The sequence below is a fragment of the Anoplolepis gracilipes genome, chromosome 1, assembly GCF_047496725.1.
Source record: "Anoplolepis gracilipes chromosome 1, ASM4749672v1, whole genome shotgun sequence".
NCBI classification, from domain to species: domain Eukaryota; kingdom Metazoa; phylum Arthropoda; class Insecta; order Hymenoptera; family Formicidae; genus Anoplolepis; species Anoplolepis gracilipes.
This window is the reverse complement of record NC_132970.1, coordinates 11,939,042-12,000,327: the sequence shown is the minus strand read 5'-3', so window position 1 is coordinate 12,000,327 and position 61,286 is coordinate 11,939,042. Positions and strand designations below refer to the sequence as shown.

Sequence of the window (61,286 nt, the reverse complement as noted above, 5' to 3'; positions counted from 1 at the left end):
AAGATAAACATATTTAATATAGTTGAATTTGTTTTTTAATAAGTTACATCACTGCGTTTATATATTTATATATATATATATATTTATATAAATTAGGCATGTACAGAAAAAATGATAAAGGGCTTTTTTGCTCAGTTTGATTTGCTCTATCTGTATAGGATAAATATTTTATGAATTACAAGACACCCAGTACATATATTTACACTACCCAAAAAAAATTAAAAAGTCACTTTCTTCCATATAAAAAAGGTCAATTTTCAAATAGTTGCAACTTCCTTAAAAATAATCGGAATAAGATCAGTAAAAGAGCATTTTAAAGCTTCAAGTTTCTAGTTTTAGAATCTTTAAGTGAATTTCAATTCTTCCTCTTTGTTACAAAATTACATTATGAGAAAGCAACATCCGTCGATTGAACAAATTTTCCAAAAGTTTGTGCAAAAAAATACCGATTTAAAAAAAAATCTTAACACGATTTCATTAATTGGGTGTAAAAGAGCAGAGTTTCACCTTTAATTTCTGTTTTTAACGAATGTTTTATGATTTTTTTTTGCCGAGATATTCATTAAAGCAAAATCGAGCTATTGACTTTGAACGTTTATACTAGTGAAAAAATGATCGCACAATAATCATTAAAAAACCAATTTAAAGAGAAAAGTTAGTGTAAGTGCAGGATGGGACTTTGTTGCTAGTAAGTAATATTAGTACATAGAGTAAAAATGTGTATGTATATAAAATAGAAAAATCATAGCGTTCAGTTATTGATAATGATTAAGTTTGTATTCGAAATAAAATTTTGAAAGGGAAAATTAAACGAAAGTATTTTCTTTTGTATATGTACACACACACACATAAGTTTAATACAAAAATGTCGAGGCTACAATAGTTTTCAAACTGGAAGCGATTATATTTTACAAATGGTAGGGCTGAAATTTCGCGCGCTCAGATACGGCAAAATAACAAGTGATAACATAATACATCATATTTATATGATAATATCGTGAAAAGAGCGCTATTCATAGGAGCACTTTTATCACTTGTGACTTTGCCGAACCTGATCGCGCGAAATCTCAGCCCTATTATTCGTGAAATGTTATCTTCTAACTTTTATCTCGAATAATCACATTATTCTATATTATTATATTAAGCTTTGTGGATTAAATAAAACTTAGAAAATAGTACAATAACACAAATAATTTTATATTTAGCAGAATTACAAATCATTATATAATTGTGTATATATTAATGTATAAAAAAATAGTGACAATTTTAAAAAGAGACACACTTTTAGGAACATTTAACACTTAAGAAGTATCCGCCCGTTGGTGCGATGCAAAGAATCTACGAAAAATTGCATAAAATTCCCGATTCAAATATTGTTTTAGAAAAAGACACAAAAGTTCTCATGCCTATTTATGCAATTCAGCATGATCCGATTTATTATAAAAATCCAAATGCATTTGACCCGGATCGATTTCTTGATGAAAATAAAAAGCATGATAAAGAGACATATCTTTTAGCGATGGACCACGAATCTGTATTGGTAGTATATTATATTTAAACAGATTAATAAAATATTTAATAATTGAGCAACATTTATATAAAATATGTTGTAACATATATTATTTTGCTATATGCATATATTTTTTATATGCATATTAAAAAGTCTTTCATCTTTTTAAAACATTGTAATATATGCTTACTTTATAGTGTATAAAACTTATTAATAGTGTATACTTTTCATATAACTTTTTATTTTTGCATTATTATAAACAGGAATGAAGTTTGCTTACATCTAAACAAAAGTAGGTCTTGTTACTCTCATGACGAATTATAAAGTGGAGTTAAGTGAAAAGACTGATATTCCCTTACAGTTTGACCCGACTACTCTTACATTGACAAGTAAATCTGAAATATGATTAAGGATTCGTCGTCGATTACAAGAATAGAAAGTAACTATATGATGAAAATATTAATTAATAAAGATATAAAAAGAAAAAATGACAATTATATATTGATTATGTATATATATCATTAATTCACGAATAAGATACATATTGTTAAAAATATTTCATCTATATCAGAGTTTGATTAGTTGTCCAGATAAAGATAAATGAATATTTATGGCACGCACATGATTCTGACATAATTCTATAGCCTTAATATATTCTATTATTTATTATACGATCTTAATATACATTTAATTTTACAACCCAAAATATCATCAAAATATATTTAAAAATTTTTTATATTAAAATACATTTATGTACATTTTAATATTTTTATTAAAACTTGTACATTTTATAATAATGTTAACTAATATTAAAAAGTATTTTGGGAACTGCTCCTATATCGTTTGGATACTCTTCTGCCAAACTTTTATTTGGTACATAATGAGTGCCTTCGAATCTAGAAAAATGTCGTCCTATCTCTATATTATCAATCCACTGTGGTACACATATCAACATGTCATCTAAAATAAAAGAGATGTTTTATGTTGTACAGATTAAAGATAATAGAAAATATATACATATAATACATACAAGAATGCTACTAATATTCGTACCTTGTGCTATGTAACATAATTTATCATTCTCAGTGAGAATTATGTAGTGCGCTTGATTAAGTTGTTTACATCGATGGATACAAATATTCTCATTTTCATCGTATTCGTCCAAATATATAAAATTCATATAATTGCTTATATCCATTGACACAGCTTCACATTTAAAATGCCAATCTATTATTACGCCAAAGTGAAGTCTGTCTATCTCAGGTGAAGAATTTATGCGACGATGTTTTACAATCATACCAATCGCAAATTTTATTTCTTTATTCCTTATTTTTGGTTTTGTTCTTACAATATCAGATCTAACCTGCGTGCATGTGCGTGTGCGTGGAAAATATAATAGCTGAATATAATCATAATTTGTTGAATTGTTTCTAAATTAATTAATGTAACAATTCAACACCGAAAAAATCATATTCTCATTTTAAGAATATACCACTTATTTTTAGAATATCTTCCTCTAAAATAGGCGCCAAGAGGATTTTCTTAACTAAAGACAAAAATCCTCTAAAAAGTAGAAAAGTATTAGATATTCTTAATATGTAAGAATTTATACACTTCTAGTTTGAGGCTTTCGTGGCCATTAGAATTAGAATCTAAACTGGAGACTTCTGGAAGGATGCCGCGTGATTAAATAGCGTAATGCACGCAATGACGTTTCGCAAACGTTGCAGTTTGCATTTTCAGGGCTAAGAGCCCCGATACTGAACTCTCTTGGGTTGGGGTTCTTATATCTTGCGAGAGGTTTTGTTATCTACAGGAAAAATATACCGTTATGCCCTCTAGTGGTGTGAGCGCAAATAGGGTTTGTATGATACAATTTAAGAATATTTTCTTTATTTCATGTACTATTCTTAACAAAAGATCATTAGAGGGGAATATTCTGAATTTTTTAGAATATTTTATTAGAGGAAAGCTTTAGAAGGAATTCTTCTAAAATAGAGAATACAATTTTTTCGGTGAAGTTATACATTTCGCTATAAAAAAAACAGTACATTAGAAATAGAAAAAAAATTATGAAATTTCGAATGGTTATAACACAATTAATAATTATTGTATTAAAGCATTGATCTATATATTAACTGGATTGCTGAAGGCGCTTCTGTCGGTGTACCCAATTTGAAGGTCTGCCATCTTAGAGGGAATATTGGAAATGTTAGACTGTGTGTGTGCATAAGTCTTGTACATGTAACATGTGAGTGAAGTTGTCAACTGTATAAAAATGTAAAATCTTACTTCTCGAATAAACAAAAATATTTTTAAGAGGTTACATCTTCTTTTAAAACGGTTTAAAATCCATAAAAAACAAAATTGTTACAATTTTATAATAATACAATTATTTCAAAATGTAAAAAGTTTATTCTTTTAAGCATTTTCCTAAGTTATTTCTAAATATATAATATATAATGATCCAGTTAGTAGTTTAATAAAATCTAATTAGTAATTTAATTTAAAAAAAAAACACTAAACTGAATTTAATAATTTGAAAATGGCACGTCAGATTCCAACATTCTCTCTAACATGGCGCCGCTCAATTGGGTACATGTTCTTGACTCGAAAACAAAAGGCATCAGCAATCCATATAATATATAGATCAGTGTATCGAAGTGATTAAAACACGAAAATGAAACTTTTAATACTAATTGCATGAAATGATTAATTTTTTAATAGCGACTGATAAAATAAAGAATCGATTAATAAAAAGTCCACTTCAATAAATTGTAGTCGTGAATTAATGGTACACAAAGCGGATAAAAAAATATGAATTTTATTATCATCCGCTATTGAAAAACTAATCATTCAATGTAGTCAGTATTAAAAATTTCTCAAAACAGATTTAAAGCTTTATTTTCATTTTTTAATCACCTCGATATGATAATTTTTAACTGCATTATAAGCATTTGAAATCGTTATTTGGTTTAAAATCAAATTCTACGATAATGCATTTTGAAGGGAAAAATTTGAACTTCCAAGTACTTGTTATCCCATTGAACTCAGTTGATTCACGCCATGCAAATCATTAACTAGACTTTCTATTAATTAATTTTGCAGATCTTCATTGTCATCTGCCATTAGAAAAATAATCTCACACAATCAACATTTAAAGTTTCTCAATATACAAATTTCAAACTTCATTTTTGGTTTTTAATCACTTCGATACTGTGAGAGAGAGTGTGTGTGTGTGTGAGAAAAAGAGAAGATGCATTTGTTTTATGTACGCGTGATTGGTGTGTACGTATGATTGATGCATGATTGGCAGCGAAATGTGCGACGCGCGTATGCATACATGAGAGCGCGACATAAGTTCGCGACAATTAAATAGCAAAAAAATATATTATGACACATCAGGAGAAGACATTAAGACATTAGTGTGTGTGCAGTTTTATCGCGAGGTTTCTTTTTGAGGTGATTTAATTTTCCGTTTGATTAGTGTCCCTTTTCTTTCGGGATAGTTTAACTATTTAATAGATAACAAGAAAATATTATCCCACAATACCATAATTATTGATTATGTTATAAGCATTTAAAATTTCACAAATTTGTCCTATTTGTCCATTTTTTTAACGAACGATATAGATAACTATAATTTGTGTAATATTTTTACATATTATTATATGAATATTAGTTTATATTATAAGATGCTCGATAAGTTACCTTTATTGGTCCTGTAATATTAATAGATTCGTTTTCTATTATTGCTCTTATAATATTTAATTCCCACGGGTATTTTTCATCAATCTCTGTTATATAAAAGATATACTCATGTATTAAAAAACCTATTACCTAGAAAAACATATGTTAAAAAAATTTTAATTACAGATATAAAAATGAAAATGTTTATTACTTTAATTCTTTGTTTATAAAATATATTGAGTCTTTTGATGGAAACAATTTTATAACAATTTGCATATTTTTAGGAAAAATTAAAATTTTTATCAACAAATTACAAGTTTGTAAAAATGATAGAAATTAATGATAAGTTGAATAAAGATGTAATAAATTATAAAAACTATTTACAAGTTTCTACAACTTTTTACGAACAAGTAATACAATCAATAGAAATAAATTATCGTAAAAACCACAACTATTAACAACTTTTTAACAATAAGTTAATTTATGAATAATTACATGGTTCAAATTTCGTAGTTTAAACATAAAAATTATATGTTTTGTACATAAAAATTATATGTACACATAATCAAAAAGTTGTAGTTAAAATAAAAAGTAAAAAATAATAAAAAATATTGTTGATGAATAATAGTAAATTATATTTTCTTTTAGAATTTTTGCATGAAAAATTATAAAATGATTTCCACTGTAGTCATGGACTTAACGTATTATTTAGATCAAGATCTAAATTGATTGTTATTTTAATTAATTACTAAAATTAATAAAAAATATGTATAAAAACTATATGTAAAAAATTACCAACCTCTACATAACTAGATAGATCTTTACGAGATAAAGATGTATATCTCCCTGTAACAATATCATAACGATCTATAAAACCTTGGTAACCTTTGACTATAAAAAAATCTGCATTACTCAAATTTTCTGTATTATCACTGAAAATAATAAAACATACGTCTATATATATGACTTATATGTATATGATGATTCAAAAGAGGCCATAAGATGATGCCATTGGTTTGACCTTGGATAGTCATCTGAAGGTCACGTGAAGGTCATTTTTAATTTCTTAAATGGAACCTTCTACTTTTTCATCCTCATTAAACAATTATACATATATATATATATATATGCATGGTGTCCGAGAATGAATAATTGGTTTTAGTCGATTTTTATAAACAACACAAACTAAATATCAATATGAAATTTTTAGTAATAATCACTTAAACAGTTTCTTTACCTATTTAGTACATTACGATATATCCAATTAACGGCATGACACATCTCATAAGTTCAATACTCTTTATATTCTATGCTAAATCCGAATATTAAATCAGAATATCTATTTGTTGCAATTGTTTTTATGATTCTATTCCTAAGATCACATAATCTCTGATTTTTCACACTATGCAAAACATTTTTCAAGTTTCTCCATAAGAAAACTCCCTAAACTGTCGTTGGACAAAGTTAATTCCCACACCGAAAAAATTGTATTCTCTATTTTAGAAGAATTCCTTCTAAAGATTTCCTCCAATAAAATATTCTAAAAAATTCAGAATATTTTCCCCTCTAATGATCTTTTGTTAAGAATAGTATATGAAATAAAGAAAATATTCTTAAATTGTATCATACAAACCCTATTTGCGCTCACACCACTAGAGGGCAGAACGGTATATTTTTCCTGTAGATAGAAAACCTCTTGCAAGATATAAGAACCTCAACCCAAGAGAGCTCAGTATCGGGGCTCTTAGCCCTGAAAATGCAAACTGCAACGTTTGCGAAACGTCATTGCGTGCATTACGCTGTTTAATCACGCGGCATCCATCCGAAAGTCCCCAGTTTAGACAATTCTAATGGCCACAAAAGCCTCAAACTAGAAATGTATATATTCTTATATATTAAGAATATCTAATACTTTTCTACTTTTTAGAGGATTTTTGTCTTTAGTTAAGAAAATCCTCTTGGCGCTTATTTTAGAGGAAGATATTCTAAAAATAAGTGGTATATTCTTAAAATAAGAATATGATTTTTTCGGTGTATGAATTTGCAATAATGCATTGTTACTACAATCGAATAATGTTGCATATAAGAATAATTTTGTTTCTGATAGATAAATATCAAAAACATATGAACACATAAAATACAAAAAAATTGAACTTAAATGTTTGTAATAATTTTTTTATCTAAAAAATATTATATTATAAATTTACATCTAATAAATTATATACACTGGGCAACAAAATTATCGCAGAAGTGTGGTCTTCCACACATCAAGTGTGGTCTCTGGAAACTTTGTGTCTCTGAAACACCAAATGTGTACATGATTCCTTGCTCCTGCGGAAAAGTATGCATAGGAAAAACCGAAAGAAAGATTAGCACACGCATTAGAAAACACCAACGGTGTACTAAGCACGGCCATTTTCATCAATCAGCCTTAGCTGAACACTGGATGGAGACAGAACACTCGGTACAATACGACAAACCAACCAGACTAGCCTCCTCACAAAGCTATTTCGTTAGAAAACATCGGGAAGCATTAGAAATTCTAAAGCATTCTAACAACCTCAATCGCGACAAAGGCTATCATACAAGCCCTATTTGGCACACTGCCCTTAATTTGCGCCCTCTAGAAGACATAACGGAATATTTTCCAGTAAATAAAAAACCTTTCAAAATATAAGGACCCCAACCCAAAAGAGCTCAGTATTGGAGCTCTCAGCCCTGAAGATGCTAACTACAACGTTTGCGAAACGTCGGCATTACGCTGTTCAATCACGCGGTATCCATCCGAAAGTCCTCTGTTCTGTCCTCTGATCTGTGATCCTTGTTTAATGAGGATAAAAATGTGCAAATCGAAGATTTATGTTATCTCAAAAATAAAATCATAAAAACAATTGCAAGAATTACGTCAGATATTCTGGATTCAATATAAAATATGAAGAGTATTGAAATTAGCACATATCTAAATATAAAATTGTAATAGTAATTAAGCCTATACCTAAAATCCCTAATCAATTACCATGATTACATCTATCTTTGTTTATTTATAAAACGAGAAGTCAGTCTTCCTTCGAACCTTTTCGAGTTAAGTTATATTAGCACCGAAAAAAGTTTATATTAGTTAAATCCAATTTTTTAATTACGCATCTTAACATTTATTCCAAACACTTTTACAAAATAGATAATAAAACTGTTTGAGTTGCTAATTATTACTAAAAGAAATTATGCAATATTGAAAACAAGACAAATTAACAAATTTTTAAATTAAATACACACTATTTTGGTGTCCATATGATGGCAATACGATAATATAAGATATCTTCTCCTATTTCTTCTTTCTTCAGAACGCAACGTATGCCAAGTCTTCTGGCTATGATATGATATATAATAGGTAGTATAAACTCATCAAAACATTTTGACAACTATATTAATATAAAATTAGGTTAATAAAATTTTGTTGAACATGTTTTTGTTTTATAAGATAAATACATAGTTATGCTCGCACAGCGCACTATAATTATACAAACTATAATTATAAATTTAACATAATTAATAGTAACTTACGATATATATACTAATTTCTTTTAGACCTAATTTCGTCAATAGTTTCTCTAAGTTATAATCACTCGAATGAGAAAAAAAATATTGGTTAAGTATGCATATAATTTGCCTTGCTTCTGTCTCATCCCAGAAATTATCGTCGATCTCATTGTTTCTCCAATCAGAAAATTGATCAGAAGATATCGAAAGTATTGAATGCGCAGGATATACTGTTTTAAGGTGAGATAATATTTTTTTCATAATAATATCAAAACACATTTTCATACCGGAAGTAGATATATGTGGTTCAAAATATTTTACTACAATAGTAAGTAGCTGTTCTAAAAGCTGCTTTTTTTTTGGCATATTTATAAATTTATTCCGCTTGTACATTAATCGATATTGTTTTAGACATCGAATAATTATGCCAAAGTTATATGTATTTGTTAAATAGCAACCGGGTTTCCTAAAATATATTTACACATTTAGAATGCACAAAAACCGCATTAGGGTAAAGTAGCCTAATATGAGAAGGGTTCTTAATATAAAACCCCAATTATTTTATAAATACGACCATTCTTCTTTAAATGTTACTATCTCATGTTGGTAACAGATAATCGTGAATATGTAAATGACAGCAGCGGAGCGCACGTGTACGAACGTGTGTATGACGATTTTGTTAACGACGCTAAAGAAAGTTCTTGAATGTGCTACTTATAAGGGATGTAAACAACATAATTTAATAGCTTGATGTTCATTTTTAATACGTTATTAATGTCAAATGCAACAATTATATCTTGGTGTTTGATCATTATTTTGGATATCTTACACGCATAATCTTATCATAAATGATTTATATAGTTCCTAATATGAGATGCTAGAATGTTTCTAATATGATATGTATCTCATTTCTCCCTTCTCTCCCATAAGCAATAGAATGAGTTAAAAGTGTAAATTTCAATTTTTTTCTATTTTTTATGTTGGTTATTTTATTTTGAAACATTTAAAACTTTATTTATCTTTTTGTGTGCTCTTTGTTGGGATAAATTTTTATTTGAATCTTTAAGATATGTTATTTTAATTTTATAGATACAAGATATAAAAAAATATTTCAAAGATATAATTTTTTTCTGCCAAAAAGTAAAACTTTCGCTTTTCGTTCTAGTACAGTTCTATAGCATTTAACTAGTAATAGAAAGTGCCTGTAATGTTACATTTATGTAATTATAATTAATAAAACAATTTTTAATTGAGAGTATGTTTTTTTTGTTTTTAATTTTCTAATATAATGCTCGATCCACACTATCAGTCCGCTCTCGCTGCGCTCACAGTTCGCTCCGATTAAATATTCTTCCATTGTTTATAACACACGTATACACACTATGGTTCACGCTCAAGTTTCGGTCCGCTCTTGCTCCGGCAACGATCAATTCGAAAATATATTTTACCACCGTCATCATTTCACCGTATCATTTCAAATACATATACCAGCACTCAATCGAAAATATTTAACAAATTTATCCACATCATCTACCAAATGGAGGTACAATGTAAAATATTCTCTTTCAATTTTTCTCTCAATTAAACTAAGATAAACCCACATTGATCTTTTTCTCATCTTTCTTTTTGTTTTACACTCTTCATTTTCTCTAGTTTCATCGTCCAATGCCACAGATATTATGATTAGTTCTTCATCAAAAAATAGCGCTATTTTTTCGCTAAAAATTTATTGAACTTGACGATAAAAAGATACAACTGATCATCTTGGATCGCATCAAGAGTGAATCGCGTCTGGACCGTGAGCGAAGCGAGAGCTGATCGACAGTGTAGATCGAGTCTAAGACCATCTCATATTAGGACACCTTTTTCAAAATAAACGAATCTTTCAAATCTGAAGAAAAATCATTGTAGCAAATAAAATACACATTGGAAACCTTTAATGCTTTATAATGATAAAACTTGAATGTATCTATAAAATACTAACTATAAAACTATATAAAGTTTTTGAGTTAAAAGTTACAATTTAAAAAAATTTAAGCTTTTATAAAAAGTATCTCATAATTGGCACCTTTACCCTAATATTTATAATAATAATATTTAATTTATTGAATTCTACCGTGACGACTGTGTAGAAATGATACTATTTAGCTCATGTATAACAAAATAGTAAATATGAGATTCCAAATTTTCGGCTATGGAACGCAGAAGACATTCCAATTCTTTTTTCTCATCATGCCATAAGCCATCTTCTGCCATTAAAAACACATAATGTTGTATTTTTCTGACATATTCTAGACCTGTTTTAATTTGTTGTTTAAAATCTAAATTGTCAAAATTTTTCTTCTGTTTCTCTGTATTATACTTTCTTTTCAAAGAAGGACACCTAAAATTAAAACAAAAAATTCTCAAATATTATACAACACCACATTATCGGCAATAAACTGTGAACAATATATTTTCTAAAGTAGAAATATGAATTTTTTAACTACATTAACATTTGAGACAAATTAAAAACATTATAAATATAATATCAATTTTTTATTTAATAAAGATAAAAAAATATATAAAAATAATGTATATAATATTTTTTCTCGTCTACATCTCTTTAGGAGGGTAAAGAGGGGTGTTAGAATTCTCAAAAATGAGAATCTATTTCTTGGTAAATATACCAAGTAAAATATGCGCCCTGTGCACAGTTCAATTTTCGCGAGAATTAATTTCTAAATTTACACCTTAATATCCGCGCATGGCTCTTATTGCCAAGTCAATAGTTACATGTTTGTAAAAATAATGTGATAATATCTTTAACCAAATTGAATTAAATGATCACAATAATAATAGATAGCAACGCACATACATACTCAAAATGTATTATTGAGACGTTTTTGCTGCGATAATCTTGTATCAGGTTTAAGTTAATTAATTTAAATTAAGTTTTAATGAAAAGTTGATTGATAAATAAAATAAATATATTTTAATTCTCTCTCGCATTGTATAAAAATAATAATAAAAATAGACACTTTTATTAAAAAAAAAAAAGGAAAATTTTAAGAAGAAAAACTCAATCTCTCTCTACAATTTCCAAATAAATAAAATTGATTGTACATAGTGATTATAAAATTATAGAAGCCACAAAGAATGAACAGAAAGTTTTTATGAAATTATATGATTTATATGAAATTATATAAATTATATAAAATAAATTAAACTTTTATAATTATCTGTGCTATTTAAGGGGTTACATCACCTTGGAGCCTCAAATTTTAAAGCATTTTTAAGAATTTTATTAAAGAAAACTATATTATACAAGGAAAAATTCTTTTTTGGTGTTTATTATGAGTATATTGAAGAATATAAAAAATATTTTTTAAAGTATTTAATATAAAAATTAAGCGCATGATGGCTATCTTTTTGTTGGTTTTGATCGACATGCAAAACGGCGGGCACGATTACTCAGCAGTGGTTAGTCTTAGAACAAAAAAACAAAAATATTTATTTTCTACATATTCAAAACTAGGGTTATACGTAGCCGTTTTGAGAAATATGCATTTATGTTAAAATAACAACGATTTGAAAAAAAAAGTTATTTTTAGCTTCAAAAATTTGAATGAAATAAAGCGATAGCGACGAGAATTTTTAAGATATCGCAAAAATCCTACGTACAGTTCTAGATAATGTTGAAATAAAGATCTGGGTAAAAATTCAAGTCGATCGGATAAAAATTGGCGAAGTTATGCTGCCCGCCGTTTCAAAAAATGCCGTTTCGAAAAATACTGTTTTGAGAAAAACGCGTTTAAAATTTTTCGTAACAATTTTTGAGGCTGAGCGTCGTTTGGCGTCTGTTCGTTTTACAACTGAACTCGTGTATAAAATAACGGTCAAAATTTTGGCTGAGCCATCTACAGGTACAAAAAAAATTCATAAGAATAAGTGTCCCTTTGCAGGTAACAGGCTCTTTCAATAAGCCGCTTACACGATGTAGCGCAACATGGTGACGCGCTTCACTATACTCACTCAAAACATCATTTTCCTTTGCGATTTCGAAGTCAGGTCTAATATATATCATTTTTAAGACTATAAGGAATATTTTAAGCAAAAAAAAAATTAAATTTTTTTAAAGTGTCAAAGTGGTGTATTACAATTTATATTATAAATTAAATTTATACATGTACTTAAGTCAGTATTTATTTAAAAATTTCCAATCAAGTTAACGTCTTAAAATATTTAATAAATTAAAATTAACTTGTTGATACAAAGTAAACATCATAATCTTATTTGTTTGAAAATTTCAACATTATCTGTTATGTAAAATAAAAAAGGTAATAAAAATTTATTCCGTTTCTTTACATAGGTAATCTTATTGAGACAATTTTTTATTACCAATCTATTTGTAATTTTTAATAAGTTACTATTAGTGTGCATAAATAAACAAAATAGTTAAATAAAAAAATAATTTTAGGAAATATATTTAAAAAATACTGATAAATGCGTGTGACGCTGGCATGTTCTCACTTTGTGGAAACTCATTAATTAATTCTGACTTATTTGTAATAGTTTTGTAATTTTTTATAACTTAAACAAATAGCTCTGGCCATTAAATAAAAAAATGATTTGGAATTAATTAAATTAACGTGCGTTCCACTTTGTTCTCCAACAATTTTTTCAACTTTTTTTACCAAATTTTAAAAGCTTAAAAATTCTACAATAGAAACATTTACAAAGAGTTCTATGCGTAAAAATTAATAAAATATTTATTAACAAATAAAATTAAATGCAAAATTAGAATTAATATATAAAAATTTATAAATAAAGAAATATACCTCCGATAAAATTTCTTTACCCAAAACTTTTTTCTCAATATTATGTTCTGGAGACTTTTACACGTGGAGCTAAAACTCCATGCTGACGTTTTTGTCTTTTAGAATGATTTAAATTACTTCGTCCGGCAAGCGTGTTATCATAGCCATTGAAAAAAATTTAATAATGCACAAAAAAGCAACGTCCCATATAGCACAGATCATTGCAATTACATTGCAGCAAAGTTGCAATATTGCAAACTGCAATAAAACATTACAAAAACATTGCAGATATAAATCCACAAAATATCAGCACAGTTGTTGCAACATAACATAAATATTTCGGAATAATTTCAAAATCAAAATTTTATAATTATATTTTTTTAGGGTAAAACGTATAGGAAACATATAAAATATGAAAAAGTTGAACTTAAAATAAATGTTTGTAATAATATTTATCTAAGAAATATTATATTATAAATTTACATATAATAAATTTTATATATATATATATACATATAAATTATATATATAATTTTATATAAATTTATAATATAATATTTTTTAGATAAAAAAATTATTACAAACATATAAGTTCAACTTTTTTGTATTTTATGTGTCCATATATTTCTGATATTTATCTATCAGAAACAAAAATTCTTATATACAACATTAGTCGACGATTGCAGTAACAATGCATTATTGCAAATTTATAACATTAAAATTTATAAATTATATTATAATATTTCGTTGCGATCTTGCTAAAGGCGGACATTTTAACATTGTTGCAATTCCACAGCAATAATGCAGCAACATATCGCAGTGAATTTGCAATATTGCAATATTGCGGTGAAAGATTGTTGCAATGTGTATACAATCTTTCTGTGCTGTATGGGGTAGTTTACTTATTGGTTTTTATCTAATTTTATATCATTAATTCATTCATTTATATTATAATTTATACATACTTATGTGAGCTCACAAACTTTATTATATCTGCCAGAGTATTTTAGCACTGTAGCGATGCGTCTGCAGTGATTTTTACAGCAGCCAATGCCAAATAGCAGGCAATAAGAACAGGAAATAACACAAACAAGAAAGAGAAAAATGATCTTCTTCTTTCTTTTTTGCTATGTTATTCTTTACTCCTATTATCTGTTGCCTGACATTGCAAGGATTTTTATGTACGTTTTTCACTATTTCTTTACATTTATGACTTTAATGCTTTGTTTCAATATTATTTGAATTGATAGCTATTTCGATCAGATACCTTATTTATTTAAAAATCTGAATGGCACGTTATTACGTCTGGATAGACTCCTCGATTCTTTTCTTTCATGAAATATTTACGAATTATTAATGAATATCTGATTGATGAAAGACAAACCTTTCCGAGACTATAATCAAGATGTGAAAATATCTTACATCTTTTTATTTACTTACATTATTTCTATTCAAAATTAAATCTTTTAAAATGTGTTGCATAATAAATTCAAATTTTATCTTGACAGTCAATATACACGCAACAAAATTATTGCAATAAAAGTTTATACCAAAATTTCACATAACTTCAGATAATCACAACTTCATGAAAAATTGTCGTATTTAAAAACTTTTTTTTATTTTGTAAGTTAAAGTCTCTATTTTAAGAAGCATTTGTCAGATTTCGAATTTTTCCTTCCTCCCTCCCGTCTTCTCAAAAGTAAGGACGTGCTTTCTCTCGGAAAATTTGCACAGTTTGATGCACTCCACGGAGTGGAATGAATTTTTTTCTCAAGTATCATGATAATCATTGTAAAATTTGGATTTTTCCTTGCAAATTAAAAAAAAATTGAGATCGGTACGATTTTTCTTCGCGGACTTATGACGTACAAAAGTGACCTATACATTTTTGTGCCTGTTACCGCCAACATTAGTATTATCCGATGCGCACTACGGGAAGGTTGTTAACAAATTTTGCTCATTATGTGTATGTGTATATGAGTGCGTGCGTGCGTGTGCGTATGCGTATGTGCGTGTACTGAAAAACGAGGCGGAAATACACACTTTTAAAATTTCCAAAACATTCCTTTCCAATACACACACACACGCACGCACGCACTCACGCATACACACATATACACATACACATGATACAAAATCCATCCATCACATCCCCGTGGTGCGTATCGGATAATGCTAATGTTGGCAGTAACAGGTACAAAAATGTAAGTATCTTTATACGTCCTAAGTCCACGAAACAAAATCGTATCAATCTCAATTTTTTTTTAATTTGCAAGGAAAAGTGCAAATTTTACAATGATTATCATGATACTTGTGAAAAAAATTCATTCCACTCCGTGGAGTGCGTCAAACTGTGCAAATTTTCCGAGACAAAACACGTCCTTACTTTTGAAAAGGCGGGAGAGAGGAAGCAAAAATCAAAATTCAACATCTGACAAATGCTTCTTAAAGTAAAAGCTTTAACCTACAAAATAAAAAAAAAAGTTTTTAAATATGACAATTTTTTGTGGAGATGTGATTATCTGAAGTTATGTGAAATTTTGGTATAAATTTTTGTTACGATAATTTTGTTGCCTAGTGTATATTAATACTGATAATATATAATAGTAATTTATTGGAATCTATAAAAAAGAACTTTTATCCTTAAAACAATATTGTTATTTAAAGTAACTTTTGAAACAAGATTGAACTAATTTTATTAAAGTGTATGACAGTAAATTTTAATAAAGATTTCAATTTTAATTCAACTTATCTTATCTATTTGAAAATCCGAATGGCACGTTAACGTCTAGATAGACTCCTCAATTCTTTTCATTTATAAAATATTTATGAATTGTTAACAAATAGTTGACTAGTGAAAAAGACGAACTTTTCCGAGGCTATAATCAAGTCGCAAAAATATTTTACTTACATCTCTTTACTTAATTACATTATTTCTATTCAAAATTAAATCTTTAAAAATATGTTGCACAATAAATTCAAATTTTAACTTCACAGTCAATATTGATAATATATAATAGTAATTTATTGGATTGCTTGAAAATTACTTAAAATTTTTATGCATCTTTTCAAAAAGTATAATAAATTGCAAATAATACAAAATTTTATAAACATGATAATGTATACTCGGCAATGAGAGCCATGCGCGGATGTTGATGCGTAAAAAAAAAATACGTATAGAAATTAATTCTTTTCGCGAAAGAATTTTTTCATTAGTGCACATGGCACATATTTAAAGCAGTCTCCTGGCAAGCGAAAGACTCGGGTTTAATTCCCGATTCAGCGACTTCGATATCTTTTCTCATCTACATCTCTTTAGGGGGGTATAGAGGGGTTTAGAATTCTCAAAAAATGAAAATCTAAATATGTACCCTGTGCACTAATTAAAAAAAAATAAAAAAAAATTTCGCAAAAAGAATTAATTTCTATACGCATTTTCTTTACGCATCAACATCCGCGCATGGCTCTCATTGCCGAATACATTATATATTGTAAATATTGGAGCCGTATGTATTTTCAAATTACAAAATTTTATTTTAAAATCTATAAAATTACAAAATACAGCCAGCTCACTTCTGTACTTATGATGTCTCGAGGGGGGGATCTAATTTGTTTAATAAATATTCTAAAAATTTTTACGCATTAAAACTCTCTTTCTAAATTAAATGCAATCTGCTGAATGAAAAAAAATCAACTGAATGTAAAATTAATATTAATATAAAAAAATTGTAAATAATAGATATACCTCTGATAAAATTTCTTTTCCCAAAACTTTTTCCTCAGTATGTTTTGGAATCTTTTACACGTAGCACTAAAACTCAAAACATCCTCAATCCTGACGTTTTCGTCTTCTAAAATGATTTCAATTACTTCGACGGACAAGTGCATTAGCGTAGCCATATAAAAAAATTTAACAATGCACAAAAAGTTCACAACATGATCTATTTATTGGTTTTTATCTAATTTCGTTTATATAACTCATACACGTGGGCTCACAAAGTTTACTATAGCATCTAACACTGTTGCGTCTGTAAATATAGGAACTTCAATAATCTTTAGTCATTACAGAGCGCAGATGCATTCCTTTTTCAGGTAGAAACGCTTCAAATTTAACTGACAAATGAAAAGAAACTATAAAGATTCCTTTATTCTGATAGGTCAATAGTAACAACGGTTACAGGCACGTTTTATAAATTCTTCGAAAAATTTTCTAGATTACAACTTCTAGAACAACTGCTTTTCATTACTTTTTTAGATTTATTTTTTTTTACATGATATTTTTTGAAATACTTTCTTTATAAGTTTAATAAAGACTGTATATTTAACTTGTCAAAATTTAAATACTATATAAACAACGGGTTAATCAAAAACGACCTGACTAGCCAAAATTATTCAATTTATTTACACGACGTTTCGACCATAAGGTTGTGGTCCTTTTCAAGTGTAAACGTAAATTAAGAAAGAGAAGAAAGAATCCAATGGGACATGTTTAAAGGTAGAACTTAATGATGGAATAATTAAATATGTCACTTAGTTAAAAACAATAGTTATTAATTTTGAGATGAACACAAACAAGGAGACACGTCATGTCAGCATGAGTTTTTAAACAAAACTGTCGTGTAAATAAATTGAATAATTTTGGCTAGTCAGGTCGTTTTTGATTAACCCGTTGTTTATAATTAAATACTAGCGACTTTAATAACTTATAATTTTAAATACTATATGTTTATTTGTAAAATTATTTTTTGTATATTAAAATTATTTTTTGTATATTAAAATTATGTTTTGCGATTAATATAATCCCAAATATTAAATAATAAAAGATATTATTATATTAATTATAAGAAAATATCTCATTCTGTATATATGTTTATGTATTAAGGCTATATGAAACTTCTTTATTCTTTAGGTGAGTTCTTTTTCAAACTAAGGCTGTGCGATCGAGACTGCTCTATGAATACTTTGAAACGAGATCGTCCCGATTGCGCACATGTTCGATCGGACACACCACAAAATCGAACGATGCCTAGGGTAACCAACACAGTTGACCAATCAAAAGATCTCATTTACATCTGACCAATAAGCATTGTGTCCGATCAATACTCACCCATTTGGAACATCATTCTATCTTTATTCTCACAGAATATACAACAAAGATAGAATGACATTTCGAAGCATTCGTAACGCAGTCTTGAGCGCAGCCTATGAAAAATCTTTTTGATTATTTTTTCGAGAAAGAGAGAGAGAATAAAGAGATAAAAGAAACATCTTTTGTTTAAGATAAAAAGAAAAATATAAATATAAATAAATAAATATATTGTACTTGATACTAATAACTATAAATATATTTTACTAAGGATTTTGTAAAATAGATGTTCTCCTCTCTCTCTCTCTCTCTCTCTCACCCTCTCTCTAGTATTGGTGAAAAAAATAGTCGGACTGTTCGTGTATTGCGATAGAAATAAAAGAGAAATTGTATAAAGATGTGATAATAGTATTATATCATTCACTGAGTGCATCGCATAGTGATTTTGTGAGGTTTCTACAAGATATAGTAGAGAAGTTAGTAATAAAAAAAGATTATATTGTAATGAGAGACTTTAACATAAATTTTATGGTTAATTTGTTTTATTCTAAAAAGTTGGAACCAGTAATGGCAAGCTTAGGTATGACACAGTATGTTAATAAACCGAGAGAGCAGCAAAATTTTTTTACTTAAAAATGAATAAATTCCAATTAATATTAAATTAAATTTTACAAAAATAACTTAATATACAAACTAAATACGCAGCATAAAATTTACAAAATATACACTAAGGTCCTTTGATATCAATTAAACAAACAAAACAAAATTTTTTTAAATGTTGGAATAAATTACTTTAATACATAGGTCCCAAAATAAACTCTAAGTATTGAAAAATGATAATACTATTATTTACACCTTCACCTACTATACACTATTTTTTAAATCATAGATTATTTGCATTAAGCAACAGTTCAATTTAGCAATTTGTAGATCTAAATGCGAATAATGAAAAGCCCGTCAAATTTCAAAATTTTGCTGTTACCAATTCATCGGCGAGATCATTACAATGACTCAAAACCAACAGAATATAAAATGGTAATTTCGGAAACTGTGTAACAAAATTTTGGATCTATCAGTAGTGATAAAGAAATATATACGCAATCAGTATTTACTAGTATTTTCTGTTATTTAGATAAAAGAATCCTTATCTTTATCTAGATAATAATGGGATAGATACTTTCTGTATCTTATTGTTAGATTGAAAAATGCATTGTCTGCCTTAAATTATTTAAGATAATTCTGCAATCAACAAAACTAAACCCTTAATAAGCAAAATTTATCAATGCTAATATGAACAAAATAAAATTCTATATTAATACTGTGAATACTAAATTAAATACTTTACATATTGAGAACGATATATCAAGAACTGAGCGGAAAGAGTTGTAAATTATATCGCTAGTGAAAATAATGATTGTAACTACTGCTTGTCGTTCTCGCAAATCTTCCCTTTTCTATAAATTTTCAGAGATATACTCAAAATTTTAGAGGTGGAAAAACTTTACAATTTTAGCGTATTAGAATTCTTCCAATCTCTTCATTCGATAGGATTTTTCTCCCACTTTGTATATTCTTATGTAATTGTCGGTTGGTAATATAAGTTTTCGATTCCTTTAATTATAAAATAATAAAAATAATAAAATAATTTTTAAAAAACTATCTTTTACGACGATTAGAAAATTCTCTAGCCATTATGATTCATATTGATGCAGCTATGTTTGCCATATAACATATTTCTTTCTTTTTTCGCCGAAGTAATAACATATTATATTTGTTGATAATATTATGTTTGTTTCTTTAGTTTTTGTAGAAAAGATCGGTCCTGTTTTATCATTGACTTTTCCTGCACTTTTTTCTTACGGTATGGTTATCGAAAGATAATAAAATGTTTGAAGGATTATTCGACGAAAGAAGCTCTATTTGTCAAATAGTTTTTCTATATCAAATCTAGCGATTATCAATCAATCATTATTACGACTTCGCTGAAGAACGGAAAAGTGAGGCCAACAAAACGTAATAATATATTTAAATATATATATATATATATATTTTTTTCGAGATATTCTTATTTTCATTAATATTTTTCATAAAATTATTTTCCATTTTTTAAAAATATATATATATATATAACTTTTTAAATAAATCAAGGTAGATAAGAATGCAAGTTACAAAATTAAGATACGATTAAATTAGTCAATCAAAGGGGCTTTATGAACCAAACACAAGACGAAGGGACATAAATAAAAACACTATTTTGAACAATAAATTCAAAATTTATTCAAATGATTCGGTCCTTCTTCGAGTCATTCTCAGTGATACAATATAATATATAAAACCAGAGCAGTTACTTACAGTCGTCTGGTTACAGGCTGAATCACCTTCATCTTGCGTTCGGCTCTTAAAACCCCTTCGATTGACTATTTTATTTGTGGATTGAGACCCTATTAACTGTTATTATTAAGATATGATGTTCTATAATTTTCTGCATAATAAGATAAATTATTTATATTAATCAAATAATATAAAACTTTATATTTATAATATAATATAAAAATTTATAATGTAATTTATAATATAAAAAATATATGTATATTTATAAAGTAAAATTTACATTTATAACATTTTATATAGAGCACACATACACATGAGATTTTATAATAAATGTAACAATGACCATTATTGTTTACAATATTTATGATATTTATATTGTTTATAATATTTGTTTATAATATTTTATTTATAATATTATATTATTTATATTTTATATTTTCATATACTTGTCCATTTACTTATTAAGTGTCAATTTTATTTGCTTGTGATGTATCATTATTTAATGTAATATGCATTGGAACAGAGAATTGGTTATTTTCAAAAGCGCGAATTTTCGATAAATAATCATTAATTTTGTTTAAACTTTCTTTTCTATAAGCTAAATGTTTGCTTATATCAAGTCCACGTTGTTCGGCAAATGCTTTAATCTGTAACAAATTATTAAAAAATTGTAGTTACTTATCATATAAAAAAACAATATTATAATATTATTTTACCTTTTCAATTTGATCTCCTTCGATGCTCCTCATAATAATCTCGTGAAGAATATATTCATCAGATTTACTATTAGAAAATACATATTATTTAAAACTGTGTTTTAAAATAATTATTATTAAATAATGTTTTTATTATATCTATCTATAAGCAAATAAATACATAATTAATATAAGCAAAAATTATTTATATACGTAAATATTTTGTATTATAAGTATTATAAGTACAATTTTATCATGCAGTAAAATATCAGAAAAAGACGGATAATTAGAAAACATTAATTATATAAAAACAAGTTACTTACTCTGCAATAATCTGGTCAAATTTCTTAATAAAGAGATCAATCGTCATATCTATATCTAACAGATTCTCCAACATATTTCCAAAGAAAGAATTATAATCAATTTTCTCCAAATTTAAATGCTTTTCGAGAATGTCTAAATTTTCCGAACAACTAAGTAATGGGAAGAGATAATAACTGTTCGTTGATGTTTCGTTTGTTCTCTGCAGAAACTGATTCCAGATAGATTCATTTGCTTGTACTAATCCGAAGCAGAAAAAAAATTCTTGCTCAAATGAAATTCTACAAAATTAGAATAAAAATATTTAAACTTAAATTTATTAAACACATGAGAGAATTGTAAATTAAATATGATTTTTACTTTTATTTTTTGTAATAAAATGTAGTAATTGACAATGAAAGTTATTAATCACTGATTTAATTTTTTTAAAAAACAGTTGATGTTATGTATCATTTTGAACATAAGTTTATCTTATTTTATTTGAACATAAATAATAATTCAAAAATCTAACATTCTATTCTATCTATCTAGCATAAACTAATTATTTTTGTGTTATAAAAAGAATCAACACTAGTATCTTATCTAATTGATGTTTGAGATGAAACAACCAACTTTGTTGGATTTATTTGTTATATTCTTACAATTAGTGATAACAAAACTCACTCGTTTACGATTGGATCTTCCACATATGCAAGTAATTTAGTGATAGCTTTCTCTCGGCACTTAGGATGTGTGTTGTATGAACAAGCAATCTTATTAAATTTTAATCTAATTTCTGTAGTTACAGGATCGTCATCAGGATGATCATCGAAACCGATATGTTCGATTAGGTTATACGTCAAGTTGAAGAAATATGGCTTAAAAACATTTTATAGTGATCAAGCAATTCAATCTAATAAATTAAAAATACGATAGCTTTGTTCAAAAAAATAGCTTAGTTTTCTTTCTAATAATTTCTTTAATTAATAAATATTTAATTTGCGGAAATTAATCACAAAATTAGGAAATATTAATATAAATATTTTATTTTCTCTCTTTCAATATTTTACTTTTTCTTTACTTTTTATTTTCTCTTTCTATTAAGTTTATTAATTTAGATAATTAATCAGTTTAATAATATTTCATAGATTGTATGAAACGTATCTTACTTTAAAGATCTCGACTGCTGAAGGTATCGATAGATATGTAGTAATTAACGGCTGAATAATTTGAAATACTCGATACCATGGGACGGGATCGCTTTCGCGCGACAAATAATTTATAACTTCGAAAAAAATATTAAAATCAATCTGTTCGGTTTTCATCATGTAATAAACATCATCGATGATTTGTGCACGATTCAGAATTGGGATTTTATCGTAATCATCAGAATTAAGGAAAGCGGCGATTCGCCTCCAATTGATTACATCATAATTTACGCGATAATAACCTGTTAAAATAAAAGAATAAGAGCAGCTAAATATGTAATGTGCACATATAATAAATTGCAATATTTCAGAATTTATAAATATGCCATCAAATTTTGAATGATTTCTTTAACTATATATTGCGATGATACTTACCTGTCAACTGCTTATTCACAATAATCCAGTCATTAATGTCAATTCCTTCGATCGTTATACTCTCGTCCTGAGGTTTTAACCAATGAGTGGCCAGCGTTGACGAATTCAGATCACTTTGAGTCATATAATTCAACGGAATCCACCACGTATTGTTTTCTTCAGTGATGTCATTGTCTTTCGAGAGTTGGACTCTCTTATGTTGTGTCACCTTGATCTCACCTGTATCATAATTTCGATCGATTGTTACTACAGGATACGCTCCCTGATTGAACCAAGTGTCCATGACTTCTTTTACTTTAAAATCGTCATGCGGCACGTCTGACTCATCGAGAGCATCTTGTAATGCTTTCCATAAATCGTCTGGCGTGACATTACTATATTCACTGAAAATCAATAATTTACACAATATGAAAATACACTTGATAATGATAAGTGAAAGATTCATTATTTTCATGCACACGCGTGACTATAGTTTAATATATTTTTTTAAAGTTTAAGAAAATTAATACATAAATTTTAAAAAATTATAAGTTATTAAAGTCGCTAGTATTTAATTATAAACAACGGGTTAATTAAAAACGACCTGACTAGCCAAAATTATTCAATTTATTTACACGACGTTTCGACCATATGGTTGTGGTCCTTTTCAAGTGTAACTATAAAGAAAATAAATAACGGATCAAACATTGATATATGGATACAATTTTTACCGGATTTAAGCCAAACAATACAACATAATGGCGTTATAAAACTAGTCTACTCACACGTAAATTAAGAAAGAGAAGAAAGAATCCAATGGGACATGTTTAAAGGTAGAACTTAATGATGGAATAATTAAATATGTCACTTAGTTAAAAACAATGGTTATTAATTTTGAGATGAACACAAACAAGAAGACACGTCATGTCAGCATGAGTTTTTAAACGAAACTGTCAATGGTTAAAAGGAAAACAGTTCAAACGACCTTTATAATTTTGTCATAAATATTATTTAAATTTTCAGTATCTCTTTGTAGATTAATCGTTAAATTTCTTAATAAAAAACATTTCAGCTATTTCTCTTTTCTTAATAAATTTTTCATTGTGTAAAATAACCGGATCGTCCCACTCAAAATCATGCCCAAATTCAACTCTGTGTTTGCTAACGACTGATTGATTGGTAGGATGTAATTTTATATTGTTAAGATGTTCTCTAATACGTGTGCGTATATGTCGCTTTGTTTGGCCTATGTAAAGCGCATCGCAATCCTTACACTGTAATTTATAAACAACATCAGTTCTAAAGTCAGTATGTAATCTGTCTTTACCACGCTTAATCAATGTATTAAGTTTATTAGTTATAGTCATAACGACGTTCAAACCAGCGTCACAAACAATACGACGTAAACAAAAGCTAAATTCATTAACATAAGGAATTGAAACAAAAAGGCTGCTTCTTTGTAATTCCTTCCCCCGGGGTTCAAATTCCAAATTGTCGCAATTTTTTAAAAAATTGATCCTCTTTTTGATGTGTCATCCAATAAGGTTGTCAGGGAAACAATTATTACGCAGTGTTTTATAAACGATACACAAATTCTCATTGTGGAACCTAGTATCAGAGAACAGCAATGCATGATCAACAAGACTATAAATCGTATTAATTTTATATTTCATGGGGTGATTCGAATAAAAGTTGATATATCTTCCCGACCAAGTGGGTTTTCTGTACCAATTAGTTATGAGTCCATTGTCAACACGTAAAACAGTAGTATTTAAGAAGCTAATGGACTTATTCTGTTCAATCTCAAACGTAAATTTTAAACGAGGGTGAAAATTATTAAAAGTATCTAACATCTCATCAATGCGTGTGCGTGGAATTATTGCAAATATGTCGTCCACATATCTATAGTAAATTGGGACTTTAAAACTTAACAAATTTAGACAATGAAACTCTAAATCATCCATAACAATGTCCGCTAGTATCGGAGATAAAGGAGAGCCCATGGGGCTTCCGAAAATTTGCTCGTAAAACTGTCCATTAAAACTAAAACTTGTCGAATCTAAAATCATTTCCACAACGTGTATAAATTGAGCAAGGCTAAAGTTAGTAGCAGAACTGATGTTATTCCATCGCTTTTCAATGGCGCTCAGAACCAATTCTTTGGGGACATTAGTAAATAACGAGCTAACATCCAATGATATCATTACTTGACTGCCCTCAATAATAACGTCCTTGATCTTTTTGGAAAAAGACCATCCGTCGTTTATATGTGAAGCTGGTTTTACAACTGACCTTTGCAGTATATCCTGTATGTAAGTTGATAAATTGTACAAAGGACTGCCAACAGTCGAAACAATGATTCTTAATGGAAAACCAGGCTTATGGATCTTGGGCAACCCATAGCAACGTGGTAAATTTCCATTTGTACAGTTGAGATGTTTGTAAGTTCTTTCGTCGATGAGCTCGTTGTTGAGCCAAGATTTTAATAATGAATTTATCTTGTTCATAAGTGGTTTTGTCGGATTTTTATTGATTTTCTTGTAAGTAAATTCATCACTCAACATCGACTCCATTTTTAACAGATAATCAGTCTTATTCATTACGACTGTGGACTGTCCCTTGTCAGCTTTGGTAACTAATAAATCATTATTTTCAGACAAAAACTTTCTCGAAAGTGAGAAGGCCCGCCCAATATGTCTTTCAATATAACTGACATGACGACGAGAACACAAAAATCTCTGCAGTGTATTCGCAACAGAGATTCTGGTAGTCTCTATAAGATCAGTTGAAATCCTGCTAGAACACGCCTCAAAACTCTTAACGACGTTTAATACATAATCAACGCGATTTTTACTGCGTGACGGATTTATGGGTAGCGCAAAATTGTCACCCAAGCTTAAGAGAGTGGAGACATATTCAGGAATGGTCTTATCCTATTATTATAAATTACAGTGTAAGGATTGCGATGCGCTTTACATAGGCCAAACAAAGCGACATATACGCACACGTATTAGAGAACATCTTAACAATATAAAATTACATCCTACCAATCAATCAGTCGTTAGCAAACACAGAGTTGAATTTGGGCATGATTTTGAGTGGGACGATCCGGTTATTTTACACAATGAAAAATTTATTAAGAAAAGAGAAATAGCTGAAATGTTTTTTATTAAGAAATTTAACTCCACGATTAATCTACAAAGAGATACTGAAAATTTAAATAATATTTATGACAAAATTATAAAGATCGTTTGAACTGTTTTCCTTTTAACCATTGACAGTTTCGTTTAAAAACTCATGCTGACATGACGTGTCTCCTTGTTTGTGTTCATCTCAAAATTGATAACCATTGTTTTTAACTAAGTGACATATTTAATTATTCCATCATTAAGTTCTACCTTTAAACATGTTCCATTGGATTCTTTCTTCTCTTTCTTAATTTACGTGTGAGTAGACTAGTTTTATAACGCCATTATGTTGTATTGTTTGGCTTAAATCCGGTAAAAATTGTATCCATATATCAATGTTTGATCCGTTATTTATTTTCTTTATAGTTACACTTGAAAAGGACCACAACCATATGGTCGAAACGTCGTGTAAATAAATTGAATAATTTTGGCTAGTCAGGTCGTTTTTAATTAACCCATTGTACATAAATTTTATTTTTTTTAACTTTTAAAATTAATTTCTTTAAAAAAAAACTTAGATTAAACACATGATAAACTTTTCAATCAAAGATATACCTGCTATTAAGTACGCAAAATAAATACTTGCGCACTAATTACAGCGTTTTGCTTTTACTCGCCAATTTTCTAAATTAATTTTTATATTTTTTAAAAGCTTATATTAAATTCTATGCAAAATAACTTTAATATTAATTAAACATATCCGCAGTGAAATATCTGACTTTTTTATATCTGTTAACATATAAATTTTATTTCATTTAATAGTTAATAATAATAAAAAATTTTAAACACATTATACTAACTGTCTTTGAAGATATTTTATCAAACCATTTCGAAACACGTCTTCCCTCAAAAAATGCGATGCCATTCGCAATAAAATAGCAGCTAAAGGATGAGAAACAAAAATTATGTAATTATTTTTTACAAATATACAGAAACAATCACTCGGTATAAGAAAAGATAATATTTATTTTGATTTATCGATTTTAAAAGCTGCTATTATGCTTTCAATCAGCCCGTTTTAAAAGAAATAAATTTAAATTATTATATCATAATTGACTTAATATTTCTTAATAATTTTAACATATTTAATTTTGTGTCTTTTCTTATCTCTTTTTCTGTTTCTAATTATAAATAAGTAATTATGTAACATCTTTTGTTTATAAAAAATTATTTAACGATATACCATTATATGCACATATAATTATATAAATATATTTAAAAAAGATCTTACCTTTTACATATGTGTAAAAGTAAGAGTATGCATTATGGACATCTAAATGATTAGTAACGTTTATGTTAATCGGTTTATAGCTGGAAGAATCTACAAGAAACATAAATTGTTCACGTTGCACCACAAATAAATCCATCAATCGCCATTCTTTGAAAAACTGAAAAGAACGACCCCGTGAAAAAAAATTAATGCAACATGTTTGGATCATGCAATCTACCGATACCTTGTCCGTAATGTAGTACTTTAGATAAGTCGCCATTCCTTCGCTCAACCATAAATAATCCCACCAAACGGGGCTGACTAAATTTCCAAACCATTGATGTGCCAATTCATGAGTAACTAACATGGCAGTCTCAAATTTCGGGCTCTTTTCAAATGCATATTGCCTTAAAATTTTCGGATATTTATATATTACAAGACAATTATATGATATAATATATTATATTATATCGTAAATTGACAAATATAATTTTCAGGAGACATTTTGCAATATTTATACTCGTAGACATCAAAAGATAAAGCTACGTCAAAAATAATCTTTATTTTTCTACTTTTTCTTTTTTTTAATCAAAAGTTTTCTAATTTTTAAACGAATAATTGAAGTGTTTATTAATAAAAGTTTCATTAATTTATTGAAATTATTTTCGAAAAAAGATAAATGAAGACCACAAGAGAACTTTAGTTTTTTTTATTACATTATTTATTATATTATGTAATTTTATTATGCTTTTATATTAACAAAAAATATGAAGAAAAATAAATATTTAATATTATGTTAAAAAATAATTTAAAAAACCAGATTTGTATTTTTCTCTTTTTTTCTATTAAAAATTGATTTTTACATATCTCTATAATTATTATACATAAAAAAATATCTTCTCGATTTGATCATAATCATATGAGTATTTATCTCCTTTATTTTTTAGAGAATAAGTATATATTTTCTGCGACGAGAGAAAGAGATACGCTTTTGTGCTCACACATAAATGATCATGCCCCAGTTTTCAGTAGCAGAACTGCTAAAATGGGGAACGGCAACGTGGTCCATTTTTGGCATGGGAACAGTACTATTGGTGAACCTTTCGAGCTCACGTGTTGCTTTCTCGGCAACATCGAGAGGAAACGTGGCGTAACGAAGAAGATGCCTCGGGACCCATACTTTTATGGTACCGTCCAGATTTGAAACATAATCGTAATCAGCAATCACGAATCCTAGTACATGGGTAGACATGACCGGCGTCGTCTCAAAGTACGTCCACAATTTTCCATCGATCGGATCGATCTCCGACCGTACGGATGGCATGTTTGACAATGCCGTGTAATTAGGATAGTGCTTTATGGAAAATTTAAAAGTTGCTTTTATGGCAAGCTCATCCCAGCACGGAAAGGCCTGTCGTGCGGACATTGGTTGAAAATGTGTTGTGGCCAACCACCTGTAATTCATTGTAATTTGCTTCAACACAAGAATAATAATCGCTGGATGGAACTTTAGATCATTGTATATTCGCTATTGTAATTCACTAAGTAACTAAGTAATTGACAGTAAAAAAGTAATAAATCATGCTCTCCTATTAATTTTATTTATCCAAAAGAGAATTAAAGACTAAAACTCAGAACCAAAAAGCAGGTATAACTTACCACCGCTACGCTCAAGTATAAATTTATCAATAATTTTTTATATTTGATAATTAATTTGTTATTTCTTTATGCGTTATTTTTTGTCAAAAAACATGCGGCTTTCCTTTTTGCTTGACTTTAAAATAGCCGTTTACTGTTACTTATTTACATCTTTAATCTTATACCTTTATTGATCTTTATTTATTTTAACTTTTGCGACCGACATGATATTATTGTTAAGTAACGTTTTAGTTATTATATTTGTGTATCACTAAAAATGTATCACTAAAAATGATTCTAAACAGAATAAGGATCAATATGATATTATAATTATATTTGTTTGTTGTAATTATACCTGTTTTCTTAATTTTGAATGTATACTCGCTTGCTTTATACCAACATTTTGGTTTTAAATTTTGGCCTTTGGTTATATATGTATTTCTTTTGAATTGATATCGTTGGAGCCTATCAAAATTGTTTGTTTTAATTTTATTTATATTTATTTATTTTACAATATATTATATTTTGTTATATTCTATTAACTTTTTATTTGTACGTATAAATCTCTTATTAACAAATACTTACACTTTATGACCTTCGTTATCTGTATAGAAGCTTCTGTAGAATCCACGTATATATGAGTCTCTGATCACACCTATGAATTTCAGATACAAATTGTAAATTCCAGGATCCAATCGCTCTTTAAATCGTATAGTCAAAATTTGCGTGTGATTGTTATATTCATGCTGTTTTGGAACATAATTCGATACAGCATTTACATCGTCACTCCCTTTGCGAGTCAGTCTTGTCAATGATTCATCTATCGTCAGTTCTAGAGAATGCAACGCGATCGTGTTTGTCGGTTCGCGCACCTCGAGATCGATGCTCGCTTCGCCATCGGAGGTGAAGTTATCTTCCACAATATGCGGTATTAATTTTATATCGTAATGAAACGGCGCGATATATTTTGGTAACCGATTTACATTGTTTTCCACTACTGTATTATTCACTACTGTTTCATTATCTTGAAGACAAACGCTCTGGCCTATGACAAGTAATAGGATTATCAACAGACACTTGATTACAGCCATAGAGAGACGAAATAATTTGCACAACTACCACGCGTGTTCGTCTAGCAAGACTGATATAAACCAATCTTCTCACATATGATATTCAGAATGTTTTACAGTACATATAATCTTGATTTATAAAAAAACATTCTCTAAAAAAGTATTATCGCCTATGACATGCATAAATACAGTTTCATAAGTCATCAACTTTTCTATTTTCTTATTATGCTATTTCTTAATATGCCTTTTAACATGTTTCAGCATCGCGATAATAATAACAAAAAAAAAAACAGAAAATTATCAAAGAAAGAAAATAGTGTTCGTTGGAAAAACAAAGTGATAAAAGCAGTTATCAAGACATGATATACATATTATCGAATACAAAGAAGATCATCATTTTCAATCATTAAAAGAAACAAAAAATAACGCAATAAATATAAGTAAAATTATTATTTAAGACATCTCCATTTAAAATTATTCAAATTTTACTTCTTTTCCGTATTAGAGTATGAAAATATGTTATAAAAAATAAAATTCTTTTAGACGTAACATGTATATGTACATGAATCTAAAATATTAATTAATAAATTAATTTTTAATTAAAAATATTATATTAATAATTTTTCTGTGAAATATACACTTTATGACCTTTGTTATCAGTATAGAAGCTTCTGTTTACGCATGCATTAAATTTAATATCTTATATTTTGTCCCCCAAAAATACTATCTAAATAAAATTTTATTTTTTACGACATATTTTCAAATTCTAATACGGAAAAGAAGTAAAATTTAAATAATTTTAAATGGAAAGGTCCTTCTTAAATAGTAATTTTATTTATATTTTATTGCATTATTATTTTTTTGTTTTTTTAATTATTAAAAAGTATCTTCTCTGTGTTCGATAATATATTATGTCTATATGATAACTGCTTGTGTCGCTTTGTATTTTTCCAACAAACACTACTATTTTCTTTCTTTGATGATTTTTTATTATTTTTTTTTATTATTATGTTGAAAGGTGCTAAAACATGTTAAAAGGCATATTAACAATAAGAAAGTAACCAAAATTGATAACCTATGAAATTGTATTCATATATCATGAGCAATATAATTTCTTTTAGAGAATGTTTTTTTTATAAATCAAGGGTATACACACATATAAAATATTTCAAATATCGTATGTAAGAAGATTACTTTATATCAGTCTTGCTGGACAAAGCGCATAGTTTATATAGTTGATATTATCAATATGATAATATTATGTTATCATTAAATAACATTACATTTTATAAAAATACAATTAGTATCGATATATATGTATAGCAGTGTTAATATTTTCATAAAATGTGACATTATTTAATAATAATAAAATATCGCCATATTGATAATATTATATGCATATAATAATTCATAAATATTTTATGATTAATAAATAATTTAAATTTTTACACATACAATTCAAAACCGTATTGCATACATTATATGTATATACATTATACATCCTATACAGCACAGAAAGACCAAAAGACATCTTAAAGATATCTACAAGATGATAATGAGACGTCTTTAAGTCGTCTTTTAATCATCTGTCTATATTTCATCAAATAAGATTTTGACATGATTGATTGTTGATTTGATTTTTTTTATGTAGAATTTACTTTAATAATTATTTTTTATTTCAATATATATACTTCTATTTAAAAAAAAAATCTTTATATTATAAATACATAAAACCAAAAATAAATAAAGCTTTCATTGGAAAAATGCACGTAATTTGCATAAATGTCGAAAGGAATGTAAAAAACGGTTTCTTTTTTTTACTCCAATGCTCTACCATCTCTGTTTCTCGTCGAAGCGTCTGTAGAGATCAACATTTCAAGGAGATGTATCAAAAGAAAATCTATTTTCATTGGCAACATATTGCTGATACGTGTTTAAATTTTAACATAGCATTCGCACGCTCGATATTTTATCGATATCAAAAATGTGAATCTGTTTCTTAACGGTGTTTAAATTGTATATATTTATTTAATTAACAAATATATCTAATTAAGATTTAATTAAATGGAAAAAGAAAAGAGAAAGAAAATAAACATTTATAGAATATAAAGAATATATATATATATATATATATATATGTAATCTAAATTGTGATCCAGATCAAGATTTATTGGAGATTCGTAGAACGTGACTGATTATTATCCTAAAACACGATCAATACGTTATCACAGATATAATGAATATATAATAAAAATATATAAGATCATCTGAATGTATTTACTGATACTTTGATAACGTATTGATCGTGTTTTAGGATAATAATCAGTCACGTTCTACGAATCTCCAATAAATCTTGATCTGGATCACAATTTAGATTAGATTAATGACGTATCGCATTGTTTCGCAAATACAACGCGCACGTTTCCAGAATAATTTTATGTTAATAATAAATCTACGCAATTTTATATATATATTTGTAATATGCGTCCATATTTAATGTAATACATCCCGAATAGATTCGTTTTCAATTTATACAATTATTCAAGCGAAAAAGTTGTCAGAGTTGCGCGAAAAGGAATTAAGATCTCTGTCTCTAGTAAACTAATAATTCCAAGAGAGGGAAAAGCGCAAAAAATCTATGTCCGTGAATGAGGTATCACCGGCTACGAGCTTCTTCAGTTTATAACCGACATCGAGCGAACAAGGTCTCTCTATAAATGCGTAGCGTTCGTATTGATAGCTTTTAGTTGGTGGGAGGTCGGCCTTTTGGCGAGAAAGATACGACGCAACACACAAACATGACGCACTCGCATTGAATATACACACAGCATTGTTTATTTTTTTTTTTTTCTTCTTCTCTCTCGCCAGTTTCTCCTACCAGATCCGTTCCTACTCGCTTCAATCGCGCATTCGCTGCTAAAAAATCGCGCAAACGCAGTAATGTAAAATAAAACCGGAGTACAGCGAAATGTTTTCTAGTGCAATGACACTTCTGTGCCCTTTTATGTCAAGTTGAAGCGAATTGTCAAGTTTGCGGCTCCGGAACGTAGTTGCCCAGCAAGTAAATGAGTGTGCAGTTCTTCAGTGAAAAAATAAAGTGCATCGAACAATGAGTTATATTGTGCAGCCCGCGTGACAACGCAAACGTAGTGAAAGTAACGAAGAGAGTTGTTATTTAATATGCAAAATATTTCCGCGACAAAAATATGTAAGAATCTAATATACATGTGCATCACAGAATTCATAAGATATTAAAACTTTTAATAAATTAATTAAATAGCTGTGTTTCAATTACTTAAGCTTCTTCTTATTATTACATTATTAATATTAATGCAAAATAAAATTGTAAAAATATCTTTTTTTAAACAAATATTAAACAAAAAATTTATAACAAAATTATAGTTTTCATAAAACTCAGAAAAAAGAAGCAAATGTTATAAAATCAAATTTTATAAAATTAAAAATAGAATAAAAAAATACAAAACCTAATACAAGCCAGACGCGAAAAAAGTACAATAAATGCTGAATACTAAATATGAATGCTTCAGTTGATGTAAAAATATAGGAATTAATCAAGGATGATTCGGTCTTTATTTTAAATTGTTATCATTTTAAAGAGAGTACACAAAATATTTCGATAAAAGTAATGAAATCGAAAATTATAATAAAGTTCACATAACATTTTTTAAAAATATATAATTATATCTAGAAAATCTTTTTTTCTATCTTTTTTCTGTTCTTAAAATTCTCAAAAATATATAAAATATATTTCTGCAACTTTTATGTGCAATACTTGATACTGCAATAAAAATTAACTTATGATTGTGTGATAAAAAGCGTTTTAAATGGCAAGGAAAGGTTTCTGTTGAAGCAACAGGTCGTTAAGAAGTGAACTACGCTAAACAGCTATGCGAGTGATTTGTGTATGTGTTTAAACTCACGTATAATCGATGCAAATGAACATCATAATGTATCTTCTGAGTGCTCTTTGTGCGATTAAGAGTGTACGTTTGTAAGAAATTTAAAAATAAACCTCGTCGACGTGATCAAACAGTCGCAATTAAACACTTCATTATGCTGTGACAGTGAATCGACGACGTTGAATCGATATTTCATGCAAACGATTCAATCTAATAATTAAATTAATGTATATATCTGAAAATTACTAAAAATAACATCTCAAATTGAAAATTAAAAGTCATTTAAATTAAGTCAGTAATTGTATCTCTTATATAAGATGAAAGGTTGTATAAGTTAAAAATTATTATTTATATTGTAAATTCAAAATTATATTTATAAAAAAAGTGTTTTTTTAACTACTTTCGTACGAATTGAACTCGTACGTATCAAAAAGAAGTTGAAAATGCTTGGTATTGTAACGGTATTACTAGATCCCTTCTTGCTGATCGGACTTTTTGTCGGTAGCCTGTACTTTTATCTCAGGGCGACTTTCGATTTTTGGCAATGTCGTGGTGTACCATTCAAAAAGCCGACTGTGCTCGTCGGGAACTTTGGTTCCCTGCTCCTATTCCGAAAGTCACAAGCGGAAGGTGTCGAAGAGATGTATCAGTGGTTCAAGGACGAAAGGTTCTTCGGCGCCTTCCGCGTAAGATCGCCCGTGTTGATCCTACGCGATCCCGATCTGGTGAAGAGTGTATTTGTCAAGGATTTTGCCTGCTTCACCAATCGTGGAATTCCAATCAATAACGCTCAGGTAACGCGCAATTACTGTCTCTTTTTTCAGATAAAAAATAAATGATTTTCAAGCTTGTCCAATTACTATGTTTAATTGAATATTTATAAACAATAATATACATATAAGCCTCGCGAGAAAAACTTTGATGGGAAAATTTTAATCCCATTTTCATCAGGATCCACTTTCCGGCCACCTGTTCAACCTCGAAGGGCGCAAATGGAAGGGCCTCAGGTCGAAATTGACGCCCGCGTTCTCGTCGGGCAAACTGAAGCGCATGTTCTACCTGTTGGTGGAATGCTGTGAGAAGCTGCAGAGACTCATCAACGCGAGTTGCAACACGGATCGCAGTACGATCGAGGTGCGGGAACTCGCGGCGAAATTCATCATCGACGTCATCGGCAGCTGCGCCTTCGGCATACAGATAAACGCCCTGACCGACGAGGAATCCGAGTTTCATCGAACGGCGAAGAGGCTCTCGAAGCCGAGTTACAAGGCGACTCTCTGGCGGATGCTGCGAACGGCCATGCCAAGATTGTACAGGCTGCTTGGCGTCCAGGTCATCGATCCGAGTGTCACCAGATTCTTCAAGAACGTCGTGTCGCAGATGATCGGTCAAAGAGAGAAAACTGGTACGCGAAGACACGACTTCATGGACCTGCTGGTCGAGCTGAAAAACAAGGGCATTCTAGAGAACGAGACCGGCGTGCAAGTCTGTAACAACGAAGACGTCCAAGCAGCGAAGGAAATAGGTAAATTAAATCCAGCAATTAAGAGAAATCACAATCTTTTTTATTCACGAAGGCTAAAAAAATACTATTATTTTTGTAGAATTAGATGAAAATGCTATTGCGGCACAAGCGTTTGTCTTCTTCGCCGCTGGCTATGAAACGTCCTCGAACACGATTGCGTTCTGTCTCCACGAATTAGCTTTGAATCAGGAAATTCAAGAAAAAACCAGACAGGAAATACACAACGCCATAGAAGCGCGAGATAATAAATTAACTTATGATGCTGTACAAGAGATGAAGTATCTGGATATGGTAATATTAGGTACGCATTCGATGCAATACAATTTAAGGATAAATATCTTTTCAAATCTAGGAAAGAATAATCGTTCTGTAATTTTTTGACCCTGAATACAATTTTGGTCTCGTTATCAACAATACTGTACCACGTTACAATTTCGAGAAGTTTGAGATTAGATTTGTAAGAAAGGCTATTTTAATTTTAAATTTTAGAAAAAATCCGACAAAATTAAATCTAATATATTACTTCATTCAACTTTAACATCAAATGATTCTTGTATAATTTTTATATAAATGTTTGCAAAAATAATCTAATTTTTTTTTTAATTTTTACACATCGGTCATATTAATTTTACTATTTAAAATTTATTTTAACATTAGATTTGTATTCAGCGATTTAAAAAAGATTAAGTTTGATAAATGATAAAATTGATTTAATTCTTTTTAAAAATAATGTCTATTTTCTTGAGTTTCGTTATTGTTTATTATTATATTTATCAGAAAGATTTAATTTTTATATTAACGTTTAAACATATATTTTTGTTATTAAGTAATAAGATTCAAATCCGAATACATTTATCGTCAAAATCATAGTATTAAAAACAAAAATTTGAAAAAATAGAATTATTACAAGCATAAAAATGTGCGCAGAGACTCTCAGAAAGTATCCACCAGCCCCACTGCTATCTCGAAAGTGCGAATACAATTACCAAATACCAAATAGCAAAGTGGAACTGCCAGCCGGTATGCGGGTAATTATACCGATTTATGGTTTTCATCACGATCCAAATTATTATCCTAATCCGGCGAAATTCAATCCTGAGAGATTTACGGAAGAAAATAAACGCACGAGACATCCTTATACATATCTTCCATTTGGAGAAGGACCACGAAATTGCATAGGTATCAATTTTTATTTATTTAATTTCTCTTGTTATATTTTCTCTTTTTATTGTAATATTAAATCGAATTTTTTAACTGCATGTATGTAAAAGAGTTTTGGCATTTTTCAAAAATTTCCTGTGTATATTCAACTTTTGATACATCTTTTGCTGTGTGTGTGTGTGTTATCTCTATTTTTAAAATTCTTTTTTCTTAAAAATAAAAACATGTAACAATATATGAAATATAACGAATTATCAGTAAATTGAAATTTAGAGCAACGTAAAAAAAAAATACGTTTAAAGAGTTTTTATACAATAGTCTATTCAATTTTAATTCTTCTATAGAATTGCTGTAAATGGCAACGACAAATTAAGCAAACAGCTTATCCGGAATTTATAATTTGCTGACTCAACGTACATTGTTACGTCACCCATTACTTTGCTCATATGAACCAAAAAAAGCCTGATTGTCGACACTCGAAAATAATGATAGATTCGTGTCGATAAGAAATCATATCTATAGAATTTGCAAATGCCATGTAATCTCGCGCTTATCGATTCATAAATTTTCTTTAGCTTATCTTTGTTTGCCATCATTTATCTTTGTCACTCTCCCAGCAAAACAAAGCAAAATAATACTAATATTTAACTAGCATTGAACTTATATCTTTAACTAATCATTAATTTAACTAATAACTTAATATTTAATTAAAATAATTGACAAGTTATATTTAATAATACAAATAATTATGTAATTTATTATATTACATGTAATATACATATAATATATAATATATATTATATGTAATATTATATATAATATAATAATTAATACAAATAAAAAAAATATATTTTTAAAAATTATGTAATATGTATACACAAAACTTATTCAGTAATTTATTTAATAATTATTTTCGACAGTTAGCTGCAAAATTGTTCAAACGTGCAAATTTATGCGATTATAAAGAACAACCGTGATAATATATTGTGCAATTTCTACAAAAAAAAACTCGTTACAATTTGATAAGTTGGCCTCGAAACCGTTATTAAATAATAACGACACTCGTCATAATCGCTGAGACGGCGTAATTTGACGATTTCGCAACTTTGCAGGAATGCGATTCGCGTTGTTACAAATCAAGATGGGGATAATATCATTTCTCAAGGATCATCAGGTCGAGATATGCGAAAAATCGAGCACGCCAATAAAGTTTAGCAGACGAAGTCTCGTGACCACGAGCGAAACGGGATTTTGGCTCACTATCACTCCCTCTTCCTAGATCTTGTCCATTAAGAAAAAGTTTTTATAGTAATATATATATAATTAAACATTAAATGTACATGTGTATATAATCATAAATATACATATTATATCTAATAATATACATACTTAATTGGCGGCAAAAATAGAACGAAGCTATTATTTCTTTCCTTATGTTATTTTATATAAGTTGCTTAATTAAAACATCTCAGAATTAGAAATGTCTTAAGAAGAGAATTCATTAAATTAATTAAGCTTATATTCTTGTATGTTATATTTTATTCAATGGAATCGAGATATATATGCTATAAACAGGGTGTCTACTCCCTGGAAAGTATGGAAAATCGGGAATATTTAGGGATTTCTTTTGTATCTGGAAAAATCAGGGAAGTCTCATGGAATTTTATTAAGACTCAGGGAATTTTTTCGCAAATTCTTTTTTTTGATAATTTTGTTTTTCATTTTGGGTTTATTTTTAATAAAATATTTTTCTAAATTTCTTGATAAAATTAAACAATAAGTCTCACTATTAAATAAAAAAAATGGCTTGAGACAAATTGAGATGTCAAGTTTGAAAATTCTACAATAATTTTACAAAAAGTTCTATGTGTAAAAATTATTAGAATATTATATTAGATAATTATATAAATTCGATCGCCCGAGACACTGGACGTAAATAAGATTCATGTTATACTGACGTTTCGATATCTAATTTGTTTAACAAATATTCTAACAATTTTTACGCATATCTAGAACTTTATTCAAAAAGTATAAGTGATTACAGGACGATACAAAAAAAAAAATAAAAAATCTCATTTAAAGTCAATAGAACATTCGAAATATGATCAGCATTTTATCTCACATTCAGTGTACATGTTCGTTTGACATTTCAATCAATCTAATTTGTTTAATAAATATAGTGTAATAATTTTTACACATAGAATCCTCTCTGGAAATTAAAAGTGATTATAGACTGACATGAAATCTCATTAAAATCGATAGAACTATCAAAATATGACCAATGTCTCATCTCGATATTTACTAATATCGTTTGACGTTTTGGACGATCTATTTTGTAATTTGTTTAATAAATATTCTAACAATTTTGATATATAGAACTCTCTTTCTCTCTCTCTCTCTCTCTCTCTCTCTCTCTCTTTCTCTCTCTCTGAAAATTAAAAGTTATTGCAGAATAACACGAAATCTCATTAATCGATAGAACTATCGAAATATGACTAACGTTTAATTTGACATTTTTACGCATATATGTAAAACTTTTTGTATAACTATTATGAAACTCTTAAACGCTTAAAGTCTGACAAGAAACGCTTAAAAAATCGTCGGCAGATAAAGTAAGTGAAACAACATGAACTTGGCGTCTCAGTTTGTCCTGTATAAATATATATTTTTTTTGTTTACATATTTAATGTCGTAACATAATATTGAATATGAAGTACATACTCTTTAAACTTACGTAACTTTTAATGATAAAGAAATGAAAATTTCATATAAATGAAAAATTATCTTATGAAAGTTATTCAGTTTTTTTTAATACATTTAGAAATCTAACTAATTGAAACTTAAGAGGCTCCGTATTTTTCCTTCGTTTGGAAAACATTAGAAAATGCATGTAATAAAAGATTTTATTTTAGAGAAAGTTGTATTAGAAAGTCTTGAAAATATTCTTTTTACCTTAAAATTTTGAACAAAAATACCTGAAAAATCAGGAAATCTTTTTACAAGATTTGAGTAGACACTCTGTATAAAAAAATTGAAAGAGAAATAATTTTCTTAATCTTAAAGGTAATTATTTTTCCTTGAAAAGTTGGAAAATACTTTAAGTTTTTTTCTAATTCTAAGAATTTTAATATATCAAAAAATATATATTCAGTATCGCAAAAAAATAAATAATAAATAATGTCTGCTCTTTTTATTAGAAAATAAAAAGAATACTGACATAAACAAAATCGTTAGAATGTTATCGATCACTTATATCAATTGAGTTATTTGTCATAACTTTTACAATCGCTTTTAAGGATTTATGCATGCGCATAAATAATAACCTTTAATATAACGCGACAAATTACTTTAATCTAAGAAATAAAAATGTGTGTGCGTGTGTGTGAATTGTGCTGTTTTACATATATATAATTTTACATATATAAATTATAAAATATTTATAAAATACCAAAACAACGCACATATCTCTCCATTTATTATATTTATATAAATAATTTTGTAACAAAACAATTTATGTTAAAAAAATTGTATCAAAATTATTCATGTAATTTACATCAAAATTATTTATATATATATATATATATAATTATAGTATATTCTATAATATTCATATAATTATATTATAAAAGAAATTCTCATGTACTTATTCAATATCTGTCACTGTATATATTAGTATTTTATACATACTTGAAATTAAGAATTTTCGTTTGCGAGAATTATTTATTCATTATTTTACGTTTTATTTCTAAAAAAAAAAAGTAAAATCCAGTCCAAACAATATGTAGAATATTTTATTTTTGTACATGTAAAATATATTTGTCTAATATACATGCACAGACACAAATAGAAATGAAATGTACCGTGTTATTGAAATACAAATTTTATTATTTCTTATAACGTGCAATACACACAAAATAAAAATTACACGCGCACTTATTTCGTTCTCTAATGTAAACTACTCTAGTCTTAAATTGTTTTTTTTGTATACTTTATCACACATGTCTATATTCTCTTTTAAAACAGAGAGGGTAAAAGAGTTCAGGTCACACGTCAATACAACTGTGCAAAACTGATAATATAAACAAACAGTTTAATGATATAATGATAAACAAATAACAGTGTTGTATAATTATAAAAAATATAGCAGCTGATGCGGTAACGCATCAGCTGCTATATTTACAAGGTTTCCCATTTGAAATACTGCTCTATTTTAAAATTGTGTAAGTATTAAATTATATCAACACTATATATATATATATATATATATATATATATATATATATATATATATAGTAACTATTTAATTAGTAACTATTTAATATGATAATTATTTAATAATATATATTAATGTATTCAATTATTATTATCACAATTTTCATTAATTTTTTACACATTATTATTATTAAAATTCGGACATTTCAGATGGGCCACTTTGTATATACGTATGTATATATAAACAAAAAAATCCTACCGGCGGTCGACGATATATGTGTCTCTGTGTATATCGAAGAAGAGCGGACGTTACTCCGCGATCTTACGCACACCATAAATTGACTCGGCCGTAATCAAATAAGGCTATGTCGCGTCGTCAGCTGATCGGAGCGCGCGGCACGTACAGTCGGCTGCGCGCTTCGCTTGTAAAGGCACTAGACAATTCACACAACGAAAGAGTTAACAACCACCAACCACCACCTATTCTCCTCTCCTCAGTGCCGTCAGCTCCTCCAGCTTCCGGCTGTGCTGTTTACTCGTCGCAAATCCGTGCGTTGACCGATCGTAGTAACAGTATTCGCGAGCCAGTGCACACACTCACGCTCTTGTGGCTCCTGTAAAACCCGTAGAAATATTTCGGTGAAAATTGAAACCGCACATCCGTGCTCCGATTATTCCCCCCGCAAGATGGAAACGGAACGCTAGGCGAGGACGACGTTACAGAGAAGGAGAGAGAGAAAGGACGCTTCTACGGGAATAATGCCACGGTAAGCTAAGAGTCTCTTCCGGAAGCGATAACTCGGCCCTTTAAACGCGTGCTTCTCCCATTCTTGTCACACGTTAATATTATAATACATTACTGGCAGGCCAGTAGCGTATGCGTCGTCGCCAGCAGCCAGCATTTGCGTAAAACCCAAGAGAGAGAGAGAGAGAGAGAGAGAGAGATCTGTCCTGTCCGTCCGCGAAGGAGAGGCATCCGCGAGATGATGTTTATATAGAATGGAGCAACGCGATCGAAATGCACGATAGACAATAGATGGTCTCCCGGGACGTCCTCCTGGAGATCAGAGCGATCGTCCAGCTCGTTAAAACAAGCGGAAGTCTCGATAGTTGTTATATTTTATCGTATCTCGTTTAATGTAGGTTAGAGTGATTTGCACTGAGCGTTGCTGCTTTTTATTCGGATATCGAGTGAACATCCGTGTATGCGCTTCGCATATCCTGCAATTTATCTCAAAAAATAATCTGTCAACGATACGCTTGAACGATACATATTAAAAGCGGTATTTCGTCTGATTCTAGATGTCACACTACGGTAGAAGCACCTACAATCAAAGGACTGCGGTGATTGATCATGAAAGACAGTTTCAAGAAGATCTGGAACGGGCCCAAGCCCTCAGTTTGGAAAGCTTAGCTCTAGAAAAATTTAGATTGCAAAAGTTACGTTCAGAGTTTAGTAATGTAGACCAATCTTGCCATACACAGAACAATGTGTGCAATACAAATAGTTCAACATCAGAGACAGACAGTTCACAGGGAGAAAGGTAAGGATTTTTCATGCTCTTTTAATATTATATGAAGTAATTGTACTTAATAATGTATGTTTATTTATTTATGATTACTTTAATCTCTTTAGAAAAGTTTTGTTGCTTTATTCTTCGCAAGACTGATTAAATAATCTAACAATCTTAACTATTCAACAGATCTCAATGCAGAAGTCGACCAAGACCCTCCATTAATACAAATCAAAAGAATACTGTAATATTAGCACCGCCACCTCCAATACCATGTAGAAGAAATTCAACAGCCACTGTTGCAAGTCAGGGTTCTTCTAGTGACTTAATCAATTTTACAAGTCCCGTGAAGCAGGATAATCTGGCTGAATATTGCTCAGCACCACCTCCACCACCACCGTAATATTTTTATGATATATTTTTATGATATAAAATGTATTTTTAGTTAATGAGATAATATTTTAAAAACTTGTCTTTATACATATTATTTATATATAATTTTATTATTTTTATTTTAGTATTTTAAAGTAAATCAGAGATTCATATAACAAATAAATTATTAATCAAGTGATTTATGCATTTGCAATGAAATTTAACGAGTCAATCTTTCTTTAGTTGAAACAATAACAATTTTATGTCCTTGTATAAACGTTAAACTATTAAAAGCTAAAACTATTAAATTTTTTGTTACAGAAAAGCACCAGTAGAACCAAACTGGGATACACATCCGTCATTATTGAAGAAACAATCAAGAGTTTCTCGAAGTAATAGCTCAGTTGGCGCGTATCATTCCAGAGATTTTAGATATCATTCTCTTTCTCCAGGTCCGAGATCTTCTACAGCACCATGTACGCCAGGAACACCGGGAATTAGTCCCATTATGTCAAGAGCTAATAGTGTTAGCAACAATGTACCTGATATTACACCACAGGTAATGAAGATTTATATACAATTTGTTTTGTTCTGAAATGAACATTCCCAATCTACAAAGTGTTTTTCTTCCTTTTATTTTTTTATTTTTTTTATATATATACATTTTTTTTTAATACGACTTATTTACATATAAATTAATATAAAGCAGTCTGTTAAAATGCAATCTTTCTTGCAGCCTGCATGGAAATTTATTATCTTTAAGCATCTTTTCTTCGGACAGGTATCTCATATATCTGAAGATTTGAGAGATGCTTATACTATTTTCCTTTTTAGTATTATTAGACCTTTTTTTAGTATCATTGACCTATTTTAACTTATCTCTTCACATAATATTAAGTATAGTATGTACAAAATATTAGTTCATCAAACAGGTTTTCACATGCTTTGCTTCTTTTCTAATGAATGCAAAAATATTTCATCATATATACTTGTATTGCTAACTTTTCAAGCGAGGGATGTTCATCCATGCATGATCAAAGAGAATATCAAAAGTTGTATATTTCTTTTTTAGATTCCTCCATTGCCTACAAATTATAGACCAACTGTTGCACCTGCCATGTGTGCTCCGTCAATAGCAGCATTCTGTGTGGATGACGAACAGTTGAACGTGTTAAAAGTAATAGAGAAGAAACCAAACAGCAATCTTATAGACTTGAATAGTTTTGGGGATGACAAAACGGAAGACAAAACAAATGTGCGAGTTAGCGTGTTGGAAGCATTCGATCCATTACTTATTAAAACTGACAGTGGAAATGATTCCGTGCAAGAATGTAGAGATGGTAAATTATTTAGTCTCATATTTTATATTGACACAGTAAAAACTCTGTTATTCAAACTGTTGCAAGAAGTTCAGACGTTAATGAGCTTTCAGCTCGTTTATAATTTCGCAATTTTTTTTTCTTTTGTAACACCGTTACACGATTTATTGCATTACATTTCATTTCTAGCATTAAAATAATATTTATATTTTATAAATTTAAACAAGAATTAATGATATATCATATGTAATGTACATCTAAACGTATTTCTGTTGCAACATTGTCTTTATTTTTGTTTCCTAAATGACACTGTTTAGATAATAGAAATTTGACTATAAATTATTGATTAATATAAAAAAAAACAAAATATATGTCTGAAAATATTTTTCGTATATGAATAAAAAGAAGATTCTTTGTTACTACTATAGATTAATTTTTTTTACAGATTTGCAATCACAAGTTAGCGGCAGTGTGTACGATCCGTTTGATCCATTTGATTATATGTACAGCACTAATGAAAGCGTCAATTCGGATCCAGTTTATGCTGCTGTAGAAAAATCTGCAAAATCACCGGCTATGTCACCAGCTGCGCCACCTCCATTGCCTCCTCGCAATTCATCCGCATGGAACACCATAGAAAGACGAAAAACTTCTTTAGATCGTCGAGTGAGTCTCTCAAAAAAGTTTTGTCCAAAATTTTAATAAAATAAATAATTATAATTATACTTTTTTTATTTCTAGCAAAAACGTCAAACACGATTATACGAAAATGTGACTGTCATAAAAACCAGATCATCTCTTCATGATTGTGATTTGAAAGCATTTCATAAGATGATCAAGTCTATACGAAGTTAGTAAAATGTTTTACTATACATTACATTTTAACTAATACACATCTTATTCGTGATTTTATTTAATTTAACATTATTTAAGGCGAGTTTCCATTTAATGACCCCAATACAAATATTGGATACGTTGTCAGCCCAATGATGGAGAATTTATATCCAGATGGCACAAGTATAAAATTAGTAGTTCATCCACAATTAGTCAATAATGATAAAGATCCTACACCATCTATTTCTTTTACTTGCAATGGTAAGTTACAGGAATCTGTTTTAAATCAAGATTTATACCTCTTCTTAACATTACATTGCTTTAAATATTATATTTTCAGTGAATTGTAGCGTCGAGCATGTTATCTTGAATGTCGCCTGTTCCTTAGAGGATGAGGATACAGTAAATGTAGAAAAATATTGTTTAAGAGTGTGGGGTCTAGCTGAATACCTCGCACCAAATACGACTTTAGCACAATATGAATACATACATCAATGCATTAAGTTGGAAAAGGATATCGAATTAGCTATAATGAGCAGAGCACAAATTAAACAATCAATTGCCCGAACAGTCAGTATCACATGTATTGTATACATTTATATAAGTATTGTTAGTTATTCAAACACTAATTGCGCTATTTTTCTTTTCCAGCTGCAAGATGATAATTGTGATCAGTATCTAAGATTAGAAGATATTTTACCAAATGAACCTTTGCAGCCTATTTCGTACGATACATTAATTATTTTACTAGGTACAGCCATAAACACACATATGTGCACAGAAATTTCTTGTTTATGATATATTTACTTGGACATTGCATTTTTCAATTGTAGAGACAGTAGAAAAAGAAATGGAACGCGTAGAGAGCGCTGCATTACAATTACTAAATACAAATCAGGGTTCTGTCTTACTACCTCAACTTCAACCACACTGCGTCGTGCAAGCAGTAAAAGCGGTGTGTGCCTTAATGGGAAGCATTGAGACGTTCGAAATTACGGAAGCTGTTGACAATTTCGTAAATGCTTGCTGCCAATTTCTACCGCAATCTCACACAGCTAATATAGATTGTAAAAAACCCGAAATCCTACACGAAGATGGCGATTACGCTGTGGTTACTTTGAGAAAAAAGTTTCCCGATGTAATTTCTTCGCATTGTCATAAAATTCGCGATGCCGTTCAAGAACTCGTCGAGACGTACTGTCACGCGTTCAGAGTCGATTTTCAATTAAACAGCAAAGGAGAATTTCCAACAAGTAAGAAGAATATGCAAAATTCTTTATATAAAAAAATCAGTATTGTTAAAATCATCATATTATTTTTCCTTAATAGATACACTAATTTCATCGGAAGTAATCGATACAATTCTGGTGCGCGTCGGAGCTCTACATAGGCTGCCAACTACATGGAAACACGACGATTATATAGTAGCCGCTCAAATCTTTCATGGAACTCGACCGGTAGGAAATCCAGTTTTATCGGAACCAATGACAGTCAGCACGAATTTTTACCCAAGAATTCTATTTAATTCATGGTAAGAATGGGAACACATTCGACACGTTTACTTTCCAAAAGAAATATGTTTATAAAAATTAATAAAAATCATATAATTTATATTAGGTTGGAATTTCGCGGAATAAGTGTCTGTCAAGTACCAAGGGAAGCCAGACTTGTATTAGTTCTTTATGGTCGCACTTTACAACCTGCTGAGCACGAATCAAATTCGTCCGTAGAGAATGCGATGCAGAAGGAAGAACTCGGATGGAGTGCTATACAGTTCTTTGATTATGATGGGTAAGTGATGAATATTATAAATAATATATCACGCAGATTCCTTTTCATAAATAATAACATATGAACATAAGGCCAAGTAGAGCAATAACAAAATGTTGTTTATTATTAACATTAAAATCAATACAAAATGTTACATTAATACAAAATTAACAAACATATAACAAAAACCGCAAATTATGAAACGTTTCGGCATTGACTTATGCCATGTTATAATTAGTAAAGATGTTGACGAAAAAACAAATTCGTATGATTAGATTGAAGTACTCGCATATCGATTTATTTTCTTACGTTTAATAGTTTAGACGTGGTGTACATTAACGTTACATTATTGTCTATAATCTTCAATAATAAACCTTGAATGTTGGACAGTCCATTTTGATTTTTTCTGGTCGTCATACAAATCATACTGTGAAAGTATGGCAGAGAACAATGACGTTGCCCTGATGTGGGTGCCCGGGCACTCAGACATAAAGGGCAATAAAAGAGCCAATCAATTTGCTTAGTTTTTTATATATGGGACTACTATGAAGCTTCTATTATTGTTTATCCCATTGTTTACCGTTGTGATAATGATTGTTTAATTTTGTGAGAAATCAATTTTTTTATTCTTTTGTTTATAGCTATATATTTAAAAATGAAATTTAATGGATAGCCATTATCTATTGTAATAGGATAAATATACAAAATATGATATTTTTCTTATAGAATATTGGATGTAACAAAAAGGTCTATTTATTAAACTCTATATTGGGTTGATTTTATGGCATAATTTATGCAGTATTTGGAATAATAAATCATCTACCTGAATATGAGTTTTTGATGCCACTCTAACAAAATATATATATATGTTCGCTTATGTTCTGTTTTAGTGTTATGAGCCAAGGGAATTTTTTTCTATCTCTTTGGCCAGCAATCGCAGACAAAAGATTAGGCCCAGCGCCGGCACCCGGAATTCACCCACGTGGCGGTACTCATCCCATTATAGGCTTAGAATTGCCTGATTATGGAGGAAAGGTGTTGTTCCCTACCGAATTAAGAGATTTCGATGTGGAATCATTAGATTTTAATTCATTAGATCAAAATACACAAGAACTACTGATTGATATTACACAGCAGGATACGTTTTCTAGGTATGCCCTAATGACTGTATCATAAAATGAAGAAAGATTTCTCTAAACTCTTAAACCTTAATGTGTCTTACAAAAGTTATATCTTTTCAGACCACCCATCGACGAAAGAGAAATTTTGTGGGAGAAAAGACATTATTTGCATGACAGGCCCGAAGCTTTACCTAAAGTGTTATTAGCCGCACACAGTTGGGATTGGGCGTGCTTACCGGATTTACACGCTTCTCTTAGAGTTTGGAGCTCACTGCCTCCAATACAGGCCTTACAGTTACTTTTACCGTGGTACGTTTTCATGAACATTATTTCTCTGTTGTAGAATTCCTGGAAAGGACAAAAAAGTCTTGTACTACACCGCATTTTTCTTGTTTCTTTGTAGCTTTCCAGATATGAAGGTCAGAGAAATGGCAGTTGGATGGATTCGCGAGATAAGTAATGACGAACTTGTCGATTACTTGCCGCAACTACTTCAAGCAATGAAACACGAGACGTATGAAGCTTCACCTCTGACCCGATTCTTGTTAGAGCGTGCCTTATTTTCACCGAGGGTGGCTCATCACATTTACTGGTTGTTAACTCAAGCGCTGCCGGGACAGAGTCCCCAGGTACAGGTTGGGTGATCGTGAGCATTTGTAACATTATTAGTTACTTGTGCGTTTTGTATTGAGTATTAATAGTAACAAAATATTCTCATTGCAATAAAACTAGATTGTATAGTGTTCAAAAAAAATATTTACAATTTTATATTAACTATAAAATTAAAAGAACAAAGTTAACACGCTTAACACGATCTGCATTATTACATATGAAACCTATTGTAATAAAGGATATTGTTTCTGTTTCAGAATTCTGCTGAAATTGCTGCAGAAGATGACAAAGCAATCAGCTGTGCTCGTTATCAACGAAGATTGCAATTAATGTTAAGAGCATTACTAGCGGTTATTGGAGATGCGCTGAGAAATAGTTTCCTGACCCAACAATTGTTAGTTAAAGTACGTTTTAATTATATATTTCTCGGTTTTATATGAAACGGTCACTAGCTAACTTGCAATTTATTTACAGAATTTGCATGAAATAGCTGAAAATATCAAAGTTACGAAGGAATCGTTACGAATGGAGACGCTTAAAACTGGTTTACAAAATATACACTGCCAGTTAATGGAGGATGACGGTACGTGTTTACCGTTGTCTCCTAGTAAACTCGTATTCGGTATCAACGTACAGACATGTGCCTATTTCCCATCGTTCACTCTCCCATTGAAAATCAACTTTATTAGTTGTGACAATGTAATAAGTCCGGCAATTTTCAAGGTACGTGTTATTTAACTAATAGAAATAATTCCGTAAAACTGTTTTATTCACGTTCCCGTTACGCATGCTTTTCCTTTCCAGGTCGGCGATGATTTACAGCAGGATATGTTGACTCTTCAAATGGTACGCATTATGGACAAGTTATGGTTGAAGGAAGGCCTCGATCTGAAAATTGTCACTTTTGCCTGTGTGCCCACCGGCCACAAACGTGGAATGATAGAGATGGTAACGAATGCAGAAACATTACGAAAGATTCAAGTTGAATTCGGGCTAACTGGATCGTTTAAGGATCGACCGATCGCAGAGTGGTTAGCAAAGCATAATCCCTCAGAGTTGGAATACGAGAGGGCGGTGGAAAATTTCACCGCCTCTTGCGCCGGTTACAGCGTCGCCACTTATATCTTAGGAATTTGTGATAGGCATAATGATAATATTATGTTAAAAACGTCTGGTCATTTGTTCCATATCGACTTTGGAAAATTCCTTGGCGATGCACAAATGTTTGGAAACTTTAAGAGGTGGTGTATCTACAACATAATTTATTATATAGTTTATGTATATTTAGCGTTACGTTGCAATACATGTTTTATTTCTATTTTAATTCAAATAACGAATATGCGTATAATTTTGTGTTATACTTTTTCAATTAGAGACCGAACGCCGTTTGTGCTGACGTCAGATATGGCATATGTTATAAACGGTGGCGATAAACCCTCAGCAAAATTTCACCATTTCGTGGATTTATGCTGTCAAGCTTTTAATATAGTGCGGAAACATGGAAATCTGATTCTTCATCTTTTTGGACTGGTATGTTTTATATAATATTTATACTCTAAAAAAATTAATATTTCTATTAAAAAAGAAAAAAATGACTGCAAGTCACAATCTTAATAATTTTCTATAGCTACTCAGCTTTTATAATACTTCCTCAGTTTTTTTATAATTCAGTTGGATTCAAACCTTGCTGATATATTGTTTTGTAAACTCTGAATAGCAAATGAATTAGTATATAATGTTTAATTTTCTTTATTTTTAATTAATTTTATGCTAATAACTATACACCAAATTTTCACTCAATAAGATTATGTTAAAATAATCTATTGAAATTGTTTAATTAAATTGAATATCCTTTAAGTAACAAAAAATCAAATTATTTTTGAATGTATATGAATCTTTTTATTTAATTAATTATTCTTATAAATGCAAGAGCGCAATTTGAGTAAAATATATATACAAATAGAATGCATTTTAAATAAAGAATTTACGAATATCTTCAACCACGCTATGAAAACAATAAAGCCACAACGGAAGGGCTTTATCCGTAATGCTTTATCAGAAAGCGGACCGCTATCGCACTAAACTATACACGATGTTGTTAATTGGTCATTATCGCCCGCACTCTTACAAAATATCATACGCTGCAGCAGTCTGAGTCAATCACGTTGAAAGTAAAGTGCCATTGGAAGTAAATAAAAGTTGAGAAATCGTAGTGACCACAAAATCTCCCAAAAAATTAAACAATTACGCCGAAGAATAAGGAGATCCGTTTATTATTATCTTAAGAAATAGATTCGCACATATAAAAAATGGATAATTTAATATCTCGGAAAAATCTTTTTGATCATCCACATAAACAAGATATCATAGCGCGAAAATTGCACGATATCGAAATAAAAGATCATTTGAATAAAGCAAGAATGAACGAGTACACCACTTCGCAGATGACTTCGTCCGGTATTCCTGGGGTTACTATGGACGCGGTAAGTTACGTGCAGAAGGCACTGCTTCCCGGGCAAACAAATCCCGAAGCAGCTGCGACTTTTGCTCGAATGATAGAAAGTTCGTTGAAAAGCTGGTTCACGCAGTTCAACTTCTTCCTGCATAATCTGGCGCAGCTTAGATTCTCCGGAGATCACAGCGAAGGAGAATTACTGTCCTTCATTCCGCGTACATACACGTGAGTATATTTTTCCATCTTTGATATTACATAATCGATTATGATCGCGAAAAATAAAAATCTGAGAATATGACTCTTCTGGTTTCTCGGATACTAATTTATTTATTTACAATTACTTATACAATTATTTATACAAAATAAGTTTTATATTTGTATAATCATTGTAGAATGCAACAGGAAGGTCAATTAACAAGCGTGCAAGTTCATGGGTACCAAAAGCGTTACGATCCGGAAAAATATTACATGTATATTTTGCGAATACAACGAAAAGGACAACCGGACCCGACGTATCTGTTCCGATCATATAAAGAGTTTTGTGAATTTTACCAAAAATTGTGCATACACTTTCCACTTGCTAAAGTAACCAGGTAAAAATTACATATTTACACATTTTATTTTATCATTTCATTATCATTATTATCCTACTTTTCATAATGCTTAATGCAAACATTGCAAGATTATCACACTCATATACATTGCATCATATCTATTTATATATTAAAATATTTCTATATATAATATGTTGCATATTTTATTCTAAATATAGTTAAAATTAAATTTAAATTTTGAATATTTAAATTATATATAAAGATAAGTAAACATAACATAAAATCCAAATTGAAGCGAAAATATCCATCTTTCATAGAGATATGTCATGAGAGACATCTTTATATGTATACATATAACATTTCTATAAACACATTTCTCTCTTATTAAATATTTTATTACCCTATTTAAAATATTTCTATATATGTAATATATTACATATTTTATTCTAAATATAATTAAAATTAAATTTTAATTTTGAATAGATAAATTATATATAAAGATAAGTAAACATAACATAAAATATCTGAATTGAAGCGAAAATATCCATTTTTCTCTTATTAAATCACTAATTCGCTATCTGAACGACTCTTTGTATTTGCGCTATCATTTTGCTCTCTAATCATCTTATTTGATTCCTCATCTCGTGACAACGATTGTTCTTTTAAATTTGAATCTTTGGATGTAGAAGGCTCCGTGTTTACAGTCACGTGCTTATCACGCTCTTCCGAATCGATAATTGACGACGATGATAACTGACTCACAAGGTTTGCTTTCCAGTGATCGTATTGCACTTCATTATTGACAATTGCTGTCGAATTACTGGCGATTGAAAGAGAAGAGACTTCATTTTTTCGCATTATTTTCACACTCGATTCAAACTGCGAAACTTTTCGATATAAACCTGTCATTGCTGGAACTTTAGAAGCTTCTTTCTTTATCGATAAACGTGCTCGAAATCGTTTTAAACCCATCTTTTTTCCAGAATTTGATATTATATCTTTAAAAATAAATTAGTCTATATTATAATATATTAAATCTTCTTAAATAAAGTCTTAAAGTCTATCTACCAGGTAGAACAGAAAGTCACAATAATGTCAAAATACATCAAAATAATTAAAAAATGATCGAAAAGTGAGTTTTTGCAGCTATATTTTCGTCATTTTGACGTCATTTGACATTACTTTGACACTATCGTGACTTTCTGTTCTACTTGGGTATGATCAATAACGATTTCATATTTTTACTGATAATTTTACGAACATTATATACATATATCGGGAAGGTATAATATTATTTACTTTTGCAAGAAAAGAAAAAATCTTTAATATATTAAAGACTTGATAGATCTTCTTTTAAAAGTACGGTATATTTACTTAATATAATTTGATATATATCTCTGTCCTAAAATTAATTTATTATTTCATTTTGCTGCTTTGCAACATTAATTTTCCTAATAGTAATACACAAGTTAACATATTATAATAACTATTACCAAATACTTACGAAACTGTTAAGGGAATTATCACCACTTTGCTTGCTGAAGAGAATAGATATCGAGTTCTAAAATTTCACGAGAAATCGAATTATGTAAATGTAATCATAGTCATTATTATTACATTTCAACTAATTACAGATCAATCTGCTTATATACGTTATCACGAACAGAAGCTTTCCGCGATGTATTAAAAAAAATATATGCAGACAAGACAGAAACGGCACGTAGAAAGTTCACAATGCGTATATAAGAAGATATTTAACGCAAAAACTCTTGGCGCATAATGTCGCACTTTTTGATATGCTTTATCTTTAGATTATCCGATATTAGTCAGACGTCATAACAGTCTTAGTCACTCAAAGATTAATTGACAAGTGTAACGCAAAATTCATTAAGCACAAATACCACAAGAAGCGAATTAATTAGAACTGACATTCCCATTTTCCATTATTAATTAAAATGCTGTTTAAATTTATTATTTCACAGTAGGATAAATATTTCACGCTGCTACTACTGCTTAACAGCTGTTTGGCTTTATACTGTTTATTTACGAATATCGTCTGTGTGATGATATGTACATTATAATCTTTCAAATGAGACACGAATCGGGATATTTACGAATACGAACGTATTTTTGCATTTGAAGATAATAATCTTGACTCTTTCTACTTTTCAGTTTACCGAGTGGAATAAGCGTAGGACGCTCTAATATTAAGCAAGTGGCTGATAAACGACGAGCGGATATAGAAAAGTTCCTTGTAAGTCTATTTAAAATGGCACCAGAAATATCCCAGAGCGATCTGGTATATACTTTCTTCCATCCGTTATTGCGAGATCAACAGAATGCTGACATACGTTTACGTAAAGTCAAAGGTATATTCTCGACATTATAAATATATTTTCAAATATATATATATATATATATATATATATATATATATATATATATATATATATATAATTACAATTATTATAATATTTAAAAATAAAGATTTGCAAGCAGAAGCTCTGTAAAAAATAGAATTAATGGAAAAATAATCATGTAACATTTGGCCGATTTTTTTAATAATAGTTGGAAATTGGTGGGCTGAGAAGAGAGTCAGAGACAACGTACAAAGTGGTCAGATCAAGTTGTCTCTTCATTACACTCGTGGCACTTTGTCCGTCATGGTTTGTCACGCCCGAGGACTCCCCAAAGTCGCTAATGCTCAAGAACCGAATACATACGTGAAAGTATACCTTAAACCCGATCCTACAAAGGCGACGAAACGGAAAACGAAAGTAGTAAAAAAGAACTGTCATCCATCATTTATGGAGATGGTAAGTAATAAAATCAGATTTAACAAACTCTATGAATAAGACATATATTAATTAATTGATAAGAGCGATATATGTATATTATAATATATTTTTAATATATTACGCATTCTAGTTAGAGTACAGAATGCCTCTAGAAGTGATCAGAGAGAGAACACTCGAAGCAACGATATGGAATCACGATACCTTGCAGGAGAATGAGTTTCTCGGTGGTATAAGTTTACCACTCGGACGTCTTGACTTGACAAACGAAACTATTGAATGGTTCCCGTTAGGTAGTGTACGATGAGACGAGTACGAAGGCTGTTCCGGAATAAAGTCCTTTAATGCTCATAAATATCATCATTAAGATATATAAGAAACGTATTGCACAACGTTAAAATTTGTTTAGTGTGCACAATCAAGTGCAATAATCATCATGCTTCGCGAGATATAAAAATAATTTTTATTTATATAGTTTCATTTGCATTTTACAATCAGAATTTCGTTTCTTTAGCGAAGTAAAGATTTGATATAATAAATATTAAAGATTGTGTGATATACCAAGAAAAAAGCTATATGAAGAAGTAAAGAGAATAGAGAGAGAGAGAATCAATACTTTACAAAAATTGCTAAAAATATTAACATATATAACAATTATATATAAAAAGAATCTAAATATGCATATGCATGATCGTACATAAGAAAGAAAAAGAATGTGAAAGTTTAAAATTATATATCTTTATCATGTGTTTAGATATATAATTCTCTATTTATATATTTTTAACGAAAAATATCTTTGAAAAGTATGCAAAATTTAGCATGAATTTAATCTATATATTATCTAATCTATATATTGAAAATTTACTCTTTTACAGAAATTTTATACACTTATTTATTTATATATTTTTCACTTTTTATCAACTATATTGACCATCAATTGTAAATAGAAATTTAATCCATTTTATATCACACACAAGTATGGTAATGAAATAATTTCTAATCAACTATAATATTGAACTCTTTTAGGAATATTTTGTAGTCTAAGTAAAATTATACAATTTTTTATCACCTATATCTAGCTAAAAATTAAAATTTTATATAATATATATATGTATAGTAAGCTCACATATTTCACTGACTTATCTGTCTATGTAATGGCCTCATCTATAATAAATATGTTATATAATATTAATGAAATTATGTAAATATATACTATCAAATTCGTATAATAAATAATTTTTAATTACACATATGTTATATCATGCAAACAAACATATTTATGCTAATATTTATTTATAAATTCTAAAAAATTATTTTTCTCAACAAGTTCTAAAATTTTTATTTAGCTTGAAAATAATTGCCTACTATATATAATATATAGAAAAATCTAATAACTTTACGTGCTTTGAATGTTTATAAAATTTAATTGATTACACTCACAGTCACTGAATAATTATAATAAAATTATTTACCGATAAGTGATATGGGATTAGCGTGATAAATAGTAAACTCACTGCACTACTGTAGGTAAGTAAGTATCAAGTCGCCATGTTAGTACAGATAAACACCAAATGGTCATTTTATCAACAGTCTTGAAAAGTAAATATATGGCTATAAGTAATTCGTTCATATGATGGCGCTATTTTGCGAGGGATTTAAGCGAATGATTGCCGAAAAACCCGGCATGTGTGTTTATTTTTAAACCTCTCTCTGATGGAAACAAGAAACATCTTCGAATTTAAACGGAAAATTCGTTTTAATACTTATACTGCATTTGGTACGTCAAAACAATACCTAAAAGAGATAGCTGCATAATTAAAAAGAACATTAAGAAAGCCGAGATATTTTATATTTGTGAATATATCTAATAAGCTGTTTTGATAATGCGTGTATATATTAAATTTAAAAAAATTATTATATATTATATTATCGCCATACGTTTTAATTCCGCTTTTTGAGGCTCTTTGCGACAAATTTGTTTAATATTTCAATCATCATAAGATGTAGTTTTAAAATTTCCGCTCGTTTATTTTTTTTGTATTTATTTTTGTTATTGTTTGTCTTGACCTCAGCAGTGTTATATATTAACTTAGAGATATTTGTTATTTTTTTATATGAAAGACATGGCTGTGTGAGCCTCATGATTTGCGCATTTATTTAATAATTTGTTATGACTTTTGAACTAATATTACATTTTTGTATTAATTTCAATAGTATATTTCATTGAAAAGAATCCCAAAGCCCAGGATTGAAATGTTTGGGTGTAATACAATATGTAATAATTTTTTTTATTTAATATACATATAAGCACTATCAACAGTTATTAGCTCTATTATTGATCAGTCTTTAATTTAAGTTTTTGATAGAATATTTGATTATAGAATAATTATAAAAAATTGATATATTAATAATATATATTGGTATTTTAAAAAATATGTGTATATATTAATATAATTTTTAATCTATTTTTTTAGAAAGAGATAAATTGAAAAAAATGAAGATGGGAAAATGGAATTAACTAGGAAAAGTGATTAAAAGGAAGCGGAATATATAAAGCAGCTGAATAAAAAATTAGACACAATTTTAATTGTAAAATAAAATAATAAAATTTTTATTTAATAAATAAGAACGAATTTGTACACAAAACTATAGGTTTTAAGAGTGTTTAAAGATTTATTTACATCGTATTCACATTTGTCAAATATATCCGTGTTATATTGAAATTACTATTTTCGCCGATACTGAGACTTTTTGATATAAAATTTAAATATAATTTTTACGAAAAAATCTTGTAAATTGAAATTTAATGATTTGAACAGCTTACAATTGATTCAATTTCGCATTTTATGTAATTATATTAAACCAACGATTTTTAACCAATGATTCATGAAAACATTTGGACAAAGTTGAACATATTCTGTGTAATAAAAAACTTGTTTTATTTAAAATTCAAATTAATCTGTCAAATCAATTTAAAATTCAAAAGTATATTCTTTATATAAAACACCGAATAATTTCAAGGCTTGTAATTCTGCTGTATCGTATTAAACTCCCACTTATAAAGTTATCCGATTGAACTCTATGCATATGTGAAACTCACATTCATAAAACTTGCTTGATATTTTTTTATACGAGAATAATGTATACACATACATATTTGTAAGATAATATATTTCAATATATTCAATAATGTTTATCACATGTCTCGTTTATACATCCCAGGTAGCAAATGTACGTCAGTTTGACATCGAATATTAGTCATGTACGTACGAATGACGTCAAATGATCAAAAACCGACTATTATATGTAAGCCCTTTAAATGACATTATATTGACATTGTGTCACGTCAGTATGACGTAATATTTAAGTCACAATTAGTTGTACAGCATTCTATATTAATAATATACATGTTATGTATAGTTGTATATTTATAATGTTTGACATATACTAAAAGTAAATCAGTTTCTAATGAATTATTTGCTTCTATAATTAGTAATTAATTGAATTTTATTAATATTATGACTTTATTATTACCTTAGTAAACAATGTTTATTGCAATAATATTCATTATTTATTTCGTATTCAAGTTTTCTTCATGAAAATATATAAAACACAGCTAATAACATTGAAAATATAAAATATTTTCTTATCAGTTCTTTAATTCACTTCTGATAAAATTCCAAGGAATAATTCAGATCTTGAACTGATTGTTTGAAAATGAAACAATGATCTAAATAAAAATGATGTTTTTTTTTACATCTAGTTCAGATGTAAAATGGGAGTTTATTTTCCATACAAATAAAATCTCGAGTTTTATAAATTATTTAAATTTTATTATTTAGCTGCTATGTTATTATATTCACACATTAAAAAATTAATTAAAAAGAAAAATCATAGAATAACTTTAAAATATAGTTTCTTATGCCAATTATCTGTGACATTACACCATCATTTTCATGTCTTTAAGACATTAATTAGGGTCATAAAAAAAGAGATCAGTGAACTATCAAAATGATGTATACTTGCTACCTGGAATATGTGTGCTTTGTGTAAAAATATTTCTCATTATTCGGATTCTTTTATTTACGATCTACGATCTGTTACCTGCTCTAATATCATGGACCTGAAGGGTGGAGCAATAGACTAAAGGGATAAAGTTCTTGCGAAGAAGGAGCAAACATGAACAAATGGATTTTTTGGTCCATGGGAGCAACTATCTTGCTCGACGACATTAATGCTGTCTTTTGATATTCAATTATATTTTTTAGTTGTTTTGGGAAATACAAGAATAATAATAGATGAAAATAATAGATGATAATAATAATAATAAATAAAAATAATAATAATATTGAGTTGGCCAATAAGTCCGGATTTTTACGTATAAATGAAACACAATTTTTTCATAGGAGGCTAAAACTTTACTTAATAATATATTGGTCATTTTGAGCCACTATCTTTAGCCATCTTTTATAATTCCTGTCTCAAAACACTTCTTGTGTTAAATATTTAAATTAACATATATTTTAAAAGTTATTTCTTTAAAAGTTATTGTCCTTTAAATAAAATTTATTATAAAAATGTCTGTAACTTATATAATCAAATATTTTTAAATTATTACAGCATACAATTAGCTAAAAGCATAATTTTAAAATATGTTAAAGTACGACGTTAAGGTACTTTTATATTGTAAATAACACGACAGATAACACGACAGATTTAAGTTACAGATATTTTTAAAATGAATTAATTTTATTTAAAGAACAATAAATAATCTTTGAAACATATGTTAATTCTAATAAACTAATTTCAATATCTTAATTTTATTGAAAGGACAATAAATAATTTGTAAAACATATATTATTCTTTCCTTTTATCTATTATCTATTTTTATTATTTTCTCTCTATTTTAAATTCACTTTTACCTATTTTTTATTTTTATTATTATCTCTCAAAAATAAAAAAATATGTCAAAAAATGGCGATATTATAAAAATGCATTTTTATAATATCGCCAACCAAGATGGTTGAGCCTTCCCTTAAGAACTTTACGCCCACGCCTAAAGTCTAGGTTTATATTCCATCCTTCAGGTCTGTGATTGTACCATTGTGAAAAACTGACCTATCCTAGCTTAGAAATGGAAGAAGTCGAGAAATATTTCAATTGGCTACTCCATGTTTCTCAGGTCTAGCCCACATTGCGATTAATTTCTTTCCTTCCATGATACATAAAGGAACCTCGAGTATTTTCGAATTGATATCTTCTCCGAAAGGCAAAGTCTGTTCAGAATTTCTAAACGGCCTACGAAACCAAGAATGATTCAATTGCTGGATTAAAATTTTTCTTCCCATCTCAACGGTATATCATAAATCACAAGAGACATATTTAATATATATGTAACATCTTTAGATCTTTATTCAAGATAGAAATCTTTTTGCTCATAATTCACCTCTGCTAGCTATTCTTCAAATCTTTCAAATCAACAAATATTTGATCCACGAAAAATATCTGATCTCCTCATTCATTTTTTTGTCATCAAATCTAATTGTTTTGTTTTGATTAATTTTTTTTATCAAACTTAATTGAAGCTTTATTTTATATATTCGTATAAATGTAATAATTAACCAATAACGAAACGAAAAAACTTTAATAAAATATTCAAAAAATTCAAGACTAGTGCACACAATAAGTAAGTGCAATTAAATTATCTGAAATTTTAAAATTGTCTTCTTTAATTACATTGAACAGTTCAATCCTTTCTTTAGAATTACCTTTTAATGTAATGCAATTGGATTTGCTGAAATTTTTTTATAATAATTAAATCCGACTTGAACCTGAAGACGGATGAAATATTTTACAGTTTATTTTATAATTACTTCAATATATAACTGCTAAATGATTACTATAAAGAGTCTTTCATGTTTGTGCACACCTAAATTAAAATGTCGATTCTTTTTAATTAAAATATTGCAAGCCGACGGGCAAAAATGATGACATATGTAAATGTATCACAGCAGGCTTAACAATAAGCGGAACAATTAATTTTATTCCACTAAAATGTGTATAAACTGTCACTAATCCAAGATCGAACTTTCTTTTTTTCTTTTGGTTTGTTCTCTTTTATGTAACAACATTGTCATAAAAACGAACGATGTCCGAACACCGAACATTATTCTCTGCAGGGGTGTCCGAACGTGGCGAATGTGGCGACACATCAGTAGAATATCTAGAAAATTATTATATAGTAAGCACGCTGTGCCATGCGGTACGCCAAAGATTTGACACCTAGGACTTTGTTTATGACTACGTCACTCTTAATCAGGTTTAATAACATCCGTAATTCTAAGACTAACCAATCACAGTCATTCTATTCTTCAGACTTCAGAGGAATAGTTGTGATTAAGCAGTTTTAAAACTACGGATGTTATTAAACCCGATTAAAAGTGACGTGTAAACATAGTCTATGTCATCGAAATGAACGTAAGCCCGTATAAATTTCTCATTTTAGA

The 61,286-nt window shown here is 28.9% G+C and overlaps 4 protein-coding genes and 1 long non-coding RNA gene across 18 annotated transcripts; 2 read left to right on the top strand and 3 right to left on the bottom strand.

Moving 5' to 3' along the window:
- Window positions 1-2,309: 2,309 nt before the first annotated feature.
- LOC140676014 (F-box only protein 21-like) lies at window positions 2,310-8,603 on the bottom strand. Its single transcript, XM_072910642.1, has 6 exons — window positions 8,600-8,603; window positions 8,474-8,567; window positions 6,000-6,132; window positions 5,222-5,350; window positions 2,564-2,873; window positions 2,310-2,470 (listed from the first exon to the last, which is right to left on the bottom strand). Exons 1-6 carry the CDS (start codon window positions 8,601-8,603, stop codon window positions 2,310-2,312), a joined length of 831 nt encoding a protein of 276 aa, XP_072766743.1.
- A 12,271-nt stretch (window positions 8,604-20,874) lies between these two features.
- LOC140670953 (aminopeptidase N-like) lies at window positions 20,875-30,717 on the bottom strand. Of its 2 annotated transcripts, none has more exons than XR_012047650.1 (12): window positions 30,132-30,717; window positions 28,910-29,362; window positions 28,153-28,315; window positions 27,930-28,086; window positions 27,499-27,580; window positions 23,532-23,914; window positions 23,118-23,398; window positions 22,633-22,826; window positions 21,972-22,250; window positions 21,670-21,736; window positions 21,265-21,600; window positions 20,875-21,063 (listed from the first exon to the last, which is right to left on the bottom strand). XR_012047650.1 is itself a non-coding variant. In XM_072901879.1 (12 exons), the coding sequence occupies exons 1-11, from the start codon at window positions 30,635-30,637 to the stop codon at window positions 21,415-21,417; spliced, it is 2,751 nt and encodes a 916-aa protein (XP_072757980.1). In that variant the 5' UTR covers window positions 30,638-30,717; the 3' UTR covers window positions 20,875-21,063; window positions 21,412-21,414. The 2 variants fall into 2 exon arrangements, 1 of the variants encoding a protein (XP_072757980.1); XM_072901879.1 differs by having other exon boundaries at window positions 21,412-21,600.
- Window positions 30,718-33,301: 2,584 nt separating this feature from the next.
- LOC140670960 (probable cytochrome P450 6a13) lies at window positions 33,302-38,926 on the top strand. Of its 2 annotated transcripts, XM_072901903.1 has the most exons (6): window positions 33,302-33,824; window positions 34,454-35,330; window positions 35,488-36,061; window positions 36,141-36,362; window positions 36,989-37,240; window positions 38,335-38,926. In XM_072901903.1, exons 2-6 carry the CDS (start codon window positions 34,980-34,982, stop codon window positions 38,499-38,501), a joined length of 1,566 nt encoding a protein of 521 aa, XP_072758004.1. In that variant the 5' UTR covers window positions 33,302-33,824; window positions 34,454-34,979; the 3' UTR covers window positions 38,502-38,926. The 2 variants fall into 2 exon arrangements, with proteins under 2 accessions (XP_072758004.1, XP_072757994.1); XM_072901893.1 differs by having other exon boundaries at window positions 33,302-35,330.
- A 2,962-nt stretch (window positions 38,927-41,888) lies between these two features.
- Pi3k68d (phosphatidylinositol-4-phosphate 3-kinase catalytic subunit Pi3K68D) lies at window positions 41,889-55,466 on the top strand. 12 transcript variants are annotated; one of them, XM_072901828.1, is made up of 27 exons: window positions 42,379-42,573; window positions 42,737-42,978; window positions 43,138-43,347; window positions 43,642-43,712; window positions 43,773-43,879; window positions 44,057-44,101; window positions 44,393-44,660; window positions 45,085-45,305; window positions 45,381-45,489; window positions 45,573-45,734; window positions 45,814-46,043; window positions 46,125-46,224; window positions 46,307-46,726; window positions 46,803-47,004; window positions 47,091-47,264; window positions 48,134-48,394; window positions 48,485-48,673; window positions 48,768-48,999; window positions 49,234-49,380; window positions 49,451-49,699; window positions 49,781-50,217; window positions 50,350-50,506; window positions 51,421-51,656; window positions 51,824-52,024; window positions 54,158-54,354; window positions 54,554-54,801; window positions 54,914-55,466. In XM_072901828.1, the coding sequence occupies exons 2-27, from the start codon at window positions 42,737-42,739 to the stop codon at window positions 55,085-55,087; spliced, it is 5,289 nt and encodes a 1,762-aa protein (XP_072757929.1). In that variant the 5' UTR covers window positions 42,379-42,573; the 3' UTR covers window positions 55,088-55,466. The 12 variants fall into 12 exon arrangements, with proteins under 12 accessions (XP_072757871.1, XP_072757963.1, XP_072757949.1 ...); XM_072901770.1 differs by lacking the exon at window positions 42,379-42,573 and adding an exon at window positions 41,889-42,201 and having other exon boundaries at window positions 43,642-43,879; window positions 54,914-55,465; XM_072901761.1 differs by having other exon boundaries at window positions 43,642-43,879; window positions 54,914-55,465.
- LOC140670988 (uncharacterized) lies at window positions 52,676-54,103 on the bottom strand. Its single transcript, XR_012047654.1, has 4 exons — window positions 53,490-54,103; window positions 53,285-53,387; window positions 52,888-52,983; window positions 52,676-52,805 (listed from the first exon to the last, which is right to left on the bottom strand). It is a non-coding gene; the product is annotated as an uncharacterized lncRNA (long non-coding RNA).
- Window positions 55,467-61,286: the final 5,820 nt, after the last annotated feature.

Bases quoted from the DNA above. Each gene is read 5' to 3' on its own strand.
- LOC140670953 (XM_072901879.1), bottom strand. From the start codon at position 30,637: ATGGCTGTAATCAAGTGTCTGTTGATAATCCTATTACTTGTCATAGGC. The intron at 21,737-21,971 runs GTAAGTAACTTG...ATTTTCTAATAG, and splicing joins TTTGACCAGATTATTGCAGA to TAAATCTGATGAATATATTC. The intron at 21,601-21,669 runs GTAAAATAATAT...AATTTGTTACAG, and splicing joins AAGGAGATCAAATTGAAAAG to ATTAAAGCATTTGCCGAACA.
- LOC140670960 (XM_072901903.1), top strand. From the start codon at position 34,980: ATGCTTGGTATTGTAACGGTATTACTAGATCCCTTCTTGCTGATCGGA. The intron at 35,331-35,487 runs GTAACGCGCAAT...CATTTTCATCAG, and splicing joins TTCCAATCAATAACGCTCAG to GATCCACTTTCCGGCCACCT. The intron at 37,241-38,334 runs GTATCAATTTTT...GCAACTTTGCAG, and splicing joins AGGACCACGAAATTGCATAG to GAATGCGATTCGCGTTGTTA.
- LOC140676014 (XM_072910642.1), bottom strand. The intron at 6,133-8,473 runs GTGTGTATTTAA...TATTATTTTCAG, and splicing joins ATCATATGGACACCAAAATA to TGATAATACAGAAAATTTGA. The intron at 5,351-5,999 runs GTTGGTAATTTT...ATGTTTTTCTAG, and splicing joins ATCTATCTAGTTATGTAGAG to GTAATAGGTTTTTTAATACA.
- Pi3k68d (XM_072901789.1), top strand. From the start codon at position 42,737: ATGTCACACTACGGTAGAAGCACCTACAATCAAAGGACTGCGGTGATT. The intron at 44,102-44,392 runs GTATCTCATATA...TTTCTTTTTTAG, and splicing joins AGCATCTTTTCTTCGGACAG to ATTCCTCCATTGCCTACAAA. The intron at 48,674-48,767 runs GTACGTTTTCAT...GTTTCTTTGTAG, and splicing joins TTACAGTTACTTTTACCGTG to CTTTCCAGATATGAAGGTCA.